This window comes from Nycticebus coucang, chromosome 17 (assembly GCF_027406575.1).
Source record: "Nycticebus coucang isolate mNycCou1 chromosome 17, mNycCou1.pri, whole genome shotgun sequence".
Lineage (NCBI taxonomy): Eukaryota > Metazoa > Chordata > Mammalia > Primates > Lorisidae > Nycticebus > Nycticebus coucang.
The window spans coordinates 77126613-77197618 of NC_069796.1; the positions used below are offsets into that span (position 1 = coordinate 77126613).

General features: G+C 47.0%; 1 protein-coding gene and 1 non-coding gene across 2 annotated transcripts; both read right to left on the reverse strand.

The window, feature by feature from the left end:
* Window positions 1-18117: 18117 nt before the first annotated feature.
* Window positions 18118-18181, reverse strand: LOC128569414 (small nucleolar RNA SNORD43). Its single transcript, XR_008375366.1, has one exon. It is a non-coding gene; the product is annotated as a small nucleolar RNA SNORD43 (small nucleolar RNA).
* Window positions 18182-39505: 21324 nt separating this feature from the next.
* On the reverse strand, window positions 39506-54006 carry STC2 (stanniocalcin 2). The gene is made up of 4 exons (XM_053566925.1): window positions 52544-54006; window positions 50389-50531; window positions 47720-47931; window positions 39506-42108 (listed from the first exon to the last, which is right to left on the reverse strand). Exons 1-4 carry the CDS (start codon window positions 52692-52694, stop codon window positions 41706-41708), a joined length of 909 nt encoding a protein of 302 aa, XP_053422900.1. The 5' UTR covers window positions 52695-54006; the 3' UTR covers window positions 39506-41705.
* Between the last annotated feature and the right edge of the window lie 17000 nt (window positions 54007-71006).

The window sequence follows — 71006 nt, forward strand, 5'->3', positions numbered from 1 at the left end:
TTGCTGAGAGAGAGAGAGGGAGCACCTCGCGACCCTTCAGAAGGGACCAGAGTGCCCAGAGCATGCAGAAGCACAGCTGGGAAGACAGGACACACCACAGAGAGTGTGAGGAAAGACACAACTGGCAGGTGACTGGGGACAGCTCGCTCACCAGCCAGCAGCCAACGCGTCACTGCACAGGACAGAAGGAGCCCCTGACCTCTTTGCACCATCTCAATAGGCTTAATTAAAGGTCTTATTTGAACAAAATGAGTGAGGATAGCAAAACCCAGTGGCTTCTCCTAGACCGCAGTGGCTGTAAACTGCCTTCCGGGGCATGGCCGTAACCATGCTGAGCGGCTAGCAGGGGTGGGAACTTGCAGCCGGGGGGGCACATGTGGCCTCTGGATCCTTGGGTGAGGCCTTTTGACAGAACAAATCTCCAGTGTGTCAGCACTGAGTTCAGACACCTGCGGTTGGTGGCTAAGTCCGACTACCCTGGTGCTCAGCTCCAGAAAGCGGGAGGAACCTGGGAGAGTCCGACCTCCAAACTCAAGGACAGTCATATACCAATGATCACAATATTCAGAAGTTAAAACCACCCCCCAAACTTAGATGGTTCTATGTGAAGCATCTCATGCCTCAACAAAGAGCAGGGAGACCAGGTTCACATTGCTGGAAGCTTGGAATTTTCATGGTGCTTCTAGAAAAATCATCTTTTCCCAGGCTGAGCTGTGATTGAAGGTTTTTTTTTAATCAGGGCTCTTTGCTCCAGCTGCTCTTCACTCTCCAGCCTTGTTTGGGCTCAGACTCTCAGCTCAGGCCGCCCAGAGGCAGCGGGCCATGGATGGAAGCAGCCGGGGCAGCTGCTCCATCAGACTCTCCAGGATTCGAGGCCGGGCGCGGGGCGATTATGCTGCTGCTATCTGGGATTAGCTATTTTCGCTCCCTGTATTTATATCATGGAAGCCGCAGCGTGATGCTGCCAGATGCCAATGTGGGCAAACTGCTCCTTCTTTCTGGACCCACCTGCTGTCCTGCTGACACCAAGTAAGGTGGCAGTTGGTGGGGACCAGACTTGCCAGCACCCCCACCCCCGACCCCTGCCACTGCACCCCCTTTGCAAATGTCCAGAGTGTGAACTGAGACACGGGGAGAGACTCAGCTCCGCAGTGACAGGCTGGACCTGGACTTGGGGGTGGTGGGGGTGTAGAGCTGGCAGCAGTCCCTGTAGAAGATGCCTGTCACCTCCCTAATCCCCTGAAGTCTTCAAGTCTAGAAAGCCTCTTACCCATCCCCCACCCCTGCTCCACCTCAACCCCCACACACCTCCCCCAGAGGGCATTTGAGGAGTTGTGAAGGGCCCTCATTTTAGGCAGCCCAGAAAAAGCACCAAGTGCCTGAGAGTCCCAAATTGAAGTGCAGAGGAATTAAAGGGCCAGCCCATCTTTGTTTCTACCTCGCCTTCCCTCCCTGCCCCCCTCTTCCCATGGAGGAGGTGGGGAGATCCTGGCTTGTGAGCTTGTCTTTCAGGAAATGGACAGGTTTTCTCAAAGGTATGTTCTGTCTCACTAGGATTGTACTAGATGACCTTAGAGGATTTCTTAGAAACACAATCTGTTATTTTGCTAACTGGGATTTGCTCCCAGCCCCCAGTGCCCTGAGTGGGGCTTTTTCCACTGTGCCTGGGAAGGTTTCATGCAGACTCGAAAGTGGATAATACCAGGCCTTGGCAGCTCTGAGGGCACCAGATGGGGAAGAGGCTCCAGGCCAGAGCCCGGGGATTCTGCCTTGTTCAGTGTGGCCAGTGGGGTTCTGCCCCTCTAGGCTTCTCTGCCCAGGCCCACCTCTCAGGACAGGAATCTCAAGGGTGGCAAGGCATTAACCCTCCTAGGCAGGTATTAAAAAATTAAAAAAAAATTTTTTTACCTAATGTAGAGTTTCCTAAACCTCAATTGTTTGCCAGAGCCATGTAAGATAAATCATGCAAAAATCAAGATAATATATAAAGATAAGAAGAAACATATCAAATAATGTGAAATAATATTTTTATTAAAATAAATTCACTTTAAGGGCGGCGCCTGTGGCTCAAAGGAGTAGGGTGCCGGCCCCATATGCCAAAGATGACGGGTTCAAACCCAGCCCCAGCCAAAAGCTGCAAAAAAAAAAAAAAAAAAAAAAAGTGGTTAAAATAAATTCACTTTATTTTTACCTGAAACTTGATTTTAGCTTTGCCCCATATAAGAGTATCCAAGACAGTGGCTCGGCCCCTGTGGCTTAAGCGGCTGGGGTGCCAGCCACATACACCTGAGCTGGTGGGTTTGAATCCAGCCTGGGCCTGCCAAACAACAATGATGGCTGCAACCAAAAAATAGCTGGACATTGTGGTGGGCAGGAGAATCACTTGAGCCCAGGACTTGGAGGTTGCTGTGAGCTGTGATGCCATAGCACTCTACCCAGGGTGACAGCTTGAGGCTCTGTCTCAAAAAAAAAAAACAGAATCCATATTATACTGGTAGCAGTATTGACCTGAGGGCTGAGTGTGGCCTGGTACTTAGGGTGAAGAGAGACTTCTCACAATATTCATTTCTATGTATTTTGAGTTTTGAGGCATGTGTATCTATTACTGATTAAAAAATTAAAGGCTGTGGCTCAAAGGAGTAGGGCGCTGGCCCCATATACTGGAGGTGGCCGGTTCAAACCTGGCCCCGGCCAAAAACTGCAAATTAAAAAAAAATATTAAAAGCAATTGACACTCTAATTGCTGTTTGATTGTAGAACTGAAGCAAGAGTCCACCTACAACTGGCTCTTGTGTTTTCCCTGTGGGCATGGAGGCAGCTCAAGTTCTGTCTGTCTAGTTGGTCACCAGCCTGTGTGATGGGGGAAAGAGAGAGGAAGTACAGGGTAGGCGATTTCCTTTTGAGGAAGTGATGCGGAAGTCAGACACATCGTCTTCTCATCGTCATTGGGGGGAACTCGGTTGGGGACCACGCCTAACTGCAAAGGCCTCTGGGAACCTGATCTCTGCCTGCGCAGCCAGGGTGCAGGTTGAGGTTCTAGTATTAAAAGGAAGAAGGGGAAAATGAGGCTAGTGGATAATTCATGATTTTGGTCATGGGGAGACTTTATTGAAAGAGAAAGGCTAGATCTTGCTTTTACCTCTTGGGCTTTTTTTTTTTTTTTTTGAGAGAGAGAGACACTAGAAATTATTGGTTCTTTCAGATTATTTTGTAGTCTTTTGTTTTAACCAAACCCATAAAGCTCTGTTACTGTGGGGATAATTGAAAGGCCATGGTAGTGATGGTATTATTGTAATAGCATTATCTCTATTTTTTTTCTGTAATTATCCCTCAATGAAATACTACCTCTCAGGTGAGCCATAACTTGTAACAGGTAATTATTCAATTTGGCAGTTTTCCAAATGACATTCTTTTCACGCAGGGGTCCTCAAACTGCGTCCCATGGGCCACATGCAGCGGTGTGATTGTATTTGTTCCCATTTTGTTTTTTTACTTCAAAATAAGATATGTGCAGTGTACATAGGAATTTGCTCATAGTTTTTTTTAAACTATAGTCCAGCCCTCCAACAGTCTGAGGGACGGTGAACTGGCTCCCTGTTTAAAAAGTTTGAGGACCCCTGCTAGTGGATCCTGGGTGGGTCACAAAAAGAGCAGAGCATATAGCCTCTGACCCCCCAGAAGAAACAAACAACGTTCATGTGCAACAGGTCGAGTGTGAAGGAGCCTCCCGTTTACTTACTGTAAACACTGCATCCGCCTCATGTACCAGGGAGGGAGGATTATTAACACAGAATAAAATGAGAGCTGAGAAGCGGGAAGAATCAATTCCCTTAGGGTCGCCAGCCTAGAAATGGGAAAACCAGGTTAAACTAGGCCTTGATTTCAAAGCCAGTGCAACTTAAGCAATCTAAAAAATTTGTCCAAATTATCTTGCCCTGTCTCCTCCAGCCTATCCATATTTCTGATTCCCACTCCCAGAAACAACATCTTCCAATACATTTAATTATTTATTTTGGCATCTACTTCATTATTTCCAAATAACAGCTATATTAAGCTGTCTCTTAATTCACTAATTGTGACCTTTACTATTTGATTTCCAATTATACAGATGAAGGTTTTAGCCTCCCCGTACTTTCTCTTTCCTTCTGATAGCATTTATCTCACTATTTTGTAAAGTCCTTATTCCGTATTTATATTATTATGACTTTACAATAATATGGTCCAACATTGCTCATTGTTGAGCCTGATAGTCTTTTGAAATTAAATTTCCTATCTTGACAATTTTTCTGTTTGTTTAATTGTCTTTGGCTATCTGAACAGGGTGCCCACTCTTCAACAGCTCTATAATGCTCTCTGTATCTTTTGCTATATGGCCAAATCTATTGGATAATCTATCAGTTCAGTATTTTTCTTGAAGCTCTCCTTCCTCCTGTTCTTTAAGGTTTCTGTAAAGCTGTTGGTTGTCCTGATATTTCCATTCACTCTTTTTCTGGGAAATCATTTGCCTTTGTGTTATATTGAGTTCTTTTTCTTTTGATTCTTTGCCTTCCGTGTTTTCTCAGAGACTGTCCTTCAGTAATTTTCTCAGAAAGGGTGTACAAATGGTAAATTCTTGAGATCTTTCATGCTTAAAATATCTTAGTTTATAACTTCTCACTTGGTTTATATAGTCTATCTGGATATAGAGGTTGAAATTCATTTTTCCTAAGATTTTGAAGTTATTTCTCTATTTTCCTTGTTGTGAAGTCTGTTACAATTTTATTCTTGATCTTTTTGTATGTGATGTGAGATTTTTTTCTGTGTAGATGCTTTAAGTATCTTTTCTCTATCTTTGCTGTTCCAGGATCATGTTCTTTGGTATAGGTATTTCATCTTTTGTTGAAGGCTTTCAAAAGCTGAAGACATTGGGTGGGACCTGTGGCTCAAGGAGTAGGGTGCTGGTCCCATATACCAGAGGTGGCAGGTTCAAACCCAGCCCTGGCCAAAAACAAAAGAAAATGAAAAAAAAAAAAATCTGAAGACGTAGATCCTGTAATTCTGTGAACTTCTCTTATATTATTTTGTGATAATTTTCATTTCATCATTTTATCTGCTCTCATTTTCCTGGAACTCCTATTTCTTGGATTTTCATGTTAGGCATCTCAAATTGATTCTCTAACTTCTAAAAAATCTTTTCTCACCTCTTGCCATCTCTTTGACTTTTTAAATTCAGAATGGAGATATTATAAGGGATATCATTATCTAATCTTTTTATTTAAATATCATTTTCTTCCTTTTTTCAACTTTTTTTTTTGCAGTTTTTGGCCGGGGCTGGGTTTGAACCTGCCACCTCTGATATATAGGGCTGGTGCCTAACTCCTTGAGCCATTTTCTTCCTTTTACTGAGGGGTTTGTTTCAGCAATCATCAAACAAAAATTGTTATTCTGAGCAGCTCCTTGATTTTTGGCTTTTTCTTTTTTTCTAGTGCATGGCTGCTGTTTCATGAGAACAGTATCTTCTCTTATCACTCAGAGGATACTCATTATAACTATTTCTGTTTTCTCCTGAGTCCTTCATTATCACAGTTTGCTCTGAATTTCTTATTGTCTTGCTATGGTTTGATCTGTCTTTCACAAGGGAGGTGTTCTTCAAGATTCCAGTGATCCTCGTCTCCAGCTTATATTTAAATCGTAAGATGCTGATTACAGGCTCTGTGAACGCCTTTAAAAAAGTGAGATATATTTTACATACCATAAAGTTCACCTCTTTATACGATTTAGTTGCTTTTATTAATAGTATATGTATAATGGTTACACCAGGACTATCTAATTCCAGAACATTTTCATCATCCCAGAGAGAAACCCTGTATCCATTAGCAGTCACTTCCCAGACCACGCTACCCCAGCCCCTGACTGCCACGAGTACACTGTCTGTGTAGATTGCCTATCCTGGACATTCCCAGCAATGGAAGCATACAGAATGTGGCCTTTTGTGTTTGGCTTCTTTCCCTGAGCATAATGCTTCGAAAATTGATCTGTACTGTAACATGTATCAGCACTTTGTTCCTTTCGATTGCTGAATAGCATTCTTTTGTATGGATGTGCCACGCCACGTTTTCTTCATCTATTGGTTAGTTGATAGATGCTGTGTACTCTTTATTCTTTGTTTTTCTCTATTCTTCCCTTCTTGTTTCACGTCTATGTATTCTGTTCTTTCTTTTTTTGAGAGAGAGAGAGAGAGAGAGAGAGGGTCACTCTCTGTCACCCAGCTTTAGTGCCATGGCATCAGTCTAGCTCAAAGCAATCTCAAACTCCTGGCCTCAAGTGATCCTCCTGCCTCAGGCTCCCAAGTAGCTGGGACTACAGGACTCCTGGCTAATTTTTCCCTTTTTAGTAGAGATGGGGTATCACTTTGCTCAGGCTGGTCTCGAACTCCTGAGCTCAAGTGATCCTCCTGCCTTGGCCTCCCAGGTGGCTGGGATTACGGGCCTGAGCTACCGTGCCTGGCTTATATCTGTGTATTCTTTGAGGAGATTTTTCAAACAATTTCTGTTTTCTTTCTTGTTCAGTCTCTATCTTTTATGAAAACTTTATGCCTCATATGCCCGAGCCTTTCTGTAGAATAATTTGTGGGTTCCTCCACCCTTGCTCACAGCAACCTCAAATTCCTGGCTCAAGTGATCTTCCTGTCTCAGGCTCCCGATTAGCTGGGAGCCATCCAGCCCTGCAGGCATTCGCCTCCTTGTCACTGGGTAATTTACATTTCTCTAGGTATTTTCACTTTCTGTATCAGAGTTTGGGGCTACCGTTGCCTCCTGGTTTCATGAAAGATGCAGTTTGTGCATCTTTCTCTTCTGTTTCTTGTCCTTGTGTGATTTTTCAAGAGGAAAATCTTTATTTTACCAGGTTAAAACTGGAAATCCTCCTTCATTAGGCTGGCAGCTTCTTTTAAAGTATAGCATATGGATCAGATGGTAAGTTCATGCAGTTGGTTCACTCAGAACGTATTTATTGATCACACCTAGGCACTGGGCTGGTACTGGGAAATGAGGCAAGGCTAAGAGAGTCCCAGTCTGTTTCACACTAGCGAGAGGCCAGTGCAGTGCAGTGGTGAGTGCCGAGATGCTGAGTTCAGAGAATGAGTGTGTGTAGATGGGAACACTTAACTCGGACTTGGAATAAGCTTTAGCTTTCCAGAACACTTTCACACATTCAAAAGAATCCTACTAAAATTCCAAGATGAGGAAGCAGCCCTCTATCTGTCCTTCCTGGGGTCCAATAACATCTTCCTCTGACACAGAGAGGGCTCTCTCACCAGTCCCAGTTCCCTGCAGCCTCTGGGAGATAAAGATACTCAAACGCCAACATAGCTCCTGTGGGAAGTTGGCCCAGAGCCTGGTCCTTCTCTGGCTGTAGACACTGTTCCAGTGATGAAGGCTATTGCAGGAGGCCCCTGGGCAGGGCTCAGGCTTCCAGACAGGCCTCGCCACGTGATGAGTGGCTGTGTGAACAGAAATGTGTTTTGAATCCAACCCTATTTGCCAGACATAGTCTCACTGCATGAATGTGCCAGGAGAGGACAGAAGCCAGGGCAGGGGCCTCACCCCAGGAGAGCTGGAGGTGTCAGTGAGAATAAATTGGGGGATAAAATCTAAGAAACTGGGAAGTGTCATGAGCTGAGATGCGTCACATCATAGAGTGCTCCAAACACAACTGCCTTTTTTCTTGTCTTTTCTTTCTTTCTTTTTTTTTTTTGAGACAGAGTTTCAGTATGTTGCCCTGGGTAGAGTGCCGTGGCGTCATAGCTCACAGCAACCTCCAACTCCTGGGCTCAAGTGAGCCTCTTGTCTCAGCCTCCTGAGTAGCTGGGACTATAGGTGCCTGCCACAGCACCTGGCAGGCACCAGGTGCCTGTCTTTTTTTTTTTTTTTTTTTAATTTTTGCAGTTTTGGCTGGGGCTGGGCTTGAACCCCCACCCCCGGTACATGAGGCCGGTGCCCTACTCCTTGAGCTACAGGTGCTGCCTGTGTCTTTTTCAATATTATACTTTTATATACTTTTATTATAGGCTTTTCTCCTTTCCCCACATTCCATCAATGTTAGATGACAGAGGATCAATTCTGCATTAACATCAGCCCAGATCAGGGAGGGGACAGGGGCCCACTGGATGCCTGTGTCCTCCTGGGGCCTCCGCAGAGATGCTGAGGGTGAGGGGCCTGGCTGGACAGTGGGCTCCCTCTTACGTGGTAACACTGCCAAGTAGGAGAGGGACTAGCTGCATTCTGTCTCCCTTGCAGGGCAGAAATAGACCCTGGGGGAGGATTTTTGCTGTTTGTGCCAGATTTAGCCACATGAATTAAGAAGACATTTCTAATATGAAGGTCTTAATAAAAGAAGAAGTTGCCTCATGGAGCAAGGATTCTCCTTTGCAGTTTAAATGGAGAACGGAAATTGTTCTAGGGGTGGGGTGTCGGTCCTTCCAAGCCTTGACTCCATAATCTTAATAATTAAATAGTAACTAACTAATATCTATTGAGTGAAGACTCATTTTGCTTGTATTAATTTCATCTTCAAAACAGTCCTCAGAGGTAGGTATTATTATTTGTCCATTTTACAGATGAATCTGAGGCACATAGTGGTTTCCATGAAGTTTTTCTTCTTTTTTCCACAGAACTGGTCTGGCAGGGAAAGTCACTGCATTGGAGTGATTGAGAGCTTGGGCTCCAGAGAGCTTGGACCCCCAGAATTGATCCCCTGTCATCTAACATTGATGAAATGTGGGAAAAGGAGAAAAGCCTAAAAGTATAATATTGAAAGAGTTTATTACACTTTTCCACCAAGTAACCTTGGGAAAGTTCCTTCCTGTTCCTGAACTTCAGTTTTCTCACCTGTGAAATAGGCACATTGCTGGTACTTTCCTTAGTAGAGTGCCCTGTCTGATTTATGGATGTTAGCTGAAACCCACCCCTATGCCACCCAAATTACGTTTCATAAAAAATCCTTTCTTTTGACATATTTGCAAACACTGTCTTCACAGAGCTCTGCTCACATGAGTTCTTAGAAACTGTGGTTTGAATGGAGGTGTTTGACCTTGGAACCTTTACACATAAGTCAGTCCTTAGGTGCCAGTGGCTCATCTGTTGTTGCTAAGGCAGGAAGGCCCAGGAGAAGGAGCAGAGGGGACACAGGGCTGGAGCTAGGACCCTATGACCTTCCCTTGCCCTTTTGCTGATAAAGTGCTTTGCTTTCACCTCAGTAGCAAAAGTTTCCAGACCTGATGATACACAGGTGACACACATTGTCCCTTGCTTGGTGCTTTAGGGCAAGCCCAGGTCCTACCTTCCCCGGGGCCCTGCTGGGCAGTCCTGGCTGTGGATGTGGCATTGGGAAGGGTCACACTTAGGTCCGAATCCTGGTTTAGCCACTAACAAGCCAGGCACATTCAAACCGCTGGCCCCTGTGGCCTCTAGTTTTCATTGATAAAAGGTGGAAAGTATCATCTACGTGAAATGCTCAGACTAATGCTTGGCACCTAATACATCAGAACGCTTAGCAAATAATTATTGATATGACATAAGTCGTCTGCTCAAGTAAGAGATTATTATTATGGAGTAGTATCTCCTGCCATTTTCTTTCATTCTCTGCCCTTTTCGTAAAATTCTGCTTTTCTACAGGAAAGAGATCTAACCTAAAAAAATGCATACTTTCTTCTTTCCTAATGTGTTTTATTGAGTCAATGTTGTCTTAGGAGCTCTCTGGAGACTATCTGTATCTTAATCTTCAGGAATACCTCTTCTGTGGGCATGCAGGGACTTCACTGAGCTAGAAGCATCAGGACTATGTAATGAGAGAATCTGTGTGTTTTCTACTTTACCCATTAATAGTCCTAATATTTAAAAAATAAATAGGCTGGGCACAGTGGCTCACGCCTATAATCCTAGCACTCTGGGAGGCCGAGGCAGGTGGATAGCTTGAGCTCAGGAGTTTGAGAGCAGCCTGAGCAAGAGGGAAGCCCTGTCTCTGGAAAAAAAAAAAAAAAAAAAAAGCCAGGTATTGTGACAGGTGTCTGTAGTCCCAGCTACTTTGGAGGCTGAGGCAAGAGGATCACTTCAGCCCAACAGTTTGAGGTTGCTGTGAGCTCTGACACCACGGTACTCTACCCAGGATGACAGAGTGAGACTCTGTCTCAAAAACCAACCAACCAACCAAAAAAACCCAGTAAAATAAAGAACATGAACATGAAACAGAATATAGGAAAAAATAACTTCCAGTTCTATGACCTTAGCAATTCAATGTTTATTTCTGTTTCCCTTTTTCTACAAGTATATGTAATTTTTAGATGTCTGCCATCAAAATATAGAATATGTTTTTATGTTCGTCCTTCTGCTTATGTAATTTTCCCAAGTTGCTGGATCATCTTCATCATTATAATTTTAAATGCTCATTCAAGTGGATGTATCACAATTAACTTAGCCATCACTGTCATTCCCGTTGCTTGTGATTTCTTTTAATCATTCATAGATAAGTCTGCAAAGGGGCACAGAGCTCCCCAAGCCTCTGCCTTATTTTGTCCCCTTGTCTCCTGAAGCTTGTTTATATTTTCACCCAGTATTGTGTTTAGGGTTATGAAGTTTCCTATATTTATTCTGAGATGAGGGAAGGAGGATGTATTTTCTTTGTCTCTAAAACTGCTCTCTGAGCATCATGAATAGCCTGGTCCTGTTAGGCCAGGCTGGGAGAATTGAGAAGTGCTCTTTAGGCAGGTTGAAATCCAAAGCTCAATGTTGCCTTCAAGTGAGAACAAGCAGGAACTGCAGGGCTGGGAGATGGGGTCTCTGCATGGGACCCGGCACTCTGGTTTGGGTTGCAGAGTCGACATCTTTAAGAGACACTATCTGGTTTCGAGATGACCATGGGGCAATTAGATGACAATCTACAGGCTGCAGAGTTTCTGATTCACTTTTTATTCCATTCAGTTTTATGGTTGGTTTCCTTCCAAGAAGAGAAAGGAGGAGGGAGGGGCAGGAAAGGGAAGGGAAAGGGACAAGGGAGAGGGAAGATGTGCACATAGCCAGCATTAATTAAATGCCTACTGTATGGCAATCTTTTTGCCATGTGGTTTACATACATCAATGCTCAATTTTATGACGATGCTCTTAGAACAACTTTGTTACAAATGAGACAACTGAGGCTCAGAGAGATCAAGCCGTTTTATCCAAAGTCACCCAGCTGTAGGATGCAGAAACCTGGTCCGAATTAAACCTGTGGGGAATCTAAGCTCTGCCCAGTCTGATCTCCCCAGGAAGCTTTTAGGAGGAGGCAGACCCCAAGTTGTACAACACTCTAATCAAATCTGCCCCATCTGACTCTCCAAGGCTGTGTTGTTCTTCGGGAGCGCCGCCTTTGAGGCCCCAATGGGCAGCTCCATCTCCAGCTTCACTGACCAGGACTGCAGCTCGAACACCAAGCCCTCACTCTCCAATGGATCCAAATTTGTTCTTCAAAAGCAGCCTTGGAAAATCAAATAGTATGGGCCTGCCTGAGCCTGGAGCCGCAGGGCCAAGCCTGCCATCCGGCCCCTGGAGGAGGGAGAGGCCCAGTGCAGTGGGCAGGGCCCCCTGGCCCTCCTGACCCCAGGGCTAAGGAGGCAGGGGCCAGTAGCCTACTCTACACAGCCCTCCTCCTCCTGTGAGAAACAGTACTCATTAGGTTAGAAAAACCAAGCAAGTGTGAAAAAGAAATAGCATGGGGTGGGGGATCAAAACCTCAAAACCTCAATTTCCAGATCATCTGTTCATACTAATACTAATAATACACATGTCAATGGCAAAACAGTCATTTAAACAGCAGAGAAAGGAAGAAAAAAAAGTAACGTTTGGGTTTCCTTCAAGATTTTTACTTCGCATAGACCACAGACATTTAGAACATACACAAATGGGTCGCAGCCCGCGCCCTGCACGTGGCTGGCTGTCGCTGTGGGCGCAGGGGTTCGCTCTGCGTTCTTGGGGTGGCTGCGCAGGTGGCGCGCTTTGTGCCAGGCTTGTTTTAAGGTGGCCTCACGGCGGGCGCTGACTTTTGGCTGTTCCAGGCTTCAGCCCTCGCAGCCACAGCCTCCCCGCTGCTGCGCTCTGTCCTCGGGACGCACCAGCCCCCCGGCCGTGGCCTGGGACCCTGGTGCTGCCCCCTGGTGGTCTGGCCAGGGGAACGGCTTGCTAACCAGGCGTGAGTTGGGAAACCGCAACGCCGTCCTGTTCTCAGACTCTCTTGGAACCTCCTGGGAACCTCTGCCTTATCCCTGAGGTGGTGGAGGGAGGAGAACCTTTGGCGCTCACTACTCACGGCTCACCCAGTGGCTGAGTCCATCTCACCGCCACCCTTATCCAGGCAGCTGTGGAACTTGGTTGGAGGAAGGAGGGCGGACTGCTACGCTGTGTTTGGGGCAGTGTTTGACAGTGATTGGGTGCCTACTGTGTGCCTATTCTGGGTGCTGAAAAGCAGGGGCTCCCTTATGCCCAAATAGAAAAATTTGTTGGAATTAAATAAACTTGACTCCATCACTTATTTGCTGTCTACCCGTCCATCAGTCCATCCCTCCATCCATTCATCTGCCCTTTCATCCACCCACCCATCCAACTACCTGTTTATTTATCCATCCATCAATTCATCCATCCATGTAACTACCTGCCCATCCATCCATCGTTCTTTCAATCATTTAAAATTATTTGTTGAGTGAGGACTTGTGCACCCTCAGTGCTAAGCTCTATGGCGGTAAATGAGTCACTCTTCCTCTCTGAACCTCAGATTCCACACCTGTAAATTGAACAGAGTGACATCTAAATCTTGCAAGGTTGTTGGGAAGATTAAATGAAACAAAGCATGTGAAATATCTGGTAGTTGCTCTGTAAATGGCATTTCTTAGATCTGAGATGATGCCTAATCATCTGGAAGCTTTGCTTTAGTTAGATCTGAAATAAGTACATAAAGCAGCTGGAGAGTCGTAACAAGTGAAAACTGTGGTAAGATCATGGCACATGTACGCGCAGGCAAAGTGTGGGCCTGGGGTCTGAGTGGTGCAGAATGAGGGGCTCGGGAGCTTCTTGGAGAGGTGAGTCTTTAGTCTTTAGTCAGATTTTCAAAAATCAGGATTGCTGGAGCCAAGGAGAGAAGGCATGTCAGGAGAAGGGAGACCACTCAAGAAAAAATACTTTTTCTTACAAAATTACGTGCCTTAGTTATACTTGCAATTCCAGTCCATTGGCTGTGGCGCCTGCCAAACAAAAACAATGGTGGCCCTGTCAAGACAACCTATTCCCTTGGTCAAGGTAGCAGCCAGCCTGTTCTGAGATTAATAAATCAGCAAGAGACACTTTCCAGGGGTCCTCAAACCACGGCCCGTGGGCCACATGAGGCGGTGTGATTGTATTTGTTCCCGTTTCGTTTTTTTACTTCAAAATAAGATATATGCAGTGTGCATAGGAATTTGTTCATAGTTTCTGTTTTTTTTTTAACTATAGTCCGGCCCTCCAACGGTCTGAGGGACAGTGAACTGGCCCCCTGTTTTAAAAGTTTGAGGACCCCTGCTAGGCATTGATTGCTAAAGTCACTTAGTCCAGGAGTCTCTTGTGAGCCCAGACAGAATTTGCTAGATTGCTTGCAAGGAAAGGTTCAATGATTCTGATTCAGCCAACAATCATTAAGCACTTGCTACTTGCCAATGATTAAACATTGTGCTGGATTCTTCACATATCTGTGAGGAAGGATTATTACACGTATTTTTAGAGGAAGAGCTTGAGGGTCAGAGAGGATAAATGATTTACCCAGGACCACATAGCTAGTAGATGCAGAGTCAGGATTCCAACTCAAGTCTCCTGATTTATTGGGTTTTCCCCTGTATCTCCTATACCTTCTTTCATAGTCTCTCCTGGAGTTAAGCTCCAGGCAAGAACTACTTCCTTATAATTGGGTTTTCCATGATATTGGCCTGAGCATCTGGAAACACTCCCTTTTCTATAAGGGAGAACATAAGCGGCCCCTCCTAATCCGAAGGGTTTGGAGAGAACTCGGGAAAACCTGAGGGAGGTTTCCTCTCTTAAAAAGGCAATCCTGAGCAAAAGCTCTAACTTTTCAGTCTCACAGTCTAGTAAGTAAACTATGAAGAACCCTGCTGGGATAAGCCACGATATCTTGGTGGGTTACGAAGACCTTTTTTATTAGTTGGTGATGCCTACCATAGGTCGTTTCACTTTTCTGAGTAGATAATTAAAAAAAATTAAAATAACTTTCATAAATCAAAGAAAATGAAAGGACTTATAATTCTTCTATCCCAGTGTAGCACTTCTCTTTCTTTTCTTTTCTTTTTTTTTGTGGTTTTTGGCCGGGGCTGGGTTTAAACCCGCCACCTCTGGCATATGGGACTGGTGCCCTACTCCTTGAGCCACAGGTGCCACCCACACTTCTCTTTCTTTATAAGCCCTGGCCAGAGGACTGGATGGTGGTGATGAACTTGGAGTGAAGCATGTACGCCCGTGCTGGGAATCTGTCTCCCTAGGAGAGGATAGGGAGCATGAGGGGTGGGCAGGCCGGGCACAGGGTGGGGCTTGGTTCCAGGTGGTCTGAAGGGCACCTTGCTTACAGAGTGCGATTGGTCCAGCCCCTCCAAGGGCAGTTGGACAATCTGAATGCAAACAAAATCACTCAGGCCTCTGATGCAGCCATTTCTACCTCTCAGAATTAAACAGAACATCCCTCTAAGTGCGAAGTTTTGGGTACGGAGATGCCCTCGGGGGCTTTGCTTATGTCAGCAAAGAAATTGGAAGCGATTTCCACTTACTGGGGACTGGTTTGAAAAACAATGAGACTCTGTGCCACCATCGATAAGAATATAGTCACCTATGCTAACTGCACACAGAGACACCCAAGATCTAGGAAGTGAAAAAGAGAGCTGCTTTGTGCATCTGATTCCAGGGTCACGAAAGCATATCGAAAATAATTTCTCTTTTTATGTACAGAAATAATTGCTTAGTTGACCATGCACCAAATTATTTATGGAGATTTGAGGAGGGAAGTAGTTAATTTTCTCTATTTTTAATATTTCTCTGAATTAAAAATTTTGTGTCATGTATGGGAGTAAGAGGCTGGTTAGAGCAGGTGGTCTCCATCCAGGGAGAAGGTGGGGGGACACGGTGGTGCAGGCTCCAGAGTGTGTGTGTTTGTCCTGACATCACTCGGTCTAGAAAGGCGGGGATCAGGGAAGTGGCTGTGAGATGGAGAGTTGGGGCTAGTTTCTTTCTGCTGTCCCTGCTGACCATAGGCTGAGACTACCTGGGTGAGGTGGTCCCACATCTCTGAGGTGCCTTAAAGTCTACCAAGCTTAGTTCTTGTGTCCTTTGCATCCAGGCCCCCAACAACCTATGACACAAAAATTATTTTCATCTGTATTTGGCAAATGAGAAAACTGGGGCCCAGAGTGGGTAAGTGACTTGTCCAAAGTCACACAACTCTTGGTAGAGCTCAGCTTTGAACCCAGATCCTTGGACTCCTCTGTTGCTCTCTCTGCATAGAAAGATGCCTGGGAGAGAGGGGCTGGACCCAGGCAGAAGCTGGGTGAGGCCAGTGATTCAGGAGCAACCTTCTACATCAGAGCTGCAAAGTGGTGGGCCCACAGCTATACTTTGTAAGTGCTTTTAAAGTTTCGAGTTCGATGTCAATCTTTAAAAATCAGATTTCGTGTTAAATTCAGATTTCTACATTCTCTTGAAAAAATTGGAATCCTCATCCCTGTAAGGCCACCACTAGGCTGGCAGCTGGTGTGCTGGCTGGGTGTGCTGGCTCCAGGACACCACAGTCCCCACCACTCCCTCTTGCCTCCTTTGCCTGGTCAGCCTCACTGTCAAGTGAAGTAAAAGCCATGGAGATAATAGATTGGCATGTGGACTGTGGAACCAGAGTATCTGGTTTTGAATTTAACCTCCTGACTAAGCGACCTTGACCAAGTTAGTCAGCTGTTTGCTGCCTTAGTTTACAAACCTGTGAAATGGGGGCAATAATAGTACATATCTCATAGGACTGTTTTGAGGCTCAAATGAGTTAATATGTAGAAAGTGCCTCTTGTGCCAAAAGCATTATAAAAATGTCAGCTATTATTATTAGCTTTCTCTTAGTCAGTATTCACATTTATCAACTGTCACTCTCCCCTTATAGTAACTAATGCTTTTTCTTCCCAAATTACCAAACTCTGTTTCCATCTGATTAGACAGAAAGAAGAGATTGCAGAGAGGGGTAGGCATGAACTCACCCAAGATGCTGGAACAAGCAAGGTAAGCAGGAAAAAGACCCCTCTGAGAATATGGGTGCCTCCTCCCAGGGCTGCCACTCCTGGCTGGAAACCTGCTCTGACCCCGGGAACCACTGAGCAGGCTGTCACTCAGTGTCCCCAACACCCTGGCCTGTCAGGCTCAGCCCAGCTCCTTCTGCTCAGCACCAGACACCTTCAGACTTGGAGCCGGGAGGCAACTAAAACAAAGGCGTTTATCTTGCCCAGGCTATCCTGCTGCTCAGCTGGGCTGCCCTGCTCTGCTCTGGACAGCATAAAAAGTCAGGCTTGGATGACAGAGGCAGAATTTAGAGGCTTTTTGGATGGCAGCTGGGATCCAAGCTGTCAACCAGAGGCGGGTCAACACACCCAGGTTCGCTTTGGCTCTGCACAGAGAGGGCAGGGCTGTGATGCTGTGCAGAGCTCCCCTCCAGCCGGGCTTTTTTCTATTTATAATTTCCCTTGATAATAGGGCCCATTCATTCCCTCTGCAGGCCCCTAATTGCTCTGGAGCAGAGGGATGACAGCCTAATTATTAACTTCACAAAAATTGAAGTTGGGCTGTGTCAACAAAGTCCATTCGCTGTCACCCAGATGCAACTCTTTCCCCTTCATAGTGGCAAAGGGCAGTTAGAAAAAAAAAAAAAAAGAAAAACGTTGGCCTGGTTCCAGCTGAAGTAGACTTTTATTTCCTGGCCTCAAATTATTTTTGGGAGATTCTGCTTAGAGGAAAGAGAATGCATCGTCCTTCTTTGCTGTAAGCTGTGTGCAGCTGGTCACCACCCCTTTGACAGGAGATGACATTTTGGACCCTAGAAATGAGAGGTGTGAGAGTGTTCAAAGGGATTTTAGGGACTGTATGGCTAAAAACTGGGTCTAATGCAGGCTATAGATAGGTTTGATTTGACTGGCAGAGTGTTTAACACACTTTTAAAAAAATTGAAGTAAAACTCACATTACATAAAATTAACCACTTTAAAGCGTACGATTCGGTGGTATTTAGCACATACACAATGTGATATGACCATCACCATCGTCACCACCACCCAGTTCTAAAACATTTTTTATCACCCCAGAAGAAAACTCTGGACCCATTAAGGATTTCCTCCCATTTGCCCTCCCCCCAGACCTTGGCAGCCATCAATCTGCCTTTTTCCAATTCTGGATACTTCATCTAAATGGAATCAGACGATCTGTGGCCTATTGTGCCGGCCGTCTCTCACTTTGCATAATATTTTTGAGGTTCATCGTGTTGTAGCATGTATCAGAACTTTGTCCTTAAGGCTAAAAAATGAGTACTTACGAAAATTTAACTTCAGACATTTTTAAGCCTCACCTATCGTTCCTAGAAGGGCTGAAAAATGTAAAAAGGTTTTGAATTCATTTCTTTTATTGAATTTGTTTTTGTTTTTCATACCAATATTAACACCCCAAACAAAACAGCCCCTAGTTTAGTTCTCAGCTGCTTGGGCTCTGAGCATTCTAAAGCCAGATAATATGATTATAGGCCAAGTTCACCTTTTCCAGGTTTCCCCAAATCCAGAAGAAGATACTAAAATTCAACAAAATGTGAGTTGAAGGTTTACGCCAATTTGTCCCAATTTTTAGGAAAATTAGCTACTGTTTTTCTCTCACAGCAGACAAAAACACACTTAAGAAGTAGCGTTAAAATAACATAATAATTAGTGTTATAGGCAAATCATCTAGCATCTGACCACCAGCATCTACGGGGCAACTGGTCGGGCAGGAGGTAACGGGTACAGACTCCTCCAGCTCTAAGACAGGAGCTGGTCTGATACACCCAGGCCACTGGCACTCCACAGAACCAGATCAGAACATGACAATCAGCACAGCACCTCTGTCCACTCATCCAGGAGTTCATCACCTCATTGAATGAATTTGAATTCATTTCTAACAGTTTTATTGACATATAATTCAACCGTACAATTCACCTACTGAAGGGACTGATTCAATGATATGCATAATTCAGAGTTGTGCAACCAATTACCACACTTAAAATAGTTTTTAACCCTGAAAATCAGGAGATTTTACAGAGTGCTTTGAAAAACCGGAAGACCTGGTAATTCGGGCCCACATCACAACTCTCATCAATGGGACTAACATTTCTGGTTCTCTTAGGGCAACACCGCTGCCTGCTGTGCTGAACTGGCTACTTCACTCTTTTGCTAACTGCCTGGCCCTGGAGAAACATGAGCCTGGATTCTTGACTAATACTTGACTGAACAGATGAAGAAACTGAGACCAAGCCAGGCCATGCCGATTGCTCAAGGACACATAGTGACACAGCTGCACGTAGAGTCCAGGTCTGCAGATTCCCATTACCACATGACTCTTTCCACAGGTGTTTAAGCTAATATCTTAAGGAAGGTGTGACCCTATGTTATTCATTATATTTGATCAATGTGCATTTTGAGGGCATCTCCAGTTTCCTTTGGGGAAACACCCCAAATAATTGTGTGGTTTGGGTAGGGCAGGCCCTGCCCCTCCTTCCAAGGGAGTGCATGTGACTTCCCAGGCCTAGCACTCGGGTTACATTGCCTTAGTGTTTGGGATTAGGGCTGAGAATTTAGTTGGAATTATTGGGAGAGAGAAGCTCTGTTCTGGCTAAGTGCCCTGAGCAGGTGAGATACGAGCTGTGGCCTGCTAGAGGGCCGTCTTCCCATTGTGTAGGGAGAGCTTGTCTGACATTAGAACTAGTACAGTGGGAAGAAGAACTGAGAGATGGAGAAAGAAGATTTCTTTTTATTCTTTAAATTTCAGAATATTACAGGGGTGCACACATTTTGGTTACCTAATTTGCTTTTGTACATTGTAAGTCAAAGTTGTAAGTATGCCCTTCACCCAGAGAGTGTGCGTTGTGCCAGCCCCTCCTCCTCACTGCCACTGACTTGATTTTCGTTGAGATTTACTTCCCTATGTGCACATAAGGGTTGATCCACCAGTCCCCATATAGTACCGTGATGTTTATTTTCCCATTCTTGCGATACTTCACTTAGAAGAATGGTTTCTATCTTCCAAGTACTAACCAGGCCCCACCCTTCTCAGATTGGACAAGAAAGGCCATGTTCAGGGTGGTATGGCTGTAGACAGAGAAAGCAGATTTCTTTCTTTTTTTTATTGTTTGGGATTCATTGAGGGTACGAAGAATTAGGTTACAATGATTGCATTTGTTAGGTAAAGTCCTTCTTATAATTGTGTCCTGCCCCCAAGAGGTGTGCCCTACACTGTGACCCCCGCCATGCCTCTCCCTCCTCCCCTCTTCCTTCTCCCTCATTCCCCCACCCCCCACCTTGTATTAGCTCATCTACTGCCTTCTTATTAGAATTGAGTACACTGGATTCTTGCTTCTCTATTCTTGTGATGCTTTACTAAGAAGAATGTGTTCCACCTCCATCCAGGTTAAAAGACAGCAGATTTCTAATGACACCATATTAGCACCTGTTACAGCTGTGCCTGAAACCCTAATATTTTTATTTTTTATTTACTTATTTTTAATTAGAACACAGTCTCACTTTATCGCCCTCAGTAGAGTAGCATGGCATCACAGCTCACAGCAACCTCCAACTCCTGGGCTTAGGCGAGTTTCTTGCCTCAGCCTCCTGAGTAGCTGGGACTACAGGTGCCCACCACAACGTCCAGCTATTTTTTTGTTGCAGTTTGGCTGGGGCCGGGTTTGAACCCACCACCTTGGTATATGGGGTTGGCACCCGACCTACTGAGCCACAGGCGCTGCCCATATTTTTAGTTTTCACTTTAATAATTCAGTATATTCTATCCCCTTCTTTTTACTTAGACTGGATTGAGTTGGGTTTCTGTCACTTGCATTAGACTACTGAACCCTAAGTATACACAACACTATTCACTCAAAGAATATTTATTAAGTACTCCTACCAATGCTTTCATACACACGATCTCATTTAATCCTAACAGTAAAACTATGAGGTTGGCAGCTATAATTATTTTTAGTTTATGAAGAACAGGGTGAGGATTGGTTAGGGAGCTGACTTACCCAGGGATACCCAGATTGTGAGTGGATGACCTGCGCTTTCAACCTGAAGTTCAAGGGGAGTTCAGACGCCACAGCTCCCCAGGGCATCATGGGAAACACTTCTAATTTTCTAAAGCGCATAAACATGTTTCTTCTCTATCAACAGAATATTCCAGGATAATTTGAATTAAAGTTGGAATATATAGAAAGCTATATTAAAAACCCCACCGTTCACAAATAACAAGTTTATTTTCACACACTTCTAGATGTTTTTTAGTGCAGTTTTATAAGGTGTGGACGTTTATGTTCTAAGGATAAGAGATCATCCCTTATGCTCGATTCCCTATTCTGCACCTGTCATTTAGAATGACGTCAGAAAGACGACTGCTCTCAACGTGTTTTCCCGAGTTAGAGGGAAGAGTCAACATAGTGAGGCTCTGGGGTAAGCCTAGGCTTTGGGCTCTCCACTGCTGCTGGGGTGGTCCCTGCCCGACCTGGGTCCTGGCAGACAAGCCAGACCCGGAGGGCCTGGTTAGTACCCCCAGGTGATGAAGGGAAGCCTTTCGTGTCCGTTTTCTATGCCGGCAGGGCGGGGTGTGGTGGAGTTAGCGGCAATGTTGAGTTCCGTGGAGAGGTGGAGTGGATTGTGCAGGAAGCGCTGGTTTTGCGCTGTGACATTGTCTTCAGGCCTGTTCGGCGATCAGGCTTCTCCCTTTGCCCATTTGATCAAACCACGCTATGCGCTCCACGGCCGCCAGGTGGCGCTATGGAATAGGAAACGAATATGCAGCTCAGAGCGTGAAAGGGGAAATCAAGGTTGAGCAGAGCAGGAGCTGAAAATGCACAGCCACTGAGGGTGTGTGCACCACCCATGGCAAGGAGGGAGGGTGGCAGCCCGGGCAGAAGTGGAAACACACTGGAAAAGAAAGATACCACGGTAATGAGTCAATTAATAACTTGCCATTGAAAACCTAATGTGAAAGGTGGTGTGATGGAGGCAGAATTCCTGTGGGTTCCAGGGTCACACAAACCTGGTTTGGATTTAGGTTCAGGCACTTATTAGTGGTGTGATTATTGCAAGTCTCCTTGTTGTTGAGTCTCAATTCTTTTGTCTGTAGAATGGACCATTCCCCTGGGCTGCAGGGCAGATGAGGAAAGGAGAACGGGGGTCCTTGTGTGTGGGGCCCTTGTCTGAATGGGTCACACAGCTGTCAGGCAGGTAGATAAGCTCAAGATTCCACATAGTGTTGCAGTTTCCCATGTGCTCGTTCGGAGCTTCTTTGTACAATGCTGCTCCCAGTGCCTTGCACATAGGAAGTGCCCAATACTCTATTGCAGCGGTTCTCAACCTGTGGGTTGCGACCCCTTTGTAACAATGAAAATACAGTGCAGAATTAGGAAGGTCGAGAGCCACTGCATTGGATCCATAGATCAGTTGAGCGAATGTGCGCTACAGAACGTGGTCAAGGATTTCAAGTTGTGAGCTAGACAATAAATTCTACAGGACATGAGATAAAAAGGGTGACTTGCCCATGGTTAGAGTGCTAAGTCACATATGGCTCCAAAACCCGCATGCCGGCCTATTGCATTCCCGCCCCACAGTGAGCTGCACGCCCCCTCTGATGAGGGGTTCAGACACAGGAAAGGCCAGGGACAGGTCAAAGTTTTGCTGCCATGGTGGACCCTTTGGGGGTGAAGAGCTAGAGGTCTTTCGAGTGTTGCTCCTGGGCCCCCAAGCCAGGTGTTCTTGCTGTGAGGGGCCCAGGGTGGTGGATGGAGCCGGGGCAGCTCCTGAAGCTTCCCAAGGCTCACGGCCCTCAAAGCTCTCCCTGCTGTGTCCTTTCCAAGTCTGGCCTGAAATGAATGACCTGGTGAAGGCTCTGTCCAGGCTGCAAACTTGTTCAGAACAGCAGTGCCCCTGGTCACCTCTGTGCTGCCTGCCCCCATCCCATAGTCAGTGCTGGCGAATGTGCAGCGAGGACACGACCAAATGGATAGTGTCCCCGGGTGGTGTGTGTGAAGGCGAGACATGTGGGTCCTCTCCAGCGCTGTCTGCACTCTGATCGGCCTCTGGTTTGCTCCCCAGGAGGCCCTCTGGCCAAGACATGGGAAGGGGACTGTTTCCATTGCAGTGACTGCCATAAACTTCCCATCCTGGGCTTCCCTCAGGCCAGCTGGGGTTGGGGGGATACACAGGCCAGCTCTTGCCTGTCTCTGCGTTCTTCTATATTGGGTTCAGTGGTGAACCAATCCCCTCCTTGGGCTGTGTGGGCATCACCTCCCTGCTTCCCCCTGACTGGAGAATGACCTTTGGACTCAAGGAGCACATCACCTGAGGTGACTCCCCACCTCCCTGGGGGTGGCCTGTGGCTGCTGACTTCCAATGACCTTGGGACAACCCAAAAGGACCATTACCTAGCATAGCACTATGAGCCGGCTTCTGTCTCTCCCGTCTCCCGCCTGGTGGTCCACACAGGCGTCTCTCTGGAGAGCTGTCCCCAGCGATCATTGCAGTTTTCTTTCTCAGGAACTGTTTCCAGGGAAGTTAATCTCAGACTGCTTCCTTCTCAGGCAGGCCTCTGCTGCCAGCTCTAGCTGCCTGGCCTGGGGTGCAGGCCCGTTTCCAACTGAGCCCCCCATCTGATTCACTTGTAATGGGGGGGGTTGCCCCCAAACCACGATGCAGTTACCAGAAGTGGCAGGAACAGGAGCCCACTGGAGAGTTTCCTGACTTCTATACAGCCTCCTCCTTCCAGAAATCCAGGACCCTTCCATCTTGTGTATGGCAAAATCCCCTTTTAGGAAAGGATCTGGAAGGAGTCATTTATACTTTAGCAAGAGTTACATTAATGTGTCTAATACATTTTTCAGTGTATTCCTAGAGGGAAGAGCAGGAAAGAGGGTGGATGTGGCATGAAGACAGCTTTGATACAAGGTTAGAATGTTCCTCCTGAGAGTCAGAGCTGTCTGAAGAGGGGATAGGCTGCCCAGATAGGTGATGATCTCCTTGTCACTGGGGGTGTTGTGGAGGGGATTGAAGTATTAGTAGGAATGAGGGAGTTGAGGCTTAGTCCTTCTGAGGAGCCCAGGGGACAGCAAAGAACACACCTTAGAATGGCCCCATGCAGTGGGGAAGCCCAGGTTGTCTGTCTCTGGCTAAGCACTGCTCCCTGGGCCATCAGCTCCCTGATCCCTTCAGGTGGAGAGGTGCAGGTGCCAGTCCTGGTACGAAGGGCCCTGGGGGAAGGGCGGGCACAATCGGCTACACACAAGTTTTGGGTACATGGAGAGGTGGAGAGCTGGCTTGTGAGGGTGCTAACAATAATACTATCAAAAGCTAACAGGTAAATTGCCTTTTAGAATTTACAAAGTACTTTCACATACGTTGTTTTTGTTCCGTTTGGAAACCCTGTGAGAGGTACTTGTTTCGATTTTCCAAACAGGGAAATGAGACTTGCTCAAGGTCCCTCAATCCAGGAATGACAGCAATCCAGAGCCACCCTCTCTCACCCATGGGGAAGCCCATGGGGAGGCCTCCCCTCTCTTACTGGACTTAGGAAGGCCGGGAGAGGCATTCTCAGTGAGAAGAATCTCTTGAAAAAGACAAAGGGAAGGACCAGAGAGAGTTTTCAGGCTGTCCCCTTGGAATTGATGGCCTGCTTTTTCTTCCTGTGGCGGCTGCATACTAGATTCCCACCTGGCATCTGGGCCATCATGGCTGGTGTGGTCATGTGGCCCTTTCCAGGAACAGTGGGTGGGGTTGTCCCGACGTTCTGTTGAATTCAAAGAGTTTCGCCAATCAGAGCTCAGGGATGGCCCTGACTCGGCACCCGAGCTCTGCTGAGGCTGTGTTTCCTCATCCTTGGTGAGCTGTTGGAGTCAACGAGTCATTTCTCTGCCCCTTCCCTTGGCTGTGCTCCCCCTTTCCTGGTCTCACCCTCCTGACTTGGAAGTCCCAAGTCGGCTCCTGCCTCATGCTTCCAAACTACAGCTGCATTCTCGGAGGCTTTGCGTTTGGCCATCAGGGCGTGTTGGCTCAGATGGACAGACACTCCTGCTCTGGCCCCAGTTCCTTGAAACCCCACCCAGCCACAGATCCTTGGCTGTGCCTGGCATGCCCCATCACTGTCTCCCAGCCGTCTGCTGCAAGGTGGAGCGTGCAGGAATGCAGGGCGGCATGGGCAAAACCAGACCCGCAGCCCCCCGCCCCCATCTCTTTAGATTTGGTGCTTCCTGGGATACTGGGGATGCTGAATGGTGAGCTGCTGGCAGTCTTAAAGCAGAAACAGGACAAAGGGAAGCTAAAGTGAGAAACAAACGGAATAGAGAAAAGAGGCTATTAAGTAGACTCTACTCGTTGAGTGCTGTATGCTAGGTACTTTACATAAATTCTTTTTTTTTTTTTTTTTTTTGGCCGGGGCTGGGCTTGAACCCGCCACCTCCGGCATATGGGACCGGCGCCCTACCCGTTGAGCCACAGGCGCCGCCCTTAACCTCTGTTACCCCATATGTAAATGGCGTAACAACACCCACTCCAGACGGCTGCTATAGAGATGAAGCAAAAGAATTTACATAAATTCTTTTGCTTCATCTCTATAGCAGCCGTCTGGAGTGGGTGTTGTTACCCCATTTACATATGGGGTAACAGAGGTTCAGAGAGGGCTACTGACTTGCCCAGGGCCCCACAGCTGGTCATGGCAGAGCTGGGCAATACCTGGGCTCCCTCTTTATCCTGATGATTCCCTTCTGTTTCCAGCCCAGGCCTCTGGAAGTTTCAGGCCCTTGCATCAGATGCCCCACATGGCCCAGGTTTGCCCAATCAGTATATTCCTTTTCTTTGACCACGGTGATGGTGCTACAAATGAAGCCAACGAGAACCCTTGGGAGGAGAAGCCCTTTTCTCTCTGTGATTGGCAGTAGGAATGAGGCTGTAAGTCTGTAGCCTCTGGGGAACAGCACGAGGCATTCTACAATGAGGCCAGCACAGAGGGAAGCAGAGCTGGTACGTGGTGAAGGGGCAGCTGAGTCCTCATGGTGCTGTCTGAGCCTGGATCCAACTATGCCTGAAGCTGGAACCTCTGACCTTTCTAGTCGAGTGAGCCAATAAATTCTCCTTGTTGGCTTATGCCAGTTTGAACTGGGTGGCTGCTGCTGGCACCCCAAGTCATCTAATACAATCACCAGGACTTGCTCTATTCCCATTTAAGTGATTTGGGGAGACTTGTCTTTTTGAAGTACCTTCTATATACAGGCCTTATAGTTAATCATGCTTCCTGTCTCTCATATCATGTTTAGTTGTATTCACCCAGCCTCATGCATAGAAGGTATTTTGACTAGTTTTAAAATTTTTCTACTGTGTTTTTTTTTTTTTTTTCAATACAGGATCTCACTCTGTCACCCAGGCTAGAGTACAATGGTGTGATCATAGCTCAATGCAACCTCCAACTCGTAGGTTGAAGTGACCCTCCCACCTCAGCCTCCTGAATATCTGGGAGTAGGCACATGTCACCACACCTGGCTAGTTTTTAAGAATTTTTGTAAAATGAAGCAGGAGTTTGTTAATCTGCTAGATTGCAGGAGTCATGGTAGTGGTTTAATGTCTTCGTATTATTTTTTCTTATACTTATTTGAGCAATGGTAATAAAGAAGTGGTTCATTATTTTTAAACTAATTGTCTTTAAATAAGGTGGAGTTGGAAAAAGCCACCCTTTTCTCACTTTTCTTTTTACTTTTCTCATTTTTATTTTTATTTTTTGAGACACAGTCTCACTCTGTTGTCCTGGGTTGAGTGCTGTGGCGTCACAGCTCACAGCAACCTCAAACTCCTAGGCTCAGCCTTCCCAATAGCTGGGACTTACAGGTGCCCATCACCATGCCTGGATAGTTTTTCTATTTTTAGGAGAGATGGAATCTCACTCCTGTTCATGCTGGTCTCAAACTCTTGAGTTCAAACAATCCACCTGCCTCAGCCTCCCAGAGTGCTAGGATTACAGGTATGAGCCACTGTGCCTGGCCATTCCTCTCATTTTTAAACAGCCCATATTTAATAAGAGGAAAAAGTAATTTATGATTATTTAAAATAACATTTTAAATCAGAGTATCAGTTTAAAAACAATTTTTCTTTTTTTGAGACAGGCTAGAGTGCTATGGCATCAGCCTTCCTACAGCATCCTCACACTCCTGGGTTCAAGCAATCTTTCTGCCTCAGCCTCCCAAGTAGCAGGGTTTGCATGGTGCCTGCCATAATACCCAGCTAATTTTTCTACTTTTAGTAGAAATGGGTCTCACTCTTGCTTAGGCTGGTCTCGATCTCCTGAGCTCTAGAGCTCAATGGATTCTCCCGCCTTAGCCTCCCAGAGTGCTAGGATTACAGTTGTGAGCCACTGCACTCAGCCCCCAAACAATCTTTTTGCTATGTTGCCCAAGCTGGTGTTGAACTCTTGGCCTCCTCTGCCTCCCAAACACTGGGATTACAGGTGCGAGCCACTGGGCCTGATGTTTTGCCTCCACGTAATGCTTGGAGTGGCTGGTTGTGAGTCTTCAGAGCCCATCCCCCTTCTTTGGTGCTCCCAGGTATGATGTAGGAGGCTGGGCCCTGGTGCCTGTCCTGTCCCTGCCCCTTGGCCAACTTCTGGTCACCTCTGAGATGCTTAGCATCTGAGCCTGCAGCCTACAGTCAATGGCTCAGCCCACAGCTTTCTGTCTATGAGGCCAATTTAGACAACTAAAGCTGCAGACTTAGCTAGACTTCAGTTCTGTTTCCTAGGATAGGTTTGAGACAGTCTAGAAAGTTCTCTATAAAAGGACCAGCTTGATTTTGGAATGTTACTGGACCTAGCAGAACTGGGATTGAGAAGGTTGCACTCCATCAAAGACTTGATCATTTCCCTAAACTTGCCTGCTCTCATCCCCATTGTGCCAACAGGAATTCCGAGGCAGAAAACCCCAAAAATGACCTGCCCCAAATCATAGCCAAGAGTCTGACCTTTTGGCTCTGAATCCTCGGCTGAGCACTGCAGCATGTAATTCCTCCTGCTGCTTTATTTGGTCTCTTTCCTTCCGAGTGAGGGGGAAACACAGCTGTCGGGGCTTTGGGGGAGGATGTCATGCTTGTCAGGACCCCCGCCCCCAGGCAATAGCTCAATGGGATGAACTCCTGACCCTCGGGCCTGCTGCAGGAAGTGTGACGCAGGGACTTCGGCTGGATTTGGAGGTCTGTGGGAGAGGCAGACAGGCTGGATTGAAGTCCCAAGCCCAGGAGGTTAAAAATATGTAGGGGAATGGTGACTTGAGCTGTGATGGCCTTGCTCCACTCCTGTTCCCAGAGGAATGGGCTCTGCTGGAATGACGTGTGAGCATCTGTGCGCCGGCTGTTGGGACGGTCTGGGTGGGATTTGGTGGCCCTCAGAGGCAGCAGGTGTGGACACTTGGCCTCCAGGTTACCCTTGGACACCTGCAGGCCCCCCTATAGCTTCCCTGCAGGGCCAGGAGATTGTCACAGCTGGGAGTCTTGGCTAGAGCAGGTGGTGGGAGGGGGCCATCGGCATCCTTCCTCCTCTGGGAGCCCCAAGGTCTCTTGATGAATCCTGTTGAGAGGCAGGAGCTTGGTACCTTTGTACGTGTGCTGTGGAGGGAGAAGGATTGTTAGACAACATAGCAGGCCCCAGATCCAGAAACTATTGGTATGAAGAGCGTCCACCCTCGCTCCAGCCTGTGCCAAGTGCTGTGCGGTCCTGCTGATTGTTCCTGCCCAGTGCCCAACCCCCCTTTTCTTTTGGGCAACTGAATCTTACTTGTCCTTTGGGGAAATCTCTGTTCTTGTGGTTAGAATGAGGCTGGCCTCCACTTTCTGGCTCCAGGGCTAGCCTGTGACTCAGGCTGGTCAATCAGAGCACCGTAGCCCACTGACTGCAGGGATGAGCTCGTATCCTAAGCTATACCAGTGAGACATTTATTAGTCAGGACAGGCTAGGTTAAGTTGTAGTAACAAATCAACCTCCTAGTATCTCTTTACAACAAAAATGGTTTTTGTTAACACGTCCCCTTAAATACTGGAAAAGGGAAGTTCTTTCTTCCCTCCAGGCTTGCAAAGCTATGGGATCCAAGTCTGGGGAGCTACTCTGCAGGGAGTCTGCCAGGGAATGAAGCTGTCACAGAAGAAAGCAGAGTGGTGTGAGGTGGATTCCTGATGCTATATCATTTGAGCACCTGGATCCAGCCATGCCTGCTTCCCATTACCTGAGCCAATATAGTGTTCCCTATTTTTTTTATTTATTCTTCCTTGCTTCTATTTTCCTCCTTTCCTCCCTCTTTCTTTCCTTTCTTCCTTTTTTTCTCTGACTGGGCTCTGGGCTCTGGGCTCTGGCTGGTCTTCATGCGTTCATTGCATCCAGACAGGCAGGGCTAGGACAGGTTCTGGGCACAGTATGCTACTTCTGCCCTCTGCCAAATTGCCTCCTTTGCCCTAAGAACCTCAGTGTCTATCCGACATCTCCACCCATGTCCTGAGACGTGGGATACAGGGAAAGGAAACAACTAACCTAAGGTCACTTAGAGGGTCTGCAGCTTTATTCTGAAATGTGGTCCTCAGATGGGACTTGGGGGACAAATATTGTTGGAGTAGCACCGAATAACTTTCCCTTCCGGTTTTGAAGGAATCGGAAAGGAAAAGCTTGGAATTCTATATGCCCAGGCTCGTGGCCTTGTCTTGACAAAAGCCCTTTGAGGACCGAAATAACTCTGCAGCTCCCAGCGAGTACCAGCAGCACTTTCTCTTTGTCTGGAAACTGCTGTGCTGGTGTTTGCAGAAGGGGTTCCTCCCTGCTAACTGTGTGCTCTTTCAGCCCTGCAGAAGGCAGACTTCCTAGGAAACAGGGCTCTTGTCCCACTGGGCCTCCCTGTGGTTTATCTTGTCTTCAAATGAGTCATTGCTTCTCTTGACTTATTGATAGGCCTGATTTGGCCCTGCAGAGAATCCAAAAGCTGCAGGTGGCCACCCAGACCCTTTGGAGGAGAGAAGGCTGGACTGCTCTCTGGATTCCTGAGTCAAGGGCAAGCTCCTCCAGTTACGGTCTGGGGGAAGTAACTTGGCCTCTGAGAGCCTGTTTCCTGATCTCTAAGGCAGGAATAACCATTTCTACCTGACTGGGTGCATTGTGAGGCTTCATTTTTTTCACACACTGGTCTAAACGTTGAAGGCTAGGAAAGATTTGGGCATGTGGGACTGTCTGTAAGGCTGTTGTTGGAGTGATTTGGCCCTGTGGTGAGGTGTGTACCTTAATACCTTTATTCCATGGCTTCTCGGTCTTCCTGCTGGGGCTCCCTCTCCTGGTTCTTGGGCTTGGGGGAAGGCCCATACCTTAAATTATCTATAGATAGCTTCAAACACAAATTATCTATAGATAGCTTTAAATACAAATTGTAGTGGCAGAGATGCCCCTCTTCTACAATTGACTCATGCTGTCCAGAATAGAGATATTATCTTCCAGCTTCCCTTGTGCCTGGGAATGACCATGGGACTTGGTTCTGGTGGGTGAGATTTAGGCAGTAGCGTTATATAATAGCTTTGGGGGAAACATCCTAAAAAGATAGCTAGTATGTACCCTTTTTCATCCTTGTCCCTACTTTCATCTTCCATTCTCCTGGCTGGAATGTGGTTTTGATGGCTGGAGCTGAGGCAGCCTCATTGATCCATAAGGCGCTCTTGGAAATAGAGGCCATGCCTGGTGTAGCAGCGAGAAGAAGGAGCCTGAGACTTCATGGAGCGGCTCAGAGTTGCCTACCTATAGACCAGTGGTTCTCAACCTTTCTAATGCTGCGATGTATTTTCATTGTTACAAAGGGGTCATGACCCACAGTTGAGAACTGCTGCTTTAGACTTTTACTTGAGACAGAAACACATTTCTGTTTTAATTAAGTGATGTTGTTTAGAGTTTCAGTTTCTTTTTGCTAAAACTAGTTCAAGCAGATCCAAATTACAAGTAGACTTCCCTTGCCCTGCACTGCCTCATCACTAAATCTACCACTCTCAGAGATAATTAGTTGTTGTTCCGTTAGTTGTTTCTTCTAGTATTTAGAAGTCCAGATGTCCAAACAACATATGTAGCTCTGCTGCTATGTTTTTTGTCTATTTTATTTTTGACCTGTTAATTTCTTCCTACAAAACATTAGGGTTTAGCTCTCTTTGCTCATCCCAGCCCTCTGCTACACACAAATATTGTCCTTCTGCTCATCCCACCAATACTGATGTCTGGTTAAATCCATATATAGTACATTTGTCCTTTATTACAACTGTGTAAGTATTGTTCATATCTAAGCCAAATCCCTACTGCAGGGAGTATTTTAAGATGACATTTGCTTTTTGAATGTAATTCCTTATTTTTTTATGGAATTAATAATGCATCATGGGGGGTTTGTCTGGTTTTCTTTTCTTTCATTAATTTATGGAAGAACAAATTACATACAGTGAAATGTACAAAACTTAAGCGCACAGCTTCATGACTTTTACCCATGATAAACCTGTGACTCCACTGCCGAGGCCAAGATATAGAATATTTCTGTTATCCCAGAAGGTTCCCTAGTATCAGTGTTCGGTTAATGCCTTTCTGTCCTTGACCCCCCCAGAGATAACCACTATTTATACTTCTGTTCCAGTAGATTAGTTTTCCTGTGTTTGAACCTTATATGAATAGGCTCTGGCTACATGGATTCTTTTCTGTCTGATGTTTTACACTAAGGATGTTTTGCGATTCACCCATGTATCACTTCTTGGCCTTTTGGCTAAGATCAAGTGTGAGATTCACCCATGTTGTTGTGCGAATCAGTTGCTCAATCCTCTTCATTGCTGAGAACGTGATCCTCTTCATTCCTTGGATGGAAATACCACACCCTGTTTATCCATTTCCTATTTGATGGACATTTCAGCTGGTTCCCATTTAGGGCTATTATGTATACAGCTACTCTGAATATTCTTGTATGAGTATCTTTGTAAATTCTTTGTACCCATTTCTCTGGATCCAGTTCTAGGAGTGGGATTGCTGGGCCATCAAATGGGAGTATGTTTACTTTATAAGAAGCTGCCAAAGAGTCTTCCAAAGTGGCTGTACCCTTTATGCCCCCCCAGGCAGCTCTGCTGCTCTAGTCACTTCACTGACTCATTCGCACTTGGGATTCTCTGCCTTTCTCAAGTTTATCTCTTCTGCTGGGGAGGTAGTGATTATCACAGGTCTTACTTTGCTTTTCGTGGTAGCTAAAGATATCAAGGACCTCTTCATGTGCTTACTGGCTGTTTGGATATCTTCTTTTGTGAATTGCCCACTCAAGTCTTTTGCTTTAGCTTTCTATAACTAATTTATTTGTAACTGACTTATCCCCAAACCGTCTGACAAAACCATGAGATGATCACATGCAGGGCCCTCTGTCCCGGTTCTGATGGGGTTGGCTGCTGTCCCAAATGCTGCATGCCTGCCTCTCTCGGTCGCTCCTGGTCTAGATCTGCTTCCTAGATCTGATTTTATCTTTGTCAGTTTGCTCCCTGAGATATAGAATATTGGGGAATAGTGGGGCATGGCTCCAGGAGCTTCCGGAAAGGATATTTGAGAAGGAAATTTTTTGAGACTCTGCATGTTTGAAATCTATCTCGATGACATCCACTTAACTAGTGATCTGCTTGGGTTTAGAATTTCTTTCCCTCAGAAAGCCTGAGCATTGCTCCTTTGTCTTCTTGGCTACTTATTCTTGATTCTTTTTTTTTTTTGAGACTAGAGTTTTACTATGTCGCCCTCGGTATAGTGTTGTGGCATCACAGCTCACAGCAACCTCTAACTGTTGGGCTTAAGCAATTCTCTTGCCTCAGCCTCCCAAGTAGCTGGGACTACAGGCACCTGCCACAACCCCCGTAGTACTTTTTTTTTTTTGGTTGTAGTTGTCATTGTTGTTTGGCAGGCCCAGACTGGGTTTGAACCTGCCAGCTCTGTATATATGGCTGGCGCCCTACCCACTGAGCTACAGGCGCCGAGCCTCAATCCTTTTTATATGACTTTGTTTACCCCTCTCTGAAAGCTTTTGGGATTTTCCTTTTTATCTGCAAGAGTTTCAAAATTTCACAAGAATGTGTCTTGTTGGGGGAATTTTTCATTGACTGTCTTGGGTCCTTTTTAGGTCCTTTTAATCTGGAACCTCTTATTTTTCATTTCTGTACTATTTCTTAGATAATTTTATCCCTACTATTTTCTCTGTTCCCCCATTCTGGAACTCTTGCTATTTGGATGTTAAGTCTCCTAGCTCAATGCTCTGTCTCAGTTTTTTCCTTCCTTAGTCCATCTCTTTCTGATAGATTTCTCTCAAATCTATCATCCATTCATTTTTTCTCTTGTTTTATTTTATTTTTATTATTAATTAATTATTAATTAATTTTTGAGACAGAGTCTTACCATGTCACCCTGGGCAGAGTGCCGTGGCGTCACAGTTCACAGCAAACTCCAACTCTTGGGCTTAAGCGATTCTCTTGCCTCAGCTTCTGAAATAGCTGGGACTATAGGCTATATTTTTGTTTTGATTGTCATTGTTGTTTGGCAGGCCAGGGCTGGGTTTGAACCTGCCAGCTCTTGTTTGGTTTTCTAAATGTTCTTATATATATTATCCTAAGAAATGGAATGACCACTACTGGCTTGGATGCATTCATGGGCGTAGGCAGAAGGCCTACAGGAGCCAGGCTGGACAAGTATGAGAGTGAGGTGGGTAGGGAGTAAGACAATAGGGAGTGGTGGGGACTGTGGCAAACTGAAATGTGGGCTCAGTGTTGGTTGGTGTTTTTATTCTTGAAGAGAAGCTAGAGAACTGATTTTTGTGGCTTGTATAATACCTGCTGGCAACTAATTTGGCACTTAAAAAAATCCACATGTGAATCAAAGAAAACACACAATGGCACTATTTGGCCAATAAGCCACCATTGTATAACCTTCTCCTATGGGTCCTAGAGTTGCGAAAGACTGTGCCCTTTGTTTTCTTATTTGTTTCTCACTAGAACCCTGTGAAGCCTCTGGCCAAAGGACTGGTCATGGGTAGAACCAGTCTCTAGAACTAAGCATTGCACTCTGTTAAAACATTTTTTTCCAAAAAACGATTGGGTTTTAGGTTGCCATGGTTTTGCCCTGCACAGATTTCCCTGCTGTGAAGAATGAAGTTTGCTCACAGCTTCCAGCTGCCCTGCCTTCAGGCCCCTCTCAGAGCCATACTATTTCCAGGCTGCTCCCTGCAGTGCCCCAGCCTGCAGGGGTGCCAGGCTGGGGCTGCGCCCGCAGGGCACAGGCCTCCTGTGTTGGGCAGACTTTGCTGTGCGGCTCCTGGCTGGGCTTTTTCAGAGCAGACCTGCAGTTCCATGAGTCCGCCTTCCATGTTATTGTCCCTCCTCAAGTGTCAGGTTGCACATGGCAGAGGCTCCAGCCACCTACTCCTATGCTGCACATGATCCTTCACAGCACTCCCCCAACAAACTTCTTGCACTCTTCATTCTGTCTGTGCTTTCCAGACGCCTGGGCCTCCAGAGGACCTGAATAACACAGCTCTGGAGGCCCAGGCATAGAAACGTAAGCATGGAAGCTGCTTCCATCTCTGCCTAACAGTGTCTGCCTAGATAAGCAGTGGGTGGAAAAGGAATTTCAGGACATTCAAGGTTGGCAGGGAAGAGCCAGCTGCCCCAGGGCCTTCTGCATAGCTACAGCGATTACGAGGCCAGGGACCTCCCTACCAGCACCTGAAGCGGTCCCAGGAATGGCTTCCCTGCTTGGAGGTGCTGAGATGACCTGGCCGCTGGAGGGCCAGAAACTCTCTGCTGGTTGTCTGTTTCCAGTTAGGGTGCATTTTCCCAAGGGCTGTAGAGGGGGCGGGGCTCCCACCCTGGCCCTGCCTTAGGACACTTGGGACTCAGAATTTGATCAACTGATCCTCTCCCCCATGTCCTCCTCTGCTTTGTGTCATTGTGCTCCCATCCATGAAGCCCCCTAGAAATGTGGGATTCCATGGGGGTTCCATGCCAGGGAGGAGGTGGGATTCTGCAGGAACATACTGAATGACCCTGGAGAAGCGAGGTGCTGAGCTTTCAGGCAGTGGTTTCTCTTCTCATCTCTCTGCTCATTATCACGCTTGCTCTCCATTGAATATTTCAAAACCACACTTTTGCAATCAGGGTCATCTGACCTTGGCTGTTAGAAGGGGATGGAGCTGTGTTAACTTTTGGGGAGGGATCCTCCCTCCATCTCCCTCTTCTCACTGTCCCCAGATGTTCTGTGCATTGGGCCCGACCAGGACCCCTCTTCCGGTCTTTGACCTGCTGAGTGAATGTGAGCCCAGGGTCGCCTTTCTCCATAACTCATTTCTTGCAGAACTCAGCTGCATTTTCCAAGTTGAAAGTGCAGAGAAGCATTTGCTGCCAGGTGGCTTTTGGCATTTCTCCTGCAGAGGTGGCCTCTGGCCCTATAGGGACCTGGGCGGGGAGGCTTCCGAGAGTGGTGGGCCTGGCAAGCCCCGAAGACTGTCTTCATTTTCATGGTGTTATTCTTGGCATAACCCTAACAAGCTCTCTAGCTTTTTGAAAATTTGCCCCACTTACTCTGAGAAGGCATTTGGACCCCGTCCTGGGGCTCCATTTCGTTCCTTTGTGCCTTTCATCGTTTTGCTTTTTAAAAATACATTTCTCTTCGTTTCAGCTGAGTCATTTTCCTCCCCCTCCTCCTTCTCTTCTTGACACTCCCGGGAGCCAGAAGGAGCCCTGTCCCAAATCCTTGGCTCCTCCAGGCCAGATCTTTTCCAAATGTCAAACTCTTAGGAACCTTGGCACGGAGCAGAGTGGGCTCTGGCCCCAAATCTCCTTCCTCCCTTGTCTTGGTCAGTCTCTGCTTTCTTTTCTCATTGAAGAGGCTTATTAATTAGCTTTTTCTGTGGGGACTTCGCTTTGAGGTTTTCAGAGAGAGCCGTGGCAGGAAGGGCCCACTGCTCTCCAGCCTGGTGCCCACTGCTGCCTGGCTAAGCTTGCCACTCAGCCTGGGGAGGGCTGGAGCATCACAGGGCGGCTTAAGGTCCCCTCGTCCGTCCTAGGGAGGAGGCTGGGACACACTGAAGTCCCCACATAAATAGCCTCAGGTCCCTCTTGCAGATGTCAGGTGAATTCCCACCCTGCAGATCTGGAGCGAGAGCCATCCCCTTAAAGACTTTGTACCTGCCTCACCAGGACGGCATGGACAGGATGGGGCAGCTCCTCCTCCCATCCGCGCTGTTGGCTTTAGGCTGCAGCCTTCCCAAACGGCCAGGAGAAATAAAAACTGCTACTCACAAGGCATCTCACAGTCTTCAAAGCATTTCCTATGCATCATGACTTTTCATATAGTTTAAGTAATTTGTCCTCACCTCTCCCCCACACACCATGAGGGAAGCAGGGTAGCTGCTAGTTTCCCTATTTTGTAGCTGAGGAAAAAAGGCTTAGAAAGCTTAACTGATTTGCCAAGTTCCCAGAGCCAGTCCTGATTTGTTTTTTTCAATTGTTGTTTATATTTCTGTCTTATTTTCAAAGAGATTTACATGGTGCAAGAGGAATAGGTGTCTGGATTGGTACCCCATTTATATCCGACTCCATTGTGACATCCTCTCACCAATTCTGTGACATGCTGGCTCCTCTTATGAGGACACAAGGATATATTTGTTTTAGAAGTTAAAGTGAATGAAAACTTCTCTGATTTGACAGGCTGGTACCCTTTTAGATAAGAGATTTCTTCCATTCCTTTCATTCACTCACATCATACGATGACAGGGCTGCTGGGGCTATAGATGACTGTGTGCCAAAAGTGACATAGTCCCTGCCCTCATGGAGTTTAGATCCTGTGGCTATTACAGTGTCGAGAGTGAAAACCAAACCCTTGCTCTGATTTGAAGAATATGGTGTAAAATCTTCCGAGATGTTTCAGAAGCAGCCAGTCACCGTGGAAGAAGGGAGACTACCCTGAGATGGCCATGGTCCAGAGGCCCCGGGGGATGAGGTGGCACATCTGAGGAAGCAGAGAGGGGTGTGGGTGGAGTGGGGAGCACCCTGGTGCTACCTTGAAGAGGCCATCGTGAAGTGACTCCTCCAGACCTGGTTGCCCCAGCTAACGCTGTGTGGACAGCCTAACCACCCAGAGGAGCCCTTTCCAAACTTCTGACCCACAAAATTATGAGCAAACTAAAATAGTTGTTTTATATCTACTAAGCTTTGGAGGAAAGAGTTCTAGGGACTGATCTTTCTTCCTGGACAAAGCCCTCTTTTGGAGCCCTTGGTTCTTTGCAGAGTATTATTCATAACTCAGCGGGTAGGCAGGTGGTCCCCATCCTCTTTCAAATGCTACTTCTTTTTACAGGGCATGATCCCCCCCTTAACTTTAAGAGCCATACAAATTCCTCAAATCTACCTAATGGAAAATGGAAGCAGCTGCTTCTCTTCCGTACCTTGTGAGTGGCTGCCCAGTCTCTGAGAATTCCTTAGAAGAGCTTTTTTTTTGTAGTTTTTGGCCTGGGGCTGGGTTTGAACCCTCCACCTCCAGCATATGGGGCCGGCGCCCTACTCCTTTGAGCCACAGGTGCCACCCAGAAGAGCTTTTCTTGATTCTTCCAAGTTTTAGCTCTCCCACGCTAGGCCTGATGCTCAGCAGTGGCTGGGTGGCTGCGGACCTCTAAGATGCTGTGAGATTTGGGTTTTGTCAAATGGCCACACCCATTCTGGTGAACTTTGTTTCATGAATAAGTTTAGGTTGCCTTTGTGACTTTTTTCCTGTTCTCTTTGGGAAGTGACTTTTTTGTTGCTGTTTTTCTTTATGGCGAGTGATAAAACCGAACTGCTTATGCAAGCAGCAACCAGGGGCTCCTAGTCCAAGGCTTCTATTGCTCTTTTCTTCTCTTCTCCACCCACAAAAATTTATTCACATAAAAACTGTTCTCTGGCCAGACCTTGTCCCTTTCTCAGCAGGGGGCTTTCTTTTTTGTTGACTTTAGAACAAATTCGGATTTCTGTCTCCAGATTTTGGGGTGCATAGCTTCAGCTTCCTTTGGAAATTTTGTTTAAACACCAGCATATTTAGAAGCCCTTTTGCCCTCTTCCTCCCAAGACCTAATAATTACAGAGCTGTTGAATTGAAGCAGCAACCCTGAGGGCTAGGGGGAGGCAGCTGCATTTCTGAACTCAGTTGGGTGTATTTAACCCACATTTTCACACCTCTAGAGCTTGCTAGCCTTGTGACTGGCGCTGGGCATAATATGATGTCTTTGGGCCTCAGTTTCTTGATCTGTAAAATGGAGTTCAGAAACAATATCTTGTAAAGCCCTAGGCAAAGCACAAGACACCTAATGGATTCCCAAGAATCTGTAACTGTCACGATGAGGATGATGACAGCCGTGAAGAGTTCTGACAGGGCTGGTGATGGTGACGAGTTTAGTGAACAAAGCTCTAACCGTGTCTTCCCAAAAGCCAGTAGCTCCCAAAATTCTTTTCTCAGTGGTACCTGCCATGAAAAGAACCTTTGAAAAAATTACCCACTTGCAAAGAAGAGTGATAAGGCCCCAGGGTTCTCCTGCTTTCCCTTATCTGAACCAAAATTTGACTCTTTGCAGAGAGCAAAGGTGAGAACATGAATTTTCCTTTCCATTCTGAAGCAGACTGAGGCCTGAGGCTATAAATATAAGTGTATAATTATTCTTTCTCTAGGCATTCTGTAAGAGGGGAGTAATCCTGATTGGTTTAAATTAAAAATAAACTCCTAGCAGCAGAGATTCTAGGCCTGAAATGAGGAAAGGGATATGGTTTAGGAGTCCTGATCTGGGCTTGAGTTCAGCCTCCACTCCCTCTCCACACAGTCTGGGACAAATTTGTACCTCAGTCTCTTGGTCTGTAAAATGGGACTAATACCTGCTAATTGGGGGACATGGTGAGGCTGAGATGGTGCACACAAAATGCCTATCATGATGCCTGGCACATAGTAGGTATGCCAAAATGGTGTAAATTGAGTAGACAAGAGACTCCAGCTCCATTTTGCTGTCCCAAAGAAGCACTGGGGAGGAGGCAGTGAGCTCCACTGTGTGGGCCAGGCCACCAAGGTGCAAAGCTGGTAATGTCTGCTGCAGTCTGAGAAAAGGGGTGGCCAGATCACAGGAGGGACCTGAAGATTAGGCCAGAGTGAGCCTGGTGGGGTGTGGAGTGTGGCGCTTCTAAGCTTACCGTATGAAATTCCTTCTTCTATCTGGGTGACTCAGGCAGGGTCTTGGGCAGAGTCTGCTGATGGAGGAGAAGCCCAGAGTGGTCTTATTTATCCAATTGTTTTCTCTGGAGGCTGAACACACTGCAGAAGCATAGGATTCTCCTGATTTAAAAGCCCTCTTGCTCAGAGCTATGCCCCTGTGCCCTGGATGTCAAAAGCCCTCTCAAACAAAGACGCTACTCAAGTGGAAGCCATTTATTTAAAACCTTTATTAATGCTTGAAGAAAAATAATGCATTGTGACAATGCACAGGTCCTGCTGCCTAAATCCACAACAGAAACAGATATTATGACTTAGTAAGCTCATGTGGTGCCAATTCTGAGATCACACAGGGCTGTTCTTCCTTAGGAAATGGCCACTGTAAGCATTGTTTTTCCATGTTGTTTTAGCCAAGCCTTTGACTTGGTTTGAGTTTGAATCTCTCTCTTTGTGTATGTGTGTGTCCAAGCATGACTGCAGTTCTGAGCTGGTGTTTTCTATTTATTTAGTTTTAGGTGTCAGCATTTGACTATACTCACTCGTCTCATTTCAGAATAACGGGGCTATTTACTGATACAAAGGAGAGGTGTTCAGATCATCTTGTTAAGATGCAAAGCTAAAAATAAACATCATATCTTTATTTGGAGATCCACATCCTTCCTCAAAGGAAGGCTTGTGAGTAAATCTGTATGAAGTACGAAACCAAGCAAAGGGTCTATTTTTAATGACTGCTTTGCTTACATTTTAGATTGGGCAAATGCCTCGATCGTTGCTAATAGGAATTTGGACTTCCCTTGGTTTTGAGCAGAAGAGCCTAAGAAATAAATACCCTTGTATGGTTCCAGGAACATTAGGAACCAGAATGAAATGATACCTACCCGACTCTGAGAAAAACCAACAACAACAACAAAAACCCAGTGGCATGAAAGATATGCAACAGAGATCAGAAAATGGGTTCAAATGAACATAGTAAGTGATTTTATGCCTTCAGGGGAAAACACAAGAGATAATAAATACAGATGACAAATATTTATTAATACAATAGAAGCAACAAATGGGACATCAGTAGGCGAACACAGAAAACATTTACACGGAGGAAAATACAAAAGTGATGCCTTTCACACATCCAGTCCAGGAGCTGGAGAACAAATGAACTGCTGACTCAGCAATGAGGAGAATGTTATTGCTTTAGCTTTTGAGTGATGTGAGTAAAACAGTCAAGGCGCTGCAGTGGCCCACGGCAGGAGACGGCCAGTTTACACTCGGTTCCCATGGCAGAGCCTGACATGCAGGTCCTCCTCCCCCTGAGGGCAGAGCTGGATTAAGAGCACCAACTCCTCTGCTCTCTGCAGCCCCAGATCTTGCTGGGTGTGTCTCCTGCCGTGTTCCCTCCCCGCAAATGATTTTTTTCTCCCCTACCATGAAAGATGGGGGTTGGATTTGGGGCATAGAAATACTAGCTGTGTTTTGGGTAAGCTATTCCCTAGAACATGTCATTTTAGAGCAGTTACATTTAGCTTCTTGGTCTCCAGCCGGTTAAATAAAATCTGACTGGAGCAGAGCCAAGTCCTTTTGAGTATGGGGTGTCTATGGCTGCTTCTGTGCCACAATGGCAGAGTTGAGGATTTTCAACAGAGCCCTTACGGTCTGCTAAACTGCAAAGTACTGCATTTACTGTCTGGTCCTTTACAGAACACGTGTGGCAACCCTTGCTCCAGAAGGGCCTGGCTAAGAACAGGCATCAGTCCTTGTAATACTGGCTCCTATTCAAGTACTGGCTTCGAGAAAGAATACGCTTTTATTTGATAGCCTATTAGGGGGAAAAAAAAAGGTCTTATCTGTGAGAAGTTTTAAGTCACCACAAGAAATCCACTGCTGGGATTTTCCATGGTAGTCCTTTCCCTCCCTTCCTTGTATTTTAAGCTCTACTTCTTCTGCTATTCTTTTGTCCATTTTTGACTCCTCGTCGCTAAATTTCCAATCAGGATCTGGAAAATCCTGTCCCTTAGAGATCTGCAGCAGTCTCCTCCATTTATGCAAGAGGTCAGCATTGCTGAATGGGAATCACTAAGTAGTCTCCATTCTCTTCTCCGCCTTCCCAGGCTCTAGCTTGGAGAAGCCAGTTTCCTAGTGGGCCTCACAGAATCACCGGTACGGTGCATTATCGATCTTGGCTGAGGGTCAAGGTATACAACATTCTAAGGGAAATCTGTCAAATGTGCTCTTCATATGTGCCTTTTCCTCTGGGAGGAAGGTTTGCCCCAGAACGGTGTGGGCCCACGCCAGGAGGTCAGATGTATTACCACCTTGGTGTTGATTCCTTTTTCAACAGGACTTAAAAAAAAAAAATCATACTCAAAGGATGGGGCTGGGATTTTATTTCCCCCTTTGGAGTTGGTTTTAATGACCCGGTTGCTTTGTTTGAAAGCCTTTTATTTAGATGACAGATATGTAGATGTCACTGGATAAATAAAAAAGTGAAATTGAGATTTGAAGCAGTGGTTAAAATATAAACTCATAGGGGCCACTTCCTTGGTCAGTGTCCCCCAGACAGAACATGGCTCAGAAGTTACATATAGAAATTACACTCTTCCCTCCACCCCGCCTCCCCCGAGCAGCTCTGAACTGCAAGGTCCCAGGCAAGAAACTGTATTCCGGTTTACACCAAGCAGCCCTCGACCCCTGTCTCTTTTCCACCCTCCTCCTGCCTTCCCAGCAATATTTTTCTATTCACTCCTGCCCTGGAACCCAGACGCCCCAACCCCCACAGACACAGCACCCGAAGCTCCAGGGTGCAGCCCAGCCTGGGTGGGTCTGCTCCACCCTGCCCCTCCCCTCTCTACCTCCCCCACAACAGAGCAGCTGACACCCACTGGCTCCACGGATGGAAGGAAGACAAGTCCTGAGGAGGACTCGGGCATGCTCGCGTGAGTGCGTGTGAGGGCAGAATCCGCCAGGCACCACTGAGACCTCTGCCCCGGAGTCTCCACCTCACCTGCTCATTCCGCTAACATACACCTTCATGAAGTCCACAAGCCCCACAAAATCCTGCATGTGACATCCCCCCTCTTTAATGGTAAATGTTTTGGAATGTCCATAGATAAGAAAATGGACGGCGTGGAGGAAAGATTTTGTGGCCAGGCCTTTCATTTCACCTCCGGATATCAGAATACTCGGACTGTTCATCCTCCCACTCGCTGCTTCCAGAAGGTCCCTGGGCCCCAAGGCCCCCAGCTCTGTCCCGGGCATGGGCATTTGGGTGGCTTTTGCTACCTCGCTCGCCCTTGGCATCTCCACCAGCCTCCCTACTGCTGGGCTCGGGGAGGTGATGGCCCGTGTCCCCATGGTGGGCCCTGGGGAGCCTGGCTCTGTCTACATGGATGTGGTGTGCAGGTGGCACTGTGGGGGGCCTCTGCACGGCCGAAGTGCAGAAGCTCAGGATGGAGCACAGGCTTCCCCAGTTCTGCTCACACTGAGCCTGAACGCTGTGGGTGATGGCCTCCTTCACCTCCTCCCCACAGGTCAGCAGCAAGTTCACGAGGTCCACGTAGGGTCTAGAGAGTGAAAGCAAAGAGACAGAGATGCCGAGAATGGAACAGGTCCCAATGGGCCTCCGAGGGCTGCAGGGACGATGCCAGGAAGGAGTGGCACAGCCAGTGCTTGGCTTGGGATTGGTTTGATGAAAGATCTTTCTGGAATTTACTTCCTATTCTAAAGAGTACTGGCCCCCACCAATAGTTACTGGCCTGTCAATGTGTACCAGGCTCCATGCTGGGCACTGGGGAAGAGTTAGAGGCCCAGGGAGGCTGCCACTGTCACAGTGGTTACAGAGAGAGTCCATTCCAGGAAAAAGCGCCAGTGACAAGTCACAGGTGCATAGGGTGAGAGCCTATGGGTGGGACACTAAAAGGAAGAACTCTGGGAAGGCAAGAATCCCAGATAGGGGTTCTGTCTGAACAATGAAAAGAGGGCAGGAGACCCCTGGGCACCTGGAGGCTGCTCTGGCTATGGGAGATGGGTTTTGGGGCCAGGGGAGTGAGTAATTCTTAGGTGAATGGTGCAGGGCCTTAAATCCCAAACTAAGGAGTCTTTTTGGTAGGGAAGGAGAAGCTGTGGATGTTTAGAGCCTGGGCAAAGGCTCCTGGATGCCCTGAGTGAACCTCACACTGTTCTGCCTCACCACATGCCCTTCTAGTTGCTTCCTCCAAGTGACGCTCCCAAGAGGCCATTTTTCTCATGTCTGTGTTTGCCCCTAGTTTAAGCTTGTGATGAAGAAGGGTGTATTTAGGAGTTACTGGACGTGCTTCCTGAGTCTGGAGGAGTCTGGCCTAGGTGAGGAGGCGTGGGAGGGCAGGAGGAGCTCCGCCCCCTGGGACGTCATTTCCTGAGAGGCGTTTCCCTTTCTTGGTAGTGGGCGCTGGGGGGTGGGGTAGGAGTGGCTATCTGAGCATCTTTGTCCTTTCCGTCTGGGCTTCCCCAGAATTGGGGGTGAAGCCAGCTCTCTGGAGACAAACAGGCTCAGTTCTGGAGGCAGAATCCTTCTGGCTGGCTTGGGTTGTTCGTTAGGAAAATCGCTGGAGGAGTTTACTCCACAGCGTGGATGGAGCATGCAGAAGGCGGAGCAGCCAGAGCCTGTGTTTTATATTTATGGGCCCATCCGGCAAGGGGTGCCCCCAGCAGTGGGCTCTCCTGGCCCTCTCCTTGAGCCCTTTAGCTTTAAAAAATCCACAGGGGGCACGGCCTATTTCCTGTGGCTAACTAACCAGCATTCCTAGGCATTCCTCCTCAACAAAGTTTCTGGATATATCTGATCATGGGCATCACAGTTCTGGGTCATCGCCTGGATCACGGAAATCACTCTGGAATGCGAGATCATCAGTCACAAGGAGTAGACCCACTTCTCCTGTGTAAGGGCCACCTGGGAGGCTGCCTTATAGCCCACAGATCTTTTCCTTGCAAGGCTGCAGTTGTTGCTATGCAGAAAGAGCAGACTTGTGTATTAAGATGGATTTGTGAAGTAGTTGACTGCCATTTTTACGAATTAGTCCTCCAGTTGTAACTGAGTGAACTGTCCTCACTTTATGGATGTAGAAGTTGAAAATGGAGGATGGAAGGTGGCTTTTGGAAGCTTTTGAGCTAGGAGGGCTTCAGCGCTGGGCCGAGAGCAGAGAGAAGGACTGTTCTGGCTGATGGAGTTCTAGCTGCTTTTTAGGGCCTCCTCGTGACTCTGGAGTCTGACAGTCTGTGCAGCTGATGGGCAAAGTACTTAAGCCCTCTAAGGCACGCTCCTCTGCCCAATAAGTCTGTCTCTCTGGACTACCCTGAGGGTCATGCCTGCAGCAACACAAGGGAATTGCTCCTTAAATGTTAGTTTCCTTCCATCTCTTGAAAACTAGGAACTGACTCAGGGAGCTCAAGTTCACTGAGTATACTTGCTAACGTGACAGCTGGATTTTAGCACCTGACTGTACCTGCCACCCCTCTGGGGCTAGATGAGCACATTTCAGGGCTGTCTTTTTAGGATACTAACTGGGTGTTCTTCTTCAAGCTTCTTTCCCTAGAGTAAGGGGAGGGCTCTCTTGAGAATATACAGACTGCTTCTCCTGTGCTTCTTTTGCTGGAGCCTTCTAACTGTAGGTGCCCTCAATCCCAAGGCCCATCCAGGTTCAAGGAGGCTGGACAAGCCCATACTCTCCTTTGCCCTTGGCCCTGTCTTCCAAGGAGGAAGCTGTGAACCGCAGGGAGGGGTGTGTCTGCCGAACCAAGTTAATCTAAGCCGTGTTCGGAGCTGGCAGTGTGCCTTCTCAGGCTGCACGCTAAGCCCGTGTCTAATGACAAAGCCCAGCTCGCTCAACTGGGTGTCAGCAAGGCTAAAGGATTTGAAAAAATACTTGGAGGGGGATGTGCTTGGAGGCTGCCAGCACCCAGTGACAGGGTGTTCAGAGGCCAAGGCAGGCTGGCTGCAGCTAGGGAGAGGCAGGCACTTGGGGGTGGGGCGTGAGGGGAGCAGGAGAGAATAAACAGAGATCTTAAAAAGAGCTGTTTTAACCGGGTGTGAGTGTTTAGGGCTGGGTGGGGATTGGGTTGAAGAATGGGGGTGGTGTAGATTCTGGGGGGACTGTGATTTCCTTTTCTCTGAAGTGAAAAGCAAATTAAGTTCTTATTTTTTTTTTTTTTTTTTTTTTGGATTTTTTTTTTTTTTTTTGTAGAGACAGAGTCTCACTTTATGGCCCTCGGTAGAGTGCCGTGGCCTCACACAGCTCACAGCAACCTCCAACTCCTGGGCTTAAGCGATTCTCTTGCCTCAGCCTCCCGAGTAGCTGAGACTACAGGCGCCCGCCACAACACCCGGCTATTTTTTGGTTGCAGTTTGGCCGGGGCCGGGTTTGAACCCGCCACCCTCGGTATATGGGGCCGGCGCCTTACTGGCTGAGCCACAGGCGCCGCCCAAGTTCTTATTTTTTTTGTTTGTGACCAATGCTACACATTCTGAAATGGCTCTCTTGATATTTAGGGACTGAGAAGATCATTTAATCCATTAAAATGGCTGAAAAAATAAACATTCCCCAAACTCAGGCAATTCAGCTTGAAGTACAAGTTGAGGCATTATCTAGTTGTGGTTTCAGAAGGGAAGGGGAGGGGAGTTTCAAGGAGGTGGAGTTATAGGAGACCCACTGCCTAGAGGTGCTGGCTTAGCAGGAAGGAGGAGGACCCGCCTGTGAGTGTCCTTAAAAGAGGCTCGTGGCCTCACTGGGGTGGGCCACCTGCACTTACAGAACAGGCTGGGATGAGGGCTGCAGGCTCATCTACCGGTGGGAGAAGAAAAGCCTTTTGGAAGTAAGGGTCCCTTGGCTCCAAGGCCCCTGTCCGCAAGGAGACAGTAGAAAACAACAGTGCTTTATCTGTCTTAAATTTAAGGCAGGGGGAGGAGGAAAACTTCAAAACCTTCAGTTTTCCCACAGAAGACTTTTCTCCAAAAATAGTCTTTTTATTCTCCAGGCAGGTATTACGGACTTACACAGTAGTGCCCATCACCCATTCTTGAGGCCAACAATCCGTCTCTATGGGTGGCGGTGCATGAGGGAAAATGAACTTCCCAGAGTCTCAGCCACTGGGCATTTGCCTGTCCCTTGAAGTAAGGGAATTTCATAGTGCTCTCCTTGTGTGCTGGGGATATATTTGAGAAAAGGATAAAAATCCTGCCACATTTGGTGACCAGTGAGCCCTTTGCAGGTCTGGTGAGGACAGCATAGGCCAGGAGCAGGGAAGTTTGAAGTCTATTCCTTATAACTGGCTTCAGCCATCTATGTCAGCAATTACAAAGTTGAAAAGTAGGAACCAAACCTTAGTGCAAGTTCTTTAGCCTCTTAACTTCACTTTCCTCCTCTGTTACGTGAATGGGGATAGTAATTTCTATCTCATAGCATCTTTGGGAAAGATAAATGAGATAATCCATATAAAGTCACGGCCAAGGGCCTGTAACATTAAAACAAGGATAGCTATTACTGCTGTTGGTGTTATTGTTTCTTTACAGCTGTTTGGAAGAATAAAAATTATTTTATATGGCATTAGTATAACTCAAGGAAAATGCAATGGTATTTTGCTTTTGGCAAGAGCTGCTTGCTGAGTTTTACCATGAATTGTGTCATACTAACAATGTCTCAGAGGTGTTGCAAGATACCTAGAATTTCAGAAACCTGGAAAGTGACAGGAACTGGTGCTGTCCTCCAGGGTCCAAGTGGTATTGTGTGGTAGGGGGTAGCCTGTTTAGTGACATACCTGGGAAAACGTGGCATAAGCTGAGAAGCAAGAGTTTATAACATAGTGATTTGGCCCAATGAGTCAGTGTGGAGAGATTTGTGTTGCCATCAAGCTGGCAATGACTTGTACTGGACTGTCTAGTTGGTGACTTCCTTTCTGTCCTGTGTCTGTAAAGAAAGAACCATCTAACCTGTAGGGGCTACTGCCCACACTGAGGGTTTGTAGCAGTTATATGCCAATATGATTTATCACGCTGTAAAACTGAGAATCCTATAGTCAGGATATTTCTTGAGGAATAAAGTTATCCTGAGTTTATCATTGAATTTCAGTTCTTTGAATAAGTAAGTTCACCTTTCCTTGCTTTGGGATAGAAGCGTTTAGCTGATTAAAGTTTTTGACATTTTTTTCAGGGAGGGCATTAATGACTTAGAGAAAGTGAACTGGACCTTCTAAGGGAAAGGCAAACTTCTGGAAGCAGGCTTGGCGCCTGTAGCTCAAGTGGCTAAGGCACCAGCCATAGACACCAGAGCTGGCGGGTTCGAATCCAGCCCGGGCCTGCCAAACAACAGTGACAACTATAACCAAAAAATAGCTGGGCGTTGTGGCCGGTGCCTATAGTCCCAGCTGCTTGGGAGGCTGAGGCAAGAGAATCTCTTAAGCCCAGGAGTTGGAGGTTGCTGTGAGCTGTGACGCCACGGCACTCTACCTAGGGTGAAAGTTTGAGGCTCTATCTAAACAAACAAACAAACAAACAAACAAAAAACTGATGGAGGCAGGCTAAACATTGATGGCTCTCAGTTTTTGGCATTTAAGAGTGTAGCTTCTGGAGCCAGATTGCCTGGGTCCCAAACCTGGCTTTCCCTCTCACTAACTTTGTGCCTGTCACCTCAGTGAGTCTCAGTTTTCTCATCTGTGAAATGGTGATGAGAAACGGAGCTCCCAGGGCTGTTGTGAGGATTAAGTGCAAAATTCACATGAAGCATTTAGCCCCGTGTCTAGTGCTTAGTAAATGTTCAACAAATGTTCTTAGCTATTTGCTGTCTGTAAGGACACCTCCACTGCCACTCAGAAGATTCAGCCAACTCTTGGGGTTCAGGCCAAGGAAAAGATAAAGAATCTTTCTGAATCTACAAACTTCATGCTTAGTAAAAAAAGATTCCTGTTTCTCCAGCTGGTGATTTTGAAACTGATAATGGAAACCTCTTTTACTTTTTCTGAAAGGGAGCAGGAAAGGGGCCTCCTGGGAGAGTCAGTGTAGGTGTAACCGCAACTTTCTCCTCTGACATCATTTCAGCCTCCAAAAGCCAAACCCCTGAAAACTGAACGCAGCTCTGCTCTCATCCACCCACCGCCCCCTTGCTGGGGTGGGCCCTCCTCCCTGGGCCCCTGTGGGGCAGTACTCACTCGTGCAGCAGCAAGTCCTTGAAATGTATCATGTCCACCATCACCCGGGTGTTCTCCTGGGCAGCCGCGCACAGATCGTGTTTGAGGTAGCATTCCCGCTGCAGCTGGAACACCATCTCCTTGATGGCCGGGCACTTCCGGCTTATGCAGCCGAACCTGTGGCGCAGAGCGTGGGCCTTACACTTCAGGGCATCTTTGATGAATGACTTGCCCTGTGAACAGAGTGCAGAGAAGGAGAGAGGAGCAGAAAACAGGTGTCCTTGTTACATGCTTGGACATTTACCTTTCTTGGGCTTACACTTTCTGACAACAGAACGCTGATGACCCCCCCCACCCCCCCAGGTGATGAGCAGTGCTGCGTCAGGTGGCATGTCTGGAGTGACATGACAGCTCCCACATTTGGCCACAAAAGGTGTTCCATCAGCAGACTCACATCACCCTCCTTCCTCCCTGGCTACTCTTTCAGTTTCCCTCCAACTGGGGCTCCCAGGGCTGTCTGTCCTCAAGGTAGCTTGGTGCTGGCTGATGGGTGGCAGCTTTTCTGGAACACAAGGGGACCTTGGCCGGATAACAAATCCATAACTCCTTTGGGGTCTCAGCAAGCTTTCTTCCCAAGTGGAGGGTCCCTATTTATCCACATCTCACACTTTTCCTTTTTTCCTTCCATTCCACAAGTGACACCAAGGTTTGAATGCTAAATGTGCCTCCCCTTTCTGCCTCAGTGTCTCCAACCAATGCAAATTCACACCCAAATTCACAATTGCAGGAAGACAATTCTATCCTGCAAGGAGTATTCTTCTCCTTTTCAAAAACGATACTACTCCTTTAAACTGTGAGGATTATTGCCTCTAAAAGGCCGGCCTGGCACACGGCCTGGCAGCATCTGGAGTCTGAACTGCCCAACCAACGGCCCCTCCCCCGCGCTCCCTGCTCTCAGTGGCTAAGGCAGCCAGGCATACATCTGGCCTGCAGCTCTCTTTCCTGGCAACCCCGTTAGATTGTGCTTATCCTAGAAAGGAGACAGCTGTTGGGGGTGTGGAGGCAAGCTGGGTACTAGCTCCCTTATCAACCTCCCATGGCCGAGAGGCACTATGGGATGCCTCCCCAGGGCTCCCGGCACCCTCCATTACTATAGAAACAAGCTGTCGTTGGAGAGGTCACCCCTCTGTTTTTAGATAGGGCTGGAAGTCACCGAGTTGAGAAAGTAAATGGGTTCAGGTTGGAAACGGAAAGACAGCCAGCACATTTATTTTGGTTCTGTCTTTAGAAGCAAGTGCAACGTCTACAGATCATGTCCGATCTCTGAGAAACCAGGCGGGCCCACCACCCTCCCTGGAGCCCCTTATCTTTTTGAGAGCCCAGTGGAACAGACGGCAGGGTGTGCCAGTTTATTAAGTAGTTACGTGCTGAGAATTGACGTGAAAGGGATGTCTCTAACTTGAGAACATATTCCTGTTGGTTGAGGAGAAAAGAAAGATTAATTTATGCGAGGGCTGCAGCAATCTGTTCTTGGTATTCTTCCCTGACATCCTGTGGGATTGCCCTTAAACACACATCTTTCCTCCGGATGTCCTATTACGTTTCCTCATTCCAGCTGATCCAGAAGTGATGCTTTATAAGGGAGCCTTGAGGAGTTCAAAGTTCTGCTTTCTGTTTCCCCTCCTGCCACCGCACATCCTCTGTGGGGCTGCCGGGCCCCATCGCATCCCCTTCTGGTTCCCAGGCATTGCCTTTGTCAGACTCAACACAGGATGTCAGTGGATGGTTACCGGTGACGTTCATAAATCACACCTAAACTGTTGGCCGCCTCCAAACGTTGTCATCGCTCTCCGATGAAACGGGAGAGGAAGTTTATGAGCTATAACAACAGGGTGTTTCAACAGGACACATAGAGGCCAGGGAGAAAATGAAGAAGGTAAGCTGAATGCCACAAGTGATCTAAAAATGTATCTAGGTTGTTGGCAGTGGAGCCATAAGGTGCTTGTGGTGTTCCTGCCCTGCTGTGAGCAGCAACTTGGTGTTCCCTTGGGACCCTGGCACCACTGAAGTGGGTCAGGCCCTGACTATATTTATTATATGGAGCAAAAGAAAAACGTAGAATTGCAGGGCTTTGCCTTTTCAGGTTGGGAGAGAATACAAATTTCTCTAAATAAGGCCCTGCATTATTCAGGTTGCTTACACACACACACACACACACACACACACACACGATGATTAATTGCTACAAATTTTGTGTTTCATCTAGTCTTCCTTATTAAGCGAAATTAGCTTTAGAAATGTATAATTGGGGTCCCTGCTCTGCCCTTCATTGTTCCAAATGCAATGGGCTTTGGGGACTGGGTTCTGGGTGGCCACATGCATGCGTCTCCTTACCAGGTGTTCATCATTGCTGATGACACTGGTCTCCAGTCCATTCTGACTGTGGAGACATAGCTTAAGAGTGGAGATGCGTTAGCCTACATGACAGTGCCAGCCCTCTCTGAACACAAATGCAGTGGGGAGATGTGGACACGTGGTTGTACACCTAGAACATGTCTTGCCAGAACTAAAACATACCAAAACAACAGCTCAGGCAATCTGTTAACAAGGCCTTCCAGTGACTGAACATTTCACTCATGCCGTGCTCACCCCAAAACATTTTTTTCATGTTGTAACTAGATGGTTTTTACCTGGGCATCAAATTTTCCAGCGTTGTGCAGGAAAGTCATGCAAATCCCATGTAAGCCCCGAATCTCACAAGAGTTGTTCTCGAAACATTCAAACACGCCACACCCCACATCTCCAGCGTTGACCAAACAGTGCTGGATCTCCGCTGAAAGGAAAATGACACACAAATATATACAAAACTCTAACCCATGCTGAAGAATACAGACTGGTCATTTTAAGTAAAAGTTGGTAACAACTAAAAGCAAAAAATTTTAAAAAAAGTTAGTAATGACTGTGTTGGGACCTAAAAAGGTCTGGGAAACAAAATTTCATTCTTTATACTTGAAAAATACATCTGTAATAGTTAGCCAAAAATTTTTACAAAAATCACAACCAGAAGTTAGGTCGGAGCATTCTTCCTTTCTTTTCATCCCTTCCATTTTTTTGGAAGTATTTGTGGGAATACTTCTAGTTTGAGAGCAGAAAATATTTCAGCTTTTCAAACCCGCAGACAAAAATAAGATTTTAAGATGAAGACTGTACTTCATCAATGAAATACCCTTCCCTACTTAGAGCTGTAGAGGCTGCTGCTATTAATTCATGGCCATTTCCTTCCTGACCCCCAAATGACAGCGTCCAAAAAGCAGTTTCAATTCAGCTTTGTGATTCAACACCTAAAAATCAAAACAAAATTCCTATTAAGGCAGCGCCTCCAAACCATCCGCATTAAAATACCAGGGTAAGGAAGCTGCGGTTTGCCAGCAGGCTTGCAAGTGGGCTCTGGAGTCAAGTCAGAAGGGGGCTTGCTTTCAGAAACGCGACCATCTGCAGTTAGAGGCTCCTTTTAATTAGGGATCCAGTGTGAGGTGTCACTTAATCCCCTAGAATTTCCGCGGCCCGGGAGCTGCCCTTCATAGCAGGAAAGTGTCCCTAATTCATCTCTCTGAAAGGACAGGCTGAGGGAGTTAACTGTCAGGCTGCCGCGTGCAAAGCCTCTTCTTCTCCCATCCCCCCTCCCCAAGTCTCTGATTTAAACCAACCACAAAATTACATCAGAAAAGTATATTTTGGAAGAAGGGCGGGGTCGGAGCAGATAATCCGCATTCAGATTAAATCTAGCGAGAGAACCAGGGGCGTGCATTGTTGAGGGTCACTAACTACCGAGAATCACGTTCAGTTCTCAGGGAAAGCGTCCGAGAGGGGGAAGGGTGGGCGAGGGTCCGGGTGTGGGGGACGCGAGCTCAGGGTGCGGGCTCGGGCACGTGGAGGTGAGAGGCTCCGGATGACCCCACGCGCGGCCCGGGCGCGCCGCGAGGACCACGAGTCACTCACTTGGGGCGTCTCTAATGGGTATTCCTGCTAGTGCTGCAAGCGCACGCCGCCGCCGCGTTCGCACGGCCCCCCAAAATACTGGGGGAGGGCGCGGAGCCGAGGAGCCGTAGGCAGATTTTCCTTCTCTCCCCAGAGCTGGGAAAAGGGCCAGCCCCGTGCCCTGCACGCCTGGCTCTGCTCTGCAGCTTGCCTGTGAGCCAAGAGCCGGTCGAGCAGAGGCGGCGCACGGTTCGGGCCGTGTCACCGTTTCTTCGCTTGCCGACCTGGCCGGGAGCAGGGGATGGCGGCAGCCCCGCGGGGAGGTATGCTTTGCGCCGCCCCCACCCTCCCTTCTGAAAGCAGTGCCCCTCGGGGGAAAGTTCGCAATGCAATTTGTGTAACCCGCAAAGTTCTGGGATGTCGGGCATCTTTTGAGGACGGGGGAGGAGCGGTCCTGCCGAAGCCAGCCTGCTGGAAAGGGAAGTTCTCCCGGTGCAAGGCGCAGCCCAGCTCCGGGGACCCTCAGTGCCTGCCGCCGGCCGGCGGGAATGAAGTGCGCTTTGCACCGGACCCAGGACTCGCAGGCTAGGGTTGGTGCTGGCAGCGTCAGGAGCTGCCTCATTTCCCCTCGACCCTGGGGAGGACAGCAACAAGTCCTGCCACAGCCATTTCATCACCCTGCTAGCACGTGCAGATTCCGGGCGCTCAGAGCCCGGCGCGGACCTCTCTTTGCAAGTCCCGCACCGCCCGAGAGTTTGCGTGGCCCGAGGTGGGCGTCTGGCTTAGGGCGAAATGCCCGGGGAGCGCTGTGTGGGTGCACGGAGTCCCCACCCAGCAGGTCCTGGCTACGGGGGCGCACGCACTTACCTGTGTTCTGCAGGGACAGACGGCCTTTCTGCTGGGAACCCCTGTCTTGAGGACCCTCGGGAGGGTGGGTGGCGTCCGTCCCCCGCACCGGGTCGAAGGTGGCCAACACCAAAGCCAGGGTCACGAACTGGCCCAGCCGCTCGGCACACATGGTTCTTGGTATAAACCTCGCGCCGGGAGACCTGGATTCTTTGTGCTCCCTCTCCTCTTCCTCCTCCACTGCTTCCCCTCCGCCTCCCACTCTTTCTCCTTGCTCGCCTTTTCCCTCTTCCTCGCGGCCGCGGCTCCAATAGAGGTTACCCAGCGCCCTCCCGTAGCTCTCCAGAGAGCATGTGACCAGGCCGTTAGCAGCGCCGCGAATGCCCGGCAATGGCAGGGATGGTGCCTCAAATATCCCTGGAAGCTCTGGTGTCACTTGAATGAAGGAGTCGAGCAGGTGTTGTCCCGGCGGCTGGACCAATCCGAGACCCCGGCCCGTTTGACAACACGGCCGGGAGGCGGGGCCTGCGCCCAACTACTACGAGAGGAAGCCGAGCGCCACAGGGAGTGCCCGACAAAGTTGCCGACCTGGCGGTGGCCACGCGTTTGCGTGCGTGTGTGTGTGTGAGTGTGTCTGAGCGCGGCCAGCGATGCGTGCGCGTGTGCGGGTGCTCCAGGGCAATGGCCGCGCGGACTTCAAAACAGAAAAGCGGATCCCAGCCCCAGTTACCACTAACCAAGGGCAAGAGGGGCGGTCCGCGCTGGGACGGCGTCCTCCCAGGGTCCCTGGCTCGCATCACACAGCGTCGAGCTGGGAAAGTTTCTTCTTTCCAGCATTTGGAATTTAGTGAGATTCCCAGCCCCGAGCCTTTGATAGATTGAGCAGCTTCCTGGGCACAGTGATGCTGTGGGGCAACTGAGCGCGTATGGGAATTCCTAGCGTTGTGACGTTTTGCATTAAAAAAAAAAAAAAGCACTAGTGAAGATTGGAGCAGAAGCACTACATGCAGGATTTGGCCTGAACAACTGTCCCATCTTCCCACTTTGGTGGGCCGTGCAACACTTGGGGTGTCGTTTCTTGTCCCTCCCCCAATCCAGACGGATTCCAGGCTGGGCTGCAGGGATCCAGGTGACAGTCAGACTTGCATCATTTCCAGGAGAGTGAGAGGGAGGCCCAGACAGCCCTGAGTCAGCCCGCCGCCAGCATCGCGTGCCCTGGAGGCCAGAGCTTGAAAGGCAACTTTACACGTCTCCAAACACACTCTCGCAGTTTCCCAAAGCGCTACTTGGCTGCCCAACTCCACGTTCCCTTTACTTTCCAGTCATCGGATGGAAGTAGTGCAAACAAAAACAAAGGCAAAAAGAAATAAAAAGGGTAAATTCTCTCCATCTTTTTTCCCTTTTTGTTGGATCCCTCCCCAAGCACCGCCAGAGTTGGATTGCTTCCAGCTGCCTTTCCCCCAGCCTGCAGAAGCAAGGAGAAAGTTGGGCGCCGCTTAGAGCGCCTCTTCCCCTGCTGAGTGTGTACGTGTGCACGCTCACGTCTCCCCGCGCCCGGCCGTGCAACCCGACGGCGCAGCTTGGGGGTCTCGCATGGCTGTGGAGGGTGGGGACGCAAGCTCTGCCACCCAGCGCCCGGAGGTACGCAGTCGGTGTTGGCGCGCCCTCGCCCCTCCCCCAAGTCCCCACCCTACTCCTGGAGAACAGGTGAGCCCGGGTACCGGCTCTCAAGACCCCGCCCCAGCCCCGCTCCCCGCCCGCGCCCTCTGCGGCAATGCGCCTGGCAAGTTTCATCACCCACTGACCGCGCTATCGCTGCCGGGGTCTCCGCAGCGGGGCGCACTGCCGGCCGGGTTGGGGCCGCCATGTGACATGGTTGGGGGAGGCGGTCCGGAGACAAGAGGGCCGGTCATCTTTTGGCCACTGCCCAGCTTCTACAGCTTCACTTCCTTGGGTCCCCGGAGACTCTCCGGTGTGGGGAAGGCGGAGGCAGGGCGCCAGGGTGACCGCCACTGGCCGCTGCTGCCCGGCTTGTCGGGCTGTCCGGAGTCAGGAGGAAGAAGAGGAGGGGTTGGGGAGGGCGCCTTCGGAGTGGGTTTCCCCTGGGTTGGAAAGCTAGGGAGGTGCCATCCACCATCTCTGCCCGACTTCAGAACCCCAGTAAATAGTCACTTTGAAAGTCTGAGTCTGTGGTGGCCAAACTGCTCACGGCTGTGATTCCCACAGTTCCTCCTCCCCAAAGCTTCAGATTTTTTTGTGGAAGGAGTTGGGGGTGCAAGTACATTAAAACAGACCTTTCACATTGCCCACTCTGCTTCTGTTTGCATATTTAACTTAGCTTAACTTAAAAACACCTCCTGTAGATCCTTAAAAACAAAACAAACAACAGCAGCAGCTTTCTGGGCTCTCCTAACTCCTTAAGGCCCTGAATTTCCTGGAGGTCAGTAGCTTTGGCCTCAGCGTTGCTTGTAAGTATAGCTGGGTAGGCTTTCTTTCCATGTGGCCTCTTGTGTAGAATATGAGCAATATCGAGGAACAAATAGACAGCTCCAGGGGAGGGGAGCAAGGCTACCTTTGCCAGTGCAGACTCTGAGGGCTCCTGGAATAGCATCAGGCAGATGGAGGGCTCCAGGCTCCTGCCACCCACAGCTTTTGCCTAGCAATGCCTTTTGCTACTGTGGAACCTTTAGGCTGCACTCAGAGGACCTCCAAAATTTAAAAGCTCAACATGAGGCTGTTAGCTCCAGCCTTACAAGACATTCCTAGTTCCCATCTGAGGCACCAGTCCCTTTAGAACTAAAAGAACGAGCAGTAGCTGGAATTTGAGGTGTTGCAAGCATAGTGCTAGTTCTTAAATGTTAATTTCTAGGCCCCTTAGCCAAGGCCAAAGCATCCAGACAAGAATGCACATCCCAGTCAGTTTCAACAGGGCTGTGAAGATTCCACTCTTTGCTGGGACTACCAGGCTAGGCCAGAGGCCTGGAGTACAAGTGGGCATGGGGCTTAAACTGGTGACTTTGTTGTGATCCTCCCTACCTCCTGCTGATTCCCTCGACTTTGTAACTTAGGCCTGTTGTAGCAGGCTGGTGAGGGTGAGGAAGCAATGTAATAATTATGATTACTATTACAAAGCTAACAGGACTATACCACACACCAAGCTCATGGCTTTGATGTCCCCCTGGACCCTAGGGGAGAATTGAGACTTAGGAGGTCTCTTGGACACATCAACAGGTGCTTCCCTGAGGTTCGGCAGAGTCCAGATACAGCAGGGGAGAGGCAGACGTGGACTGCCTGGTGGTGTCTCCTTGGGGCTCATGTTTTTCTCTCTAAATTCACTTCATTCATTATGCATGGCCAATGCTTCATGGCAGGTTAGAATACCACTTCCCCAAAGATGGGGGAGGATGTCGACAAATTCAGGCAAGGAGGACCAGCAGGGGCGGATGCACACAGGGGATACCGTGGGGTTTGCATTGGGAATGGAGGTGGCCCAATTGAGCATGAAAGTGGGAGAGATTGCTGGGGTGTGTTGTCAAGGCTGGGCCCATGTGATAGATCTGTGCTCATCCTCATAGTATTTTTTTTTTTTTTTTTGGCCGGGGCTAGGTTTGAACCCGCCACCTCCGGCTTATGGGACCGGCGCCCTACTCCTTGAGCCACAGGCACCGCCCCATCCTCATAGTATTTAAGGCTCAGACTGTAGGACGCTCTTACAGTAGATTCTCCTTAGGAATTAGGAAAAGCTTAGGGTCTCAGTCCTGTCCTTGGGGACATAGAGGAGATAGGTGGGAAGGAATCAGCTGGCATCTTTGCTTAGGTTGCAGTGCCCAGCAGGAAAGAGGTGTTCTTGCTCAGGTGTCGGCAGGTGCAGCCTTAGAAGAGGGGCACAATTCTTGAGTGCTGAGGCATCCACGTGTCCTTTGACACATGCTGTCTCATTCAGGCTTTCTGTTAGCTCCAGGGACTAAGAGCTGAACATGGCTAACACGTGGGAGCTCCTCCCACGGCATGGCCACCCCCTGGGTACAGACTGTCTGGGCTCATGGCACCACCTTATGGTTAGAGAGGGAACTGGCGGGGGGCGCTTCTAACTTTGGGTCTTCTGCCTTCTCTTCAGTTTCCTTACCTTTTACTTAGCAAATGCTTTAATCCCCCCATCAAGTAAATGTCTTTCAAACTTTTTATTTTCTCTCTTCCTTCCTGATACTTTGTTGTATTTCTCTGTGAGCCTAAAATCTACCCTGCCCTTGGCTCCTGAGCCTCTTGCCTATATGAAGGAAAATAAAAAAATATATATCACGGGGAAACCTGACAGGTGAAATAACAAACTGCTGCTGTTGAGGTCGCTCCCTAAAAAGTCTCCATCTTTTCTCTTATTTTCTTCTACTAAACCGGATGTTTCATTAAGTAAAGTTCAGTATAAAGGAGACTATAGCTTCAATATTTGGGTTTGTTTGTTAGTAACACCAACCAAATGGCTTCCTACTAACTTATATTGTCAAAGTGTGGTGCTTCAACATTATGAGTGGAGAAGGATTTTGTGGGGCTGGCCTGGAAATCTCACTGTCATGTATAATATTGTTTAATGGAAGAAAATATATTCTGAGTTCCTACAACAACCAACACTCAAAGTGTTGGAATGCAATACTTTTGTGATTTAGGCATTTCCTCTATATCATAGATCAATAGTCAAACTGTTCATGGATTGACTGGAAATACAAAAGATAAAAAAGATTTAAAACCCCCCAGGAGAATAGGAACACTGTATCCTTCACAATAAATCCATTTACTGGAAAGAATATAAAGCAGTAAACATTGGGCAGCTGATTGTGGTCTGAGTTTTGTTAGTGCCTTGTTCTGAAGTCTGAATAGTATTCCAGAAGCCCTGTTTTCTTGGGTCATGATTTTACCTTTCTCATTGTATTCTGAGACAAACTCCAGGAGGAAATATCCCGGGCAAGGGGTTCCTGGCCTTATGGAGAGTGCTGCTTGGGCCCAGAGGCAGGCATCATGGTATTGGAATATGACTGAAATCTCCCTGGCTAGGTTTCAACTTTGCACTGAGAACTGTTGGATTTCCAGTGGGTGAAGGAAGAGTCTTTTTATGGGGCAGTTTTCTAGTGAACCAGATTTTGAAAGTTTCCAGGAAATGACCAAATCTATGAATGTGATTTAATTTTCATTCTGCCATGAGGCCCTCTTAGACTTAATTTTAGATTTTGAGGTTTTCCTTTTTTTCTTAAGCAGTTCTAGCTATTTGTAAGGATGTATATTTCATAGCTTTTGTCTGTTTTTATAAGTCTTCCAAAGATCTTTTACTTTTTAACAAAAATTAAAATGAAATTCATTCTGTCATGACGTTATCATAAAAGATCATTGGAGCCATTTATAAATCTATGATAATCTAAAAATCTTAATGATATTATTACCTTATTTTTTTTGTCATTTAGCTTTTTAAAAAAAATTTCAGATTAATATGCGGGTACAAATGATTAGGTTACAATGTTTATGTTTGTTAGATAAAGTTCCTATTGTAGTTGCGTCCTGCACGCAGGAGGTGTTCTAGGTACCCTTACATTGTGTCCATAAGGTGGGAGTACACCAGTTTTCTCATATTTTAAACATCTTCCATTTTGTTATCCTTATACCATTTCACCATTAGTTGTCATTTATTGCCAGTTATGATAGAAAAACACACTCAACTAATACGAAAATGGAAGACTGATGGAATCACCTAGAAGGATGATGCAATCATGGAATAATCATCGTTCAATTTTTTTATTACATCGCCTGAAGTATTTCATCATCTCTCAAGAAAGCGTAAAGACCGAGGACACCATCTTTATAGTCTTATTGAATGCAGTTGTGAATACAGAATTTTTCATTTTTCTGCACAAAATGGTAAAAGAAAAAAATCGACAGGAGAAAACATTTACAATTATTAGACAAACTAGAAGATATAAAGAGACAGCAGCATTGTAAATGCAAATGAAAGTGGTGAAACAGGTGAAGCAGGTGAAGCAGAGTCTTAGAATCATACATTATGATAATTTAGACCAAGTTCCTCAGATTTAAGAATCCAAGAGAAAACAGTGTATTTCTGAGGACAAAAAGAAAGTAAGATACACTCATCCAGTTAGTCATTCAACAGGAATGATTTCATCACACGATATTTTGCAACATGACCCTGGACCATCCTATTTTGCTGAAAGAACGGGGTCCAATGTTCCTTTATTTTTTATGATGTTTGCTTACCTAAACTGACTTGAGACGGTTTGAAGGGGACAAATGATGAAGTCAGAGCAAAAGTGACTATGTAGGTGATGGAGAAAAATAGGTGATGTAGACATGAAAGAAAAAAGTCGTTGCTTATAAGTTTAAAAATAAAAATCCTTTTTAATTGTGGAGAAAAGATGACCACCTTTCTCTTGAAGGAAACTATGAACTGCCAACATTTTCAAAAGTAATATGTTTTATGGCTGGATATGGTGGCTCACACTTGTAATTCTAGCACTCTGGGAGGCTGAGGCTGGAGGATCTGTTGAGCCTGGGAGTTGGAGGTTGCAGTGAGCTATGATGACGCCGCTGCCCTCTAGCCTGGGTGACAGAGCAAGACTCTGTTAAAAAAAAGAATACAAGTGTAAGAAGAACCAGAAGTAATGATAAGCTAGCACTTATTAGAAATTTACTTGCAACTTGGGACTGGTAGTTGCACGTGACAGCTGGTGAGCGGACAGTCACATTCAGAGTACGCCGCTCATTTGGGGTTTATATGCATTCAAAACCAGGAAGATGTGCAGTGAAAATCTGTTATTATCAAATTCCCTAATAAAGTTCATTTCAAACCATTTCTCTATTCTTACTTCTGCAGATGATTCTTAAAAATGAGAAGGATCCATTGGACCCTGATGTGAAAGATAATGACAACTTTTTTTTTTTCCTACATTGGGGGTTAAGTTTATGGAGGTGAAATATTAAAACAAAATGAGTAAACTCCTTCAATAGGTGGTAATTACTGAAAAGGTCTCCCTCCGTCCCAGACCTCGCCCACATATACCCACCATTGATTAAGGATTATTTTCAAGACCAGTGGTTTGAATGTGAGGCGTGGTTGCATAGTTCTCTGTTTATCCTCCCCTTTGGTGTAATTCAGTGCTTCTCAAACTCCAGCGGGGGCAAGAAGTACTGCACAGAGCATGGATACCGCATCTCAATGGGTGGTTGGTAGAATTTTAAATAATGAATTTTTTTTTCTTACAGACAGGATCACCTTTTGTCACTCAGGCTTAGAGTGCAGCGGCCCCTCACAGCTTGCTGCAGCCTTGAACTCCTGGGCTCAAGTGATCCTTCCTCCTCATCCTGCGTAGCTGGAACTACAGGTGCATGGCACCACGCCCTGTTTAAAGCTGGGTGCCGTAGTGTGGTTGGAAAGGATGGTGTTGGCGGAGGAGAGGACTTGTGGTTGGGACGTTTGATTGGGCTTAGACCCCAGAGCCTAATGTGTCTGTCCTTACCTGCCAGTAACAGAAATCCCAACACAGAAGTTTTAAACAACAGAGGAAAGCTTGTTCTCCCATTCCAGGGTGTCCTGAAGATGTAGGTACAGCAGATGTGTTGGAGGGGAAGACCCCGAGGTGGGGATCCACTGAGATTTCAGGCAGCAAATTGAAGATGGGAAGGAAGAGGGGACTTGGGGAAGGTTGTGGGGACAAACTGGCAAGATAACCAGGTTTTGCACATGAAAGGGGAGCCTCTCTCCACCTGCATCTTCCTTCCCAAATCTAGCACCTTCCCTACCCTCCATCTCTACTACCCCCATCTTGAAAAATGCAACCACTTGGTTGTTCCAGCAAGCCCCGCGCCTGGAAGTCATCACTGATATTCTCCTTTTCTTTGGGCCTCTGTGTGAAACTCATCACCAATTCTTGCTTCCGACTCCACAATACGTGTTGACTGTTTTTCTCTCTCCATGCCCACTCTTCAAGCCTTAGTTTTCTCTGTCTTGAACTGTTGCAGAGTTGACCAGCCGGCCTCCTGCTTCCACACTCGCCCACCAGCACTCCCTCCAATCCAGATTTTCTGCACTCGACATAGCTGGATTGATAGAAACAAAAAATCAAACAAAAAGTCCCAAACCAAATCATACCACTCACTCGCTATAACTCCAAAGGCCTCCTGAGGATCAAATCCATGCTCCGGTCCCCAGGGAAGGCCCTGAAAGATACAGCCCTGTTGGTTTCTCAAATTCATGGAAACCATTCTCATTCACTCATTTCCTTCCAGGGCCTTTGGGCCTTTTTCTACACTGCAAATAGGACAAGGTCTTTTCTGCTTGACGGCCTTCGTGTGGGCTTTTCCTGAAAAATAAGGGGCCTATTAAAGTTATTACCTTGTTTATTTATTTAGTTATTTGTTATCTGTCGTATCCCTTCTCCTACAAAGTGAATTATAAGCTCCCTGATGGAGAGGACATTGCCTGCCATGTCCAATGTCCAGTTCTCAGCACCCACTATCGTCCCTGGCACACAGCACGTTTGGGGGTGTGTGTGTGTGTATTGAATGTTGGATGACAAAACACCTCCTAGCTTCAGTTGCATAACTGAGACTTACAGATAGGCAGGCCTATCTGGGGAGGAAGATGTTGAATGTAGGGAGTTAGGGGCCATCCAGATGAGGATGTCCAATGGACAATTCAATAGGCATCCACCCACCTCTTGTAGCATTTCCTGATCCCTACTGCTTTACACGAAAATATCTGTAGATTAAAAAGTGCTTTTATATACATTGCCTGTTTAGACCTCTCTATAACCTAAAATCATTCCCATTATACAAATCGAAAACCTCTAGCTCAGAGATTCTTGTCTGAGGCTCATACAGCTGGAAGGCTCTAAGTTCAGATTTGAACCTGAGTTTTCAAACCAGGATCTTTGTGTTTTATCATGGTTCTGGAAGTCATAATCTATTTCCCCATCTTTACTAGTGAACAATAAAGATCATGTTGAAAAACACTCTCATTCTGATGACGATCAGTGTGAGCTTAGTGTGTGTCTATCTATCTATCTATAAACTAACCTACGGATGTGTGTAAATAAGCATTTATTTCTCCCTATGATCTTGAAACCTTGAGAAAGGCAGACCTAGGGACAGAGAAAAGCGTAACTAGAAGGCCTCAGAGGAAACAAATGGAAAGGAACAAAGGTAAGATTATAATCTAAAAGAAAACCCAAGAATGTGTTTAGATTCTTTTGGCAGCAAAAAGAAAGGGGGTAACAATAGAAATTAAACATAAAACTAAGGTAAGACAACCAATAATTGATGAAGAAAGAAAAAACCCCAGAAGAGGAAATGGCTCCTTGGGGGAAAGGCAGAATGGGGATCCTGTCGCAAGGCAGCCAGCCAGGGAGCTTCCTGGGAATACTTTCACCTTACAATGAGCAGGGGAGGCCCAGCACGCACAGTGTTTCCTGGAGATGAAAAGGAGCTGGCTCGGTGCCTGTAGCTCAGTGGTTAGGGCACCAGCCGCATACACCGGAGCTGGCAGGTTCGAATCCATCCCAGGCCCGCCAAACAATAATGACAACTACAACCAAAAAATAGCTGGGCATTGTGGCGGGTGCCTGTCGTCCCAGCTCCTTGGGAGGCTGAGGCAAGAGAATCACATAAGCCTAAGAGTTTGAGGTTGCTGTGAGCTGTAATACCACAGCACTCTACCTGGGGTGACATAGTGAGACTCTAGTTAAAAAGAAAAAAAAATGAAGGCGGTGCCTGTGGCTCAAAAGGGTAGGGTGCCTGTCCCATATGCTGGAGGTGGTGGGTTCAAACACAGCCCCTTCCCCTCCCCCCCCCCAAAAAAGGGAGGTTTTGGGCCTTTGGTCTCAGTTTGCTGATGGCAACATTAGGAGAATGTTTGAGGGCAAGAAGGGACAATCTAATGGCATGTATAGGTGGGGGACATCCCCAGTGGGGCTAGGGAGGGGAGGGCTTCGAGCTAGATGCCTTAGGGTTCAAGTCCCAGTCTTGACACTGATTAGCTGTGTGAACATGGCAAGGTTATTTAGCCTCTCGGAGCTTTGGTCTGCTCAACACAGGCACAGGAGTAATATTATATACTTCCTAGGGTTGTTGTAGGATTAAATGTGACAATGTGTCAAAACATCTTGCTCAGTGCTTGGCACCTGGCAGACCCTGAATAGCTCACCAGATGTAGCCCATGGCCTTGGTCTTCTCAGTGTCTGTAACTGTATGTGGCTGCTGTCTCACAGGCCTCTGAGTCCGAGTCAGAATCGTGACCTTCTGTTGCTTCAGCCACTGTTGTCAAGGCCTCTGAAGGCAAGAAGCAGAGGTGGGTGCCCTCTCCTCCCACCTGGCTGGGTATCTCTCTATGGATAGCGAAAGTGGGGTGGCTTTCATTGGTGGGGGAGCTGGGTGGGTAGTAACTGGGTGCATTTTTCTTTGCAGGTTACCGTGTGCAGTAACTTAACCACATTTGCTTTTTGAAAATGCCTTAATGGGCTGCTATAGTAGAAAGAGAAAAATCTTTCATTGGTATGTGTATGTCGTCCAAATGGTATTTTTAAAGATTTATTTTTGTGTGTTCATGATGTTCTTGAATAATGTTTCCATAAGTACGGTCAAAGATAAAACTTATGCAGTGCACAAAATCTGGTCATGCATATTTTAAAGTGTGACCGTCTTTTGACCAGTCTTGGGATCCATTTGCCAAGTTCTTTACTGACTTGTGTTTCCTTAGGAGGACTTGTTGGAGCTGGCTGGCTGGCAAAGAAACTTCTGCAGTGGTTGCCCCTGCGTTGGGTTCACCCCTTTCTCTCTTTGCTTCAAGCAGCCTGGCTCTCTAGTTGGACTGATAGAGGCTGGAGCCTCAGAGCTCAGCCATTTATTCAGCAAATATCTGATGAGTGCCTTTGATGAGCCAGGCACTGTGCTGGGCAATATGATGGATAAGGCAGCTGGTCTCATGCAGCAAATCATGTCACAGGAAAAGGAGCAGCTAGGGTGGTCAGAGAAACTTTCCCTAAACTGGGGTCATTTCTCCAGAAGCCTGAATGACACAAAAAAGCCAGCCTGGCAGAAGCAGTACAAGTGCAAAGGCCCTGAGGTCGGAGTGAGCCTAGCTTGTTCAAAGAACAGAGAGATGGTGAGTGCTGCCGTGTGAATGTTTGTCTCCTCCAAAGCTCATGTTGAAATTCGATCCCCAGAGTGGCAGTATGGAGAGGTGGGGACCTTTAAGAGGTGAATGTGAAGGGATTAATGGATTAAGAAATTATCATGGGAGGGAAACTGGTGGCTTTATAAGAAGAGGAAGAGAGACTTGAGGTAAGATGTTAGCATGCTCAGGCCCCTTACCAAGTGGTGGCCTGTACTGCTCTGGGACATTGCAGAGAGTCTCCACCAGCAAGAAGGCGCTCACCAGGTGTGGCCCCATGACCTTGAACTTCTCAGTCTCTGTAACTGTATGTAAGGAACACATTTCTATTCTTTAAAAATTATCCAGTTTCAGTTATTCTGTTATAAACAACAGAAAACAGACCAAGATAGTTCATGTGGCCGGGGCCTGGTGAGTACCAGGGGAGTGGCGGGACATGAGTGGATTAGGGCCACAGGCCCAGGGAGGGAGGGTGGATTTTATTGTTAACTGTGATGGAGCGCTGGAGCCCTGGGGGGGTTACCTTGGAGAAGGAGGGTGTGGAGGGCGTGCAAGGCAGACAGAACCTGGTCACAGGCTGAGCACGAGGGTGGCTTGGTGGCCTCATCTTGCTTGATCTCATGTCTCTGCTCTTCTCTGCGGCTCCACCTTCTCTGGGTCTCTGGGCCACCTTGCAGAGAGCTTCCTCCCCTAACTCTGCGATGTTGCACATCTGCTCACAGAGACCAGCCCGGGGGAGACAGGAGCAGAGCCTGATGGGCACAGACCTCTCCTTCCGTACCTGAGGTCCAGGGGTGAACTAGTTGACTGGCACCCACCCTGGGATCCTGTAGGTGGGTGGGGAGGGAAATTCCCTACAGTAAACCCTCATAGTAAGCAGGACGCCAATAGACCCTCATGGGCCTGTATCATGTCAACACAGCCATAACAAAATAAAAAAGATGGAGGCTTTACCAGTTTTATGTTTACATGGACAGACCTGGATCATATTCTCCTAAGTAAAGTATCTCAAGAATGGAAGAAAAAGTATCCAATGTACTCAGTACTTCTACGAAACCAATTTATATTTACTCACACTTTCTTATGAAAGATAGAAGACAACTATAGCCCAGGATGAAGGAGAGAAATGGAGTGAGAAGGGAGGAGGGAGGTTTGATACAGGGTGGGTAAATGGTGGGACCACACCTATGGAGCATATTGCAAGGGTACAAGTCAAATTTAACAAGTATAGAACATAAATGTCTTAAGACAATAATCAAGTAAATGAGGTGAAAGCTATATTAATTAGTTTGATGTAAGCACTCCAAATTGTATAAAAAAATCAACACATTGTACCCCACATATGCATAAATGTATTCATGATCTATGTGTATATGACTTAATAAAAAAAAAAAGAAAAGAAAAAGAATTAGAGGCAACTGTGGCAGTTCTGTGCGCCTGCATCTGTTGCTGCTGAGGCATTCTCAGGTCTGGGATTGCTAGGTCGGCTTTTCTGTGATCGCGGGAGCCATTTCCTTACAAGAAATCTCTCTCTCTCTCCCTCTGTCACCCCCCCTCTACCCCCCAACACATACACACATGTGCAGGCAGGCCGGCACGCACACACAGACCCCACAGTTGTCCCTTGAACAACTTGGGGGTTAGGGGTACTGATCCCCTGTGCAGTTGAAAATCTGAGTATAATGTTGAACTTCTCCAAAACTTAGGCACTCACAACCAAGTGCAGACCCAAAGCCTTACTAAGAGCATAGCTGGTCAATTGAAATGTAATTGGTATATTATATACTGTGTTTGTATGTTATAGACTGTATAATATGCTGCAATTTTACAATAAAGGAAGCTAGAGAAAAGAAAACATGAAGAAAACCATAAGGAACAGAAAACACGTTTACAATGCTGTCCTGTCTGTATCCATCCCATACATTTACGCGGTCTGTTTGCAAGGTGAGTCGTCCATCTTAAACGGCAGCAGCTGTAGCTGCAGACCTTAATCCATGGGACACAGCAGGCGCCATTCTACTTTTTCCCGTGATTTCCTGACTCAGCTTGTTGGGAGCACTTCCAGCGTAGCGAGTGGCACTGCCTATGGGTCCTATGGTGTTATTCAAGATTTACGGTATTGCAAAAACAGGATGAAAAATACCCGCGAACTGCAAGAGACCACTCTGTACTGCAGCACACAGCTCCCTAGAGAGATGGACTGCTCATGCGGGGGTGATTAGTGTCCCCCGGCATTTTAAGTGGATACTCACAACACTTGAGCTCACCTCAATAGTAACAGGAGATTCTAGGGAATTATAACAGCAGGACAGGATGTACCGCAGTTAATTTTATGCCGTTACGATGTAATAATCCATCTTTGTGTCTGTTTACACTTCTTTCCACTGTGAATGGTGCCACAGATGGTCTATAAGTGTTTGGGTGCCTGTAAGTTTCGATACATTTTAACTTTTTGTAATAGATGTGTGTCTATTTTATGGTAGTGAATGATAAAATAGACCAGTTATCTACAGAAACTTTGTGTATTCATGACATACCTTTTTCTTATTTTTTGCAGTATTCCTAGGTTATGTGATTTATCTGTGAGTTTTTCCAAATTGTTGCAAATTGCCCCCCAAATTTTCCAATATATTTATGGAAAAGAAATCCATGTATGAGTGGACCCACATAATTGAAATCCATGTCGTTCATGAGTAAACTGTATTACTGGTTCTGTTTCTCTAGAACACTCTAACTCACACACTTCCTCTGATGCCTGTCTCAAACTTCACTTTTTGGAACGCTTCTCTGAGTATCCACCCTCCAGGAGCTGTGCTTCCAGCCCATTCCTGTTGCGTGGGGTGCCTGGACCTTGGTCATGCAGCACCTGAGGTGTTACGTAGCTTTAAGGCTGTACCTCCTGAGCACAGGCCCTGTTTGTGTTTCTTGGGCTCTTCCTCAGCCCCCAGGAGACCTGAACACATGGTAGGTGGTCGCCACTGCAGGTGGTGGGACTGGGTGGTAAATTGGGTGTGTTGGTGACTCTAAGCTGATTAGAAACACTTTCCAGGATTTTCAGGGAGAAAGTTAAGAGTATATACCCTAAGGTCAGACTTTAAAGGCTACTAATTCAGAGAGTTGGCTTATTCTTTTGGTGTTTGAGAACTAAGGCTCTAAAATATCCCTTGTTTCTTTCTCCTTGTTCCTCCTCTTCCTACCTGTCTGCCCAGCATGGTTTCCAGACATAAAATAGACATCTCAGAGAAGATGAGGCTGCTACTATGCTTTGCATGTGTGTGTGTCGCTCCAAAATTCATATGTTGGAACTTAACCCCCAAGGCAATCAGATTAAGAGGTAGGGCTCTTGGGAGGGAATCGGGCCAGGATGACTGTGCCCTCCTGGACAGAGCTGATGTTCTTATGAAAAAGGTTAAGGGAGCACTCTGGGAGGCCGAGGCAGGTGGATTGCCTGAGCTCACGAGTTCCCTGAGCAAGAATGAGTCCCTGTCTCTAAAAATAGCCAGGCATGGTGGCAGGTGCCTGTAGTCCCAGCTACGTGGGAGGCTGAGGCGAGAGGATCGCTTGAGTCCAAGAGTTTGAGGTTGCTGTGAACGGTGATGCCATAGCATTCTACCTGGGGTGACAGAGTAAGACTCTGTCTCAAAAAGAAGGGGACAGAGGGCGAGAGTTTTCCTCTTCTGTCCTTCTGTCTCTTCTGCCGTTTGAGCACACAGCACTTGTCCATTTTGCCCTCTGCCTTTTCCCTGTGAGGTGCAGCCACATGCCACCATCTTGAAAGTGGAGAGCAGCCCTCACCAGACACCGCATCTGCTGGTATCTTCATTTTAGACTTCCCAGCCTCCAGAATTGTAGGAAATACAGGCGTATCTCCTTCTGTTGTACCTCATTTTATTGTACTTTGAGAGAATGCTTTTTTTTCTTGGCAAATTGAAGGTTTGTAGCAGCCCTGAGTGGAGCAACTCTGTTAACCCCACTTTTCCAATAGCATGTGCTCACTTGGTGTCTGTGTGTTGTATCTTGGTATTCCTTGTAATAGTTCAGAATTTATTATTATTATTATATCTGTCGTTGTAATCTATGACCAGTGATCTTTGATGTTACTATTGTAGTTGTTTTGGGGCACCATAAACCACACGCATATGAGAGGGTGAACTTGGTCGATGCATTTTGTGTGTGTTCTGACTGCTGCACCAGCCAGACGTTCCCCTGTCTTTCCCTTTCCTTATGCCTCCCCATTTCCTGAGAAATAATAATGTTAAAATTAGGCTAAAACCCTACCATGGTCTATCAGTGTTCAATTGAAAGGGAGAGTCTCACAGCTCTCACTTTAAATCAAAATCCAGAAATGATTAATCCTAATGTCATGTCAAAACCCAAGACAGGCTAGAAGTGAGGCCTCTTGTACCAAACACTTAGCCAAGCTGTAAATGCAAAGCAAAAGTTCTTGAAGGAAATTAAAAGTGTACTCCCGTGAACATGTGAATGATGAGAAAGTGAGACAGCCTTCTCGCTGACAGTCAGAAAGTTTTAGTGGTGTGGACTGAAGATCAAAGCAGTCTTATTTCCTTAAACCAAAGTCTGATTCAGAACAAAGGACTGACTGTCTGCGATTCTGTGAAGGCTGAGAGAGATGAAGAAGCTGCAGAAGAAAAGTCTGAAGCCAGCAGAGGTTGGATCATGAGGTTTAAGGAAAAGCTTTCTTCATGACACAGAAGTGCTAGGAGAAGCAGCAAGTGATGATATAGGAGCTGCAACTGGTTTATCCGGAAGATGTAGCTAAGATTGTTGATGAGGTGGCTACACTAAAGAACAGATCTTCAGTGTAGATGGAAAAAGATGCCATTTGGAGAGAAGTCAATGCCTGGCTAACTATTTTGTTAGGGGCTGGTGCAACTGGTGATTCTAAGTGGAAGCCAGTGCTCACTTACCACTCTGAAAATCCTCAGGTCCTTAAAATTATGCTAAATCTACTCCGCTTGTGCTCTAAAAATGGAAGAACAAAGCCTAGATGACAGCATATCTGTTTAGAGCATGATTTAATAAATATTTTAATCCCACTGTTCAGGCCCACTGCTCGGAAAGAAAAAGATTCTTTTCAAAATATTACTGCTCATTGATGGTGCACCTCGTGTCCCAAGAGCTCTATGTACAAAAAGATTAGTGTTTTCACGCCTGCTAACCCAACATTCATCCTGCAGCCCTGGGATCAAGGAATGATTTTGGCTTTCACGTCTCATTTGGGAAGTACATTTTGTTAGGCTATATCTGTCTTAGACAGTGATTTCTCTGATGGATCTGGGTGAAGTAAATTGAAAACCTCCTAGAAAGGATTCACCGTTCTTGTTGCCATTAAGAACATGCGAGGAAGTCAAAATACCAACACTAATAGGAGTTTTTTTTTTTTTTTTGTAGAGACAGAGTCTCACTTTATGGCCCTCGGTAGAGTGCTGTGGCCTCACACAGCTCACAACAACCTCCAACTCCTGGGCTTAAGCGATTCTCTTGCCTCAGCCTCCCGAGTAGCTGGGACTACAGGCGCCCGCCACAACGCCCGGCTATTTTTTGGTTGCCGCTAATTGGAGTTTAAAAGAAGTTGATTCCGGGCGATGCCTGTGGCTCAGTCGGTAGGGCGCCGGCCCCATATACCGAGGGTGGCGGGTTCAAACCCGGCCCTGGCCAAACTGCAAAACCAAAAAATAGCCAGGTGTTGTGGCGGGCGCCTGTAGTCCCAGCTACTTGGGAGGCTGAGGCAAGAGAATCGCTTAAGCCCAAGAGTTGGAGGTTGCTGTGAGCTGTGTGAGGCCACGGCACTCTACCGAGGGCCATAAAGTGAGACTCTGTCTCTACAAAAAAAAAAATAAAAAAATAAATAAATAAATAAAAAAATAAAAGAAGTTGATTCCAACCCCCATGGGTGACTTTGAAGAGTTCCAGACTAAAGTACTGCAGATGTAGTAATTCTAGCAGGAGCGCTAGAATTTAGAATGCAGCTCGAAGATGCGATTGAATTGCAACAATCTGACGATAAAACTTGAACAGATGAGGAGTTGCTCCTTATGGATGAGCAAAGAAAGTGGTTTCTTTACATGGAATCTACTCATGGGGAAGGCGCTGTGAACATCATGGAAATGACAACAAAGGATTTGTAGTATTACACAAACATAGTTGATAAAGCAGCAGCAGGGTTTGAGAAGATTGACTACGTCTGTAAGAAGTTCTCCCGTGGGTAAAATGCCTGTCAAACAGCATCACATGCCATAGAAAAGTCTTTAGCGAAAGAGTCAGTCAATGCAGCAAACTTCATTGTTGTCTTTTTTTAAGACTATGTCACGGCCAACCCAACTCTTGGAAACTACCACCCCAATCAGTCAGCAGCCATCAACATCAATGCAAGGCCCTCCACCAGCAAAAAGATGACAAATCACTTAGCATTTTTTGGCAAGAATGTGTTTTTGAATTAAGGTATGTACTTTTTAAAAAACATAATGCTATTGTACACTTAATAGACTGCAGTGCAGCATAGACATAACTTATATATGGATATATGGAGTGGGGAACCAAAGTGTTGTGTGACTCACTTTATCTTGGTATTTGCCTTATTGCTGTGGTCTGAGACCAAACCTGCAATGTCTCCAGGGTTTGCCTGTGAATTTTTGTTCTCTCTAAACTTCCCACTCTAAGATATTTTATAATAGCAGCAGGAAGAGACTGAGACGGACATCACACTCTGGGGTGTTCAGATGTTCATTTGGATGGTAGCTACAACTCCACTGTTGACATGCTTAGAACGTATCATGCCTGGCTTTGCCTTCTAAGTGGCCATCCCTTGGCTACTTCCATGTAGTTCCAAGTGGAAAACCACAGACATGCCTGTATAAATCCAAACATCTCAGTGGACTGTGCAGGACAGTGACACCCTGAGGACCAAGAGGCCACTTGCCCAGCACTCCTTCCATGCCCCTGGCTTTGTTTTACCACATGGCCCTGTGACCACAGTGAAAATTCACTTAAGAAGTTTCTGCCTTGAGCTAGGGAACTTTTCAGTTTTAACAAAAGCCAAGGCCTTCCTGGAATTTTCTTTTAAAGACCCAGTGCATAACCCTGTTTTACCTCTGTTGGGATGTTTTGGAATCGACAACTCTCATGCTTTCTCTTTTAACCAAAACCACCACCCGTGTTGGTGGGCGAGAACAGGGAACAGAATTAATGAACACGAGGAGGGCATTGCAAATGACTTTTGAAATGGCAAAAATTCCTTTTATTTTGCCGATTTTATGGAAAGGTCAAATAATTGAAAAAAACACCCTCGAGGAGGAGTTA

Coding starts and splice junctions, on each gene's coding strand:
- STC2 (XM_053566925.1), bottom strand. CDS start 52,694: ATGTGTGCCGAGCGGCTGGGCCAGTTCGTGACCCTGGCTTTGGTGTTG. Junction 47,932..50,388: donor CTGGAAAATTTGATGCCCAG/GTAAAAACCATC, acceptor CTCTGTTCACAG/GGCAAGTCATTCATCAAAGA. Junction 42,109..47,719: donor AAGGACTTGCTGCTGCACGA/GTGAGTACTGCC, acceptor TTCACTCTCTAG/ACCCTACGTGGACCTCGTGA.